Here is a 67,739-nt window from a genome sequence, read left to right on the forward strand (position 1 = left end):
CACCCCAAATCCTGACTCTCCAAAACCCCCAGTACCCCAAATCCTGACTCTCCAAATCCCCTCAGCACCCCAAATCCTGACTCTCCAAAACCCCCCAGCACCCCAAATCCTGACTCTCCAAACCCCCCCAGGCAGTGCCGAACCCCAAATCCCGACTCCCCAACCCTCTCGAGCCCCCTTCCCGCGGATCCCAGCCTGGACAATCGCGGCTCCCCCAAATCCCCGCGGCCGCCGGGGTGGGGGCGCTGGGGACCCCCCGAACGGGCCGGGGGGCGCTCGGCTGCTGAGGGCTCCCGCCAGCAGAGGTCAGCTCCGAACCGGGCATGCGGGAGCCGCTGGCGGGCGGATCCGTGCGCGGTTCCCGGTCTGATTCCGTGTTATTCCCTGTGTGATTCCATGTGCGGCTCTGTGGGTGATTTCCTGTCTGATTCCATGTGATTTCCATGTGAGATTCCATGTGCAATTCCCAATCTGATTTAATGTGATTCCCTGTGATTGCACGGATGATTTCATGTGTGATTCCCTGCGTGATTCCCTGCGTGATTCCATGTGCAATTCCCTGTCTGATTTCACGTGATTTCCATGTGAGATTCCATGTGCAATTCCCAATCTGACTTCATGTGATTCCATGGGTGATCCCTGTGATTCCATGGCTGATTCAGTGTGAGATTCCTGATTTCATGTGATTCCCTGTGCAATTCCATGGCTGATTCTGTGTGAGATTCCCCATCTGATTTCATGTGATTCCCTTTGTGATTCCCTGTGTGAATCCATGGGTAATTCCTAATCTGATTTAATTTCATTCCATGTGCGATTCCCTGTGTGATGCCATGTGCAATTCCCAATCTGATTTCATGTGATTCCATGTGAGATTCCCTGGGATTCCATGGATAATCCCTGTGATTCCATGGATGATTTATTCCCACTCTGACTCCCTGTGTGACTCCCTGTATGCTGCCACCTCCCCTTGGGGGGTGACACGAGGGACCACAGCCCACCCAGGACCCTCCACAAGCCAAGTCCCAGCAGGAAATATTCCCTCTGGGGGGTTCCCAGCAGGAAAAGTCACTCTGGTGGGGTTCTGCTCCAAAAAAATTCATTTTTCCCTGCCCCTTTCTCGGGAGATGTGCACTCTCCCCTCCTTCCCAGTTCTGGGGAACTGGAACAGGAAAATGGGGAAGGGGAACCTCAGGAAGGGAAACTGAGGCAGGAACTGTTCCAGACGCTCACCCCGCACATCTCAGGCGCTCCCCACTCTGGCACCCAGGTTTTGGGGGGTCAGGATGTCCCTTCCTTGTGTCCCCAGCCCCTGACGTGTCCCTTCTCCAGCACCATCATTTCCACAATTTCCACCGGGATTGGCAAATTCCCCCCAGTTCCGGGACCCCGCGGTTGGATCGCCCAGGATGGGGTTTGGAGACCCCAAAACCCCAAAACTCAGCCGAGGGGGACCCCGGGGACAGCGTCCCTTTGTCCCCTCCCGCCGGTGCCACCATCGCTCAAAGTGACAAGCGCGGGTCAGCGAGCGCTGGCCGCAGCCCCCCGCCCTCGGCGAGCCCGGGGCCCCCCAGCCCCTCATTTCTCCCTAATTGCATTCCCCAGTGTTATGCAAATGAGGCGGCCCGGGCGCAGCTGCCGGGATTAAATTAGACCCCGTTAATACGCGCTAATTGCGCTTCCGCGCGGGCCCAGGAATTCCAGCCGGGCCAAGGGGCCTTTCCCGATATTTACCCTGGAAATTTTCCTCCCTCCCATCTCGGGGGGCTTTTCCCGATATTTACCCTGGAAATTTTCCTCCCTCTCATCTCGGGGGCCTTTTCCCGATATTTACCCTGGAAATTTTCCTCCCTCCCATCTCGGGGGGCTTTTCCCGATATTTACCCTGGAAATTTTCCTCGCTTCCCGACCGCGGCCCCGTGGGGACCCCCGGCCCTGGGCATGGGTGACACGGGTGGCACTTCCCTGGTGCCACCACGGGGACCCCCCACAACCACCTGGGCAGGGCTGGGGGGGCTGGGACTGTTCCTGGGGGTGGGAGAGTAAGGGGAAAGAGAAAGGGAAAGGGAAAAGGGAAAAGGGAAAAGGGAAAAGGGAAGGGAAGGAAAGGAAAGGAAAGGAAAGGAAAGGAAAGGAAAGGAAAGGAAAGGAAAGGAAAGGAAAGGAAAGGAAAGGAAAGGAAAGGAAAGGAAAGGAAAGGAAAGGAAAGGAAAGGAAAAAAGGAAGGAGAAGGGGAGAAATAAAGGAAAGAGAAGAGAAGGGGATAAGGGAAAGGGGAAGGGGAAAAAGAAAGGAAGGAAAAGGGAAGAGGATAAAGGACAGGGGAAAGGGAAGGGAAAAGGGATAAGGGAAGGGGAAGGGGAAAAAGAAAGGAAGGAGAAGGGGGTAAGGGGAGGGAACAAGGGCAGAGGAGGCGGTGAAGGAAGGGTCGGGAAGGGACGGGAACATCTTTGCCGAGCGTTCCGGGGGGGCCGCGGCCGCCGTAGCCCCAACAGTTGCGGTGCCCCCTCACAAAGGGCCGGGGGCCGCGGTGCCCCTCGCAGACAATGCTCCGCGCCCCCCGGGGGTCCCGCGGCCCCGGGGGAGCCCGGCCCGTGTCCCCCCTTCCCCGGGGCGCCCACCGGGCCCTTTGTGCGGGTGCCGGGACCTGTTGGAGCCATCTGTCAGGGGGGGCCGCAACAGGCAGATTTATCGGCCGCAATCTGTTCGTGCCGCCCGCGCCGCGCGCCGGGAAGGGAGCCCGGAGCCCGCTAATGAATTAATTAGTATTCCCCGTAATCCCGGCCTGCCGCCGCGGGGCCGAGCGCTGCCGGGCGCTGCGGAAGGGTCCCGCGGGGCTGGCGGGGCTTTGGGGAGCAGCGGGTGGATGAGGAGGGGGCCAGGGGGAGGATTTTGGGGGCGCCATCGCTGTCCCCCACATCCAGCTCCTGTCACAAGCGGGGGGGGATCCCCAATAACCGGGGGTGTCCCCAAGCCCCCTCACCCCGGGGTCCCCAATAACCGGGGGTGTCCCCGAGTCCCCATCCAGGGGTCCTCAAGTGCCCCGAGTCCCCCATCCAGGGGTCCCCAAGATCCCAACCAAGGGTCCCCAAGAGCCAGGGGTGTCCCCAAGCCCCTCACCCAGGGGTCCCCAATAACAGCGGATGTCCCCGAGTCCCCACCCAGGGGTTCCCAATAACCGGGGGTATCCCCAAGCCCCCCATCCACGGATTCCCAATAACCGGGGGTGTCCCCGAGTCTCCATCCAGGGGTCCCCAATAACCGGGGGTGTCCCCAAACCCCCTCACCCGGGGGTCCCCAATAACCACGGATGTCCTCGAGTCCCCATCCAGGGGTCCCCGAGATCCCACCCAGGGGTTCCCAATAACCGGGGGTGTCCCCAAGTTCCCATCCAGGAGTCCCCAAGATCCCAACCAAGGGTCCCCAAGAACCGGGGGTGTCCCCAACCCAGGGGTCCCCAATAACCGGGGCTGTCCCCCCGGCACTCCCCAGCCCCGGGACGCTCGGGCGCTGCCGCGGGGGTCCCGGTGGGGCGGCGGGAGGAGCCGGGCCCGGTCACTCCGCCCCGTGGGAGGAGCCACGCGGGAGCCGCGGCCGGGCAGGAGCCGCGGGCAGCGCGGAGCTCTCAAAACCGCCCGAGCGCGGAGCCGCCGGTGCCCGGTGCGCTCCCGGTGCGCTCCCGGTGCGCTCCCGGTGCGCTCCCCGGGCTGACCCCGCCATGTCCCCGGGCGAGTGACACAAGCGACAGCGGGGACTCGCTGTGGCGCCCAGGTAAGGGCGGACCGGGACCCCCGGGATGCCGTACCCCGCTCCGGCGGTGCCCCCAGCGGGGCTCGGCGGCCGCTCGGTGCCCCCGGTACCCCCGGGGAGCTCTGTCCGATGGAGGAGCGGCAGGACCCCGGTCTGGGTGGGGGTTTGAGCGGCCGGGGATGCGGGGAGAGGGGCGGGATGGGGTCACAGCCGCTCCCCCGGTACCCGCTGGGGACGGAGCCGCGGTCCCGGGGCCGGGGTGGGGGGGGACACAGAGAGGGTTCGGTGACCCCCGGGCCGGCGGGGCTGGGGTCTCGTTGGGAATGGTGGAGAAGGAAGTGATTTCCTCGGGCAATTCCCTCTTTGTGTAATTTCCTTTTTTTTTTAATTTTAAAATCAATATTCTGTAGAAAGAAAGCAAAATCCCCTTAAAATCCCAGCGGGACTTCCAAAGGGAGAACTTTCCCTGGAAATGCCGGGCAGGGCGGGGGGCCCCTGCAGAAGGGAACCCCAAACCCGGGATGGATCCCGGGGGCAGCGAGGAGCGGGAAGACCCCCGAGGATGGGGGGAAAGGGATCCCCGGCTGCAGCCTCGGGGGGTTTTGGGGCAAATCTGCGGGGTTTTGGGGCAGATCTGCAGCGTTTTGGGTCAGATCTGCAGCGTTTTGGGGCAGATCTCACCGGGGCCATCCCTTCACCCCAAAACCGATCCTTCCCCACCCTCATCCCGCCCGATTTCCCATCCTCGGCCAGAGCCCCGGTGCTCCGCCAGGAGTTAATTGGGGCCGCGTGGTCCTTTGGGGATAGGACAGCAATTAACACCCTAATCCCGCCCGGGAGCCCCATCACGCATATTAAAAGTGGGATTTTCCGCGTGGGATGCTCGGGAAAGGGGAGCAGCACTTGCAGCAAAGCTGCTTAGGGGCTAAAGCTTTATGGAATGAGCCAGGGGCGGTGATGGGATTTGGGGGGGCCGATTAACGGCGACCCGGGGCTGCAAGGGGGGCTCGGGGAAGGAAAATCTCCCACCGGGAATGGCCAGCCCCCTTTTGTCACCCCCAATGTGACAGTCGGCGTGGGGAGTGTGACAAGAAGGGATTCAGGAGTGGGAATGACCCCGAAATGGGATGGTTGGAAGCTCTGGGAACGGTGCTGGAGCTCAGGGAGAGGCGTCAGCATCCCCCAGATAAAACCTGCTGGAAATTGAGAGGGAAATAGGTGGGGGAAAGGAATCCATGGGTGGGAAAAAGGAATCCAAAATCCGCTGGAAATTGAGAGGGAAATAGGTGGGGAAAAGGAATCCATGGGTGGGAAAAAGGAATCCAAAATCTGCTGGAATTGAGAGGGAAATAGGTGGAAAAAAGGAATCCATGGGTGGGAAAAAGGAATCCATAGGTGGAGAACAGGAATCCATAGGTGGAGAAAAGGAATCCATGGGTGGGAAAGAGGAATCCATAGGTGGAGAAAAGGAATCCATAGGTGGGATAAAGGAATCCAAAATCTGCTGGAAATTGAGAGGGAAATAGGTGGGAAAAAAGGAATCCATAGGTGGGAAAAAGGAATCCATAGGTGGAGAACAGGAATCCATAGGTGGAGAAAAGGAATCCATGGGTGGAAAAAAGGAATCCATGGGTGGGAAAGAGGAATCCATAGGTGGAGAAAAGGAATCCATAGGTGGGAAAGAGGAATCCATAGGTGGGAAAGAGGAATCCATAGGTGGGAAAGAGGAATCCATAGGTGGAAAAACGGAATCTATAGGTGGGAAAATGAATCCATGGGAGCTGGGAGTGGGCAGAAAGTGCTGCTGTGTCTGGAGAGAGATTTTCCCACCGTGCTGAGGATTCTCCCTCCGGGACCCGTCCCCACGTCCCCGTCCCTCCCTTGCAGATGCCCCAGAGCTGCGCCAAGCCCTCGGACATGGCCGAGCTCGTCAGCAGCCAGGCCTGGATGGGTGAAATGCCGGCAGCCAAGGAGCTGAAGGAGCAGGGGGACGCCAGGAGCGCTCCCTTCGCGCTGCTGCCCGCCCTGCCCGAGGAGCGCGACAGCGCGGAGGAGGAGGAGGAGGAGGAAGAGGACAGCGAGAAGCCCAAGAGGAGGGGCCCGAAGAAGAAGAAGATGACCAAGGCCAGGCTGGAGCGGTTCCGGGCGAGGAGGGTCAAGGCCAACGCCCGGGAGCGCACGCGGATGCACGGCCTGAACGACGCCCTGGACAACCTGCGCCGGGTCATGCCCTGCTACTCCAAAACGCAGAAGCTCTCCAAGATCGAGACGCTGCGGCTGGCCAGGAACTACATCTGGGCCCTGTCCGAGGTGCTGGAGAGCGGGCAGACGCCCGAGGGCAAGAGCTTCGTGGAGATGCTGTGCAAGGGGCTCTCGCAGCCCACCAGCAACCTGGTGGCCGGCTGCCTGCAGCTGGGCACGCAGCCGCTCTTCCTGGAGAAGCAGGAGGAGAAGCCGTGCGAGCCGGGCCTGCCCGGCCACTCCTTCGGCTACCAGGGGCTGCCCAGCCCTCCCTACGGCTCCATGGAGTCCCACCTGCTGCACCTGAAGCCGCCGGCCTTCAAGAGCCTGGTGGAGGCTTCGTTCGGGAGCCACCCCTCTGACTGCTCCACGCCGCCCTACGAGGGGCCCCTGACACCGCCCCTGAGCATCAGCGGCAACTTCTCCCTGAAGCAGGACGGCTCCCCCGAGCTGGACAAGCCCTACCCCTTCATGGGCCACTACCCGGCGGTGGGCCTAGCCGCGGCCCACAGGCACGGCTCGCACTTCCAGGGCTCCGCGCCCCGCTACGAGATCCCGCTGGACGTCGCCTTCGAGTCCTTCCCGCCCCACGCGGCCGGGGCCCAGCTCGGCGCCATCTTCAACGAGTAGCGGGGCTGGACGCGGGTTTGGGGCAGGGAGATGTGCCCAGGATGGACCCGGCATCTCTGCGGGACGTGGTGCTGAGGTGGCAGTGCCACCGCTGCTGTCCCAGCTGTCCCCAGGAGCCACAGGAACCGTTCCGGACTGCTGCGTCCCCCAGAGATGCTCCCAAAGGTGTTTCCGCCTCCAGGACGTCCATCCTGACATCAAATCCAGCCCTTGGATTGTCCATCCTCTCCCTGTCCCCCTCTGGTGTGGGGACACAGCCCCTCCTGCCCCGTGGGGTGGCCATTGTCCCTTCCCCTTGTGGGGTCATGGATTTCCCAGGGCTGCAGTGGCCGGGTAGGAATGAGCTGGACACTTGTGGGAAACCAGGATGGAAATTCTCACCCCAGGGAGAACCTCTTCCTTCTGCCATCGTGGATATGGGGACAGTGTCCAGGGATGGGGGGACAGTGTCCAGGGATGGACAGACAGTGTCCGGGGATGGACAGACAGTGTCCAGGGATGGGGGGACACTGGGGATGGAAGGACAAGGTCCAGGATGGAGGGACGGACAGTGTCCAGGATGGAGGGACAGCATCCAGGGACAGTGGCCCATTGTCCTGTGCTGGTGGCCCATCATCCATGCTCATCCCAGTCCCTTACTGGGGTCATCATGGTCCAGCCAGGCCCTGTGGCCATTCCCTCCTGCTGATCCCTCCCAGAATCCCAGCGGGATTGGGATCCCACTGATCCTTCCCAGAATCCCAATTTCATTGGGATCCCACTAATCTGGATGGGATCCTGCTGATCTAGACAGGATCTCACTGATCCCTCCCAGAATCCAAACAGGATTGGGATCCCGCTGGTCTGGATGGGATCCTGCTGTTCCTTCCCAGAATCCCAATTTCATTGGGATCCCACTGATCTGGATGGGATCCCAGAGATCTGGATGGAATCCCACTGATCCAGAATCCCACCTGGAGCAGGAGCCCCCCACCCTTCTCCCTTCCAGGGTCTCTCCTCTGGGTTCACAGCATCCCCTCCCCTGCTCCGAGTCCTGAGCGCCAACAAAAACCTGTTTTAATTCCTGCTTTATTTATTAATTACCGTGTGTGAGGAGTCCTAATTTATTTCCTCCCGTTTTCCACGGAAATCTGGGATGCGCCCAAGGATTTTCCCCCTCTGCCCTCCAGGCTCGTAGTGGGAATTCCCTGCCTGGAGCCCTCGTGGTTTTTGCCGTGCTGGTGCTCCAGGGTTATTTATTAGCCATTATTTATTTAATTTATTTCCCTCACCACCTGATTTTTTTTTGTTTTTTTTTTTTTTTTTTTTTGCTGGTGATATTTCCCCCAGTATTTCCATATTTAATGCCAAACTCCGTATTTAACGGCCGTTCCATGGATTTGGGATCCTGCCAACAGCTCCCAACTCCTCTGTGCGTTTTGAGACGAGCAATAACTTTTAAATGCTATGCAACGATTTTATTTTGTTTTTCAAAGAAAATCCAGGCAACTATTTTTGATGTCCCGCTGGCCTCGCCTGCCCCATTGGCCAAATCTCCCCGGTTTTGTATAAAGTTGGGAATTTGGAGATGATTTGAGGTCCTTGCCCAGCCCCGGATCCTGGGGTTTCTTCCCTTTTGTACTGAAAATGTTTTATCCTTTTGTAAAGAAAGCAGATTTGGGGTTTTTAGCTCAAATAAAGTCGTGGTCTTGTTTCAAGCAGCTTCCTGGGGGCTGTTGTTTCATTTTTGGGGGCTTGGGGTGAGGGTGGGGGGCTGCCAGAGGATCCGAGCCCCCTGTGCTGGGGTCCAGATGGGATCCCTGACCTTGAAGTGGGGTTGGGGGGATTTGGGGTACAAGGAATGGGGCAGAGCAGAACCCTGGGGGTCCCAGGGCTGATTTGGGGTACCAGGAATGGAGGTTCAGGACAGCCCTGGGGGTCCCAGGGCTGATTTGGTGTACCGGGAACGGGGGTTCAGGAGAGCCCTGGGGGTACCAGGGCTGATTTGGGGTACCGGGAATGGGGGTTCAGGACAGCCCTGGGGGTACCAGGGGTATCTGGGGTCTCAGGAATGGGGCAGAGCACAGTCCTGGGGGTGCCAGAATTGATTTGGGTACCAGGAATGGGGCTGCAGGACAGCCCTGGGAGCACAGGGACATTCTGGGGAGCTGAAATTTGTCCCAAAAGCATCACGGAAGGGACGCGGCCGTCCTGACTTCACCCCATCTCCCCTCCCCGCGTCCCCCCCGTCCCTCCCCAGCTGCGCCCCGACCCCTCGGCAGCGTCTGGCGGCCGTGGGGGCGCGTCCTCCCCGTGTCCCCTCTCACGGGGACCCCGCTCGCGTCCCTCCCCGCTGTCCCCGCTGTCCCCCGGCCCCGCGCCGGCTGTGCCGGAGCCCGGGGGAGCCGCCGCCGCTCGGCCCCGCAAGCTGCGCCCGCCTCGGGCTGAGGGCGGGGGGCTCTCCGGGGGCCCCCGCAGCTGCAGCCGGGCCGGGGGGGCCCTGCGGGGCCGGGGACGGGCGGGGGGACAGCGGGAGGAGACTCGTGTGTCCCCAGAAAAAGGGATTTGGGGACAGGGATGGGGATGTGCAGAGCGGGGATGGAACTGCCTGGGATGGACCTCGTGTGTCCCCCAGAAAAGGGATTTGGGGACAGGGATGGGGATGTGCAGAGCGGGGGTGGAACTGCCGGGGATGGGTTTACCTGGGATGGACCTCGTGTGTCCCCAAAAAAGGGATTTGGGGACAGGGACGGGGATGCGCAGGGCGGGGGTGGAACTGCCGGGGATGGGTTCACCTGGGATGGGTTTATCTGGGAGGGGGCTCGGCCTGCCCCGCTGCAGGAGAAGTGGGGGGGACACGGGACACCAAGGTGTCACCCGGCCGCGTGGGCAAGGAGGGACACGAACAGGGGACACCAAACAGGGCTGTGACACAAACCCTGGGCTGTGACACGAACAGGGGGCTGGGACACGAACAGGGGGCTGGGACACGAACCGGGGGCTGTGACAGAAACCCCGGGATGTGACAAAAACCCCGGGCTGGGACACAAACAGGGGGCTGGGACACCCCTGTGAGCCTCCCCACGCACCCACAGCTCCATGTCGGGCACCCCCACGCCCCCTTGTCCCCCCGCGATGCCATCGGGACCCCTCCCCAGTGATGCCCCGGGCTGGGCACAGCGGTCTCTGCCCGCCGGGCCCAGGGTCCAGCTGTGCCCCGGCCCCTGTGCCGCTGGCCGGGGGCCAAGCCCCGCTCGGTGCCAGCTCCCCCGGGCACGTGTGCGCCCTCGCAGCGGCCCCGGCCCGTGCCAGCAGGGCAGGAGCCGTGCCAGGCCCGCGCTGCCAGGGCACAGCTGGCCCTCGGATTGCGTGGGGAGGGGGCGCGGAGCACCCGGGGGTGGGGCTGTCCCCGTGTCCCCACAGGACACCAGGGCAGGGGGTTGGCACTGCTGAGGAGCTGAGGGTGGGTGCGCTCACTGTGCCCAGCCCGGGGGTCGTGGGGAGGGTCCCTCATCCCCTCTGGGGGTCCCTGGACACCCCACAGCCCCCCCAGGGGTTCCACAGGTGGGGCAGGGTTTGGTTGGGGGGCGGCTTCTCCTCCATCCCACCTGGGGAATTCTTGGGAGGGGCATTGGGGGGTCCAGCCTGACCCACAGAGGGGACATCCCGCTCCATGGAGGGGACATTGACCCATGGAGGGACACTCTGATCCATGGAGGGGATGCTGACCCATAGAGGGACACTCTGACCCATGGAGGGACATCCTGACCCATGGAGGGGACACCCTGACCCATGGAGGGGACGCTGACCCATAGAGGGACATCCTGAGCCATGGAAGGGACATTCTGACCCATGGAGGGACATCCTGACCCATGGAGGGACACCCTGACCCATGGAGGGACATCCTGACCCATGGAGGGGACACCCTGCTCCATGGAGGGGATGTTGACCCATGGATGGACACCCTGACCCATGGAGGGGACGCTGACCCATAGAGGGACATCCTGAGCCATGGAAGGGACATTCTGACCCATGGAGGGACATCCTGACCCATGGAGGGACATTCTGACCCATGGAGGGGACACCCTGACCCATGGAGGGACACCCTGACCCATGGAGGGACATCCTGACCCATGGAGGGGACACCCTGACCCATGGAAGAGACACTGACCCATGGAGGGACACTCTGACCCATGGAGGGGACATTGACCCATGGAAGGACACCCTGACCCATGGAGGGGACATTGACCCATTGAGGGGACCTTGACCCATGGAAGGACTCCCTGACCCATGGAAGGACTCCCTGACCCCCAGAGGGGACTCCCTGTCCCCCCTCCCCCATTTGGGACCATCCCCCAGCCCCGGGGGTCTCATCTCAGGCTCGCCCTGGTTTCCCCGGCAGGGTGGGGCTGCCCAGGGCTGGATAATTGCTAAGCCCCCCTAAAGCCCGGCTTTCGGGGCTGTAATTCTGATATTTGTCTGTAATCTGATAACACCGCCCGCCAGGAGCTCCTAATGTGGCCGGCTCGGGAAACCGCGTGGATTTTCCCGCTAAGCCGGGAGATCGGGCTCGGGGCTCTCGACTTAATCGTCTTTTCCCCGTGGGGACGGCGGATTTTGGCAAACGAACTTTTCCTGCAGATTGGAGGGGGCCGAGAAGCCGCCGTGGTCCCGGAGAAGGGAGATGGTGCCACTGTGGGCATCCAGGGAGGACGGAGGAGATGGTGGCACTGTGGGCATCCAGGGAGAACAGAGGTGGTGGCACTGTGGGCATCCAGGGAGGACGGAGGAGATGGTGGCACTGTGGGCATCCAGGGAGGATGGAGGAGATGGTGGCACTGTGGGCATCCAGGGAGGACAGAGGTGGTGGCACTGTGGGCATCCGGGGAGGACGGAGGTGGTGGTGGCACTGTGGGCATCCAGGGAGGACAGAGGTGGTGGCACTGTGGGCATCCGGGGAGGACGGAGGTGGTGGTGGCACTGTGGGCATCCAGGGAGGACAGAGGTGGTGGCACTGTGGGCATCCGGGGAGGACGGAGGTGGTGGTGGCACTGTGGGCATCCAGGGAGGATGGAGGAGATGGTGGCACTGTGGGCATCCAGGGAGGACAGAGGTGGAGGTGGTGGTGGCACTGTGGGGATGCAGGGGTTGAACGGGGTCGTGCAAGGCTGTGACCCCCAGGTGCAAACCCCCGTCACTGTCACCCTGGTGGGTTCAGGGGCGGTTCCTTCTCTCCAGCAGCTTGAGGAGTTGGTGCTGGGTGAGGATGTGAGGGTGGGGGATCCTGTGTGGGGTGTGCGGCATCATCAGTCTGTCTGTCTGTCCGTCCATGGATTCTATCCATCCATTTGTCTGTCCAGCCATCCATCCCAGTGTCCATTCCTGTGTCCGTCCTTGTGTCCATCCATCCATCCATGGATTCTATCCATCCCTGTGTCCGTCCGTCCATCCATCCATCCATCCATGGATTCCATCCATCCTGCCATTTGTCCATCCGTCCATCCATCCATCCATCCTTGTCCACTCATCCATCCATGGATTCTATCCATCCATCCATCTGTCCAACCATTCATCCCAGTGTCCATCCCTGTGTCCGTCCTTGTGTCCATCCGTCCGTCCGTCCGTCCCAGTGTCCGTTCCTGTGTCCGTCCATCCATCCATCCATCCATGGATTCTATCCATCCATCCATCCGTCCATCTGTCCAGCCACCCCTCCCTCCCTCCCTCTGTCCTTCCATCCATCCATCCGTCCATCCCCTGCATGCCACAGTCCCCAGCCAGGACAGGACTCGTCCCTTGTGATGCCACCGCAGGCTGGCACCAGAACTGTCCCCAACCCCACCAGGGCAGGGGTGACACCAGGGCTGTTCTCCCCATCCCGGGACATCCCCAGAGCCCTCCCAATGCTGGACACCCCAGGAATCCCTGACAGGGGCTCGTGAGCTGGCAGCTGCCAAGGCAAAGTGCCCCAAACCCCGACTCGGGGTGGTTTTTGTGCTCTGATCCAAGTTCAGGGAGCTCCCGCTTAATCCGCGCCAGATAAACCAACAGCGCGGAGATTTGGAGTTATTGACGAAGTCTCTGCTCGGGCGAGATTAGAGCTCGGCTTAGCGATGTTGCGGGAGGGTTTGGGGACGCTTTAATCAGAATTTGTACAGCAATAATCCCATCTTTAAACTCGTCCCCGCGCCAATCCCTCCCAAGTTGCCATGGGGGGAGCTGGGGAGGCCTCGGGGGCGTTTGCAGCCCAAACGAGTCGGGGGGAGGCAGAGAGGGGATGTGGGGAGAAATGTGGGGTGGGGAGGGCCTGGCACGGGGCGCCCGGAGGGTCCCTGGCAGTGCCAGAGCACTCGGAGGGACAAGGGGAGGTGACCCTGTGACCCTGCAGGGGTGGCACTGCCTGGGCTTCAAATCTCTCCCAGCCCACCCCTGGATTGGAGAACCCCGGCTTTGCCGATTCCCACCAAATCCCCGTAAACCGACACCAGACCCTGAACCAAACCAGCCCCGAGCCCCCGTTCGTCCATTTCGCCCCAAACCCTCCACGAGCTCCTCTCCCGTGCCTCAGTTTCCCCCCGGGGGAATCACCGCAGCCTCGGCCGGCGGGGACGCGGCGGCTTTTGTGGCCGCGCGGCGCTTTCAGGGAGCACAAAGGGGCCCCGGCGGCACAGATGGAGCCTTTCAGAGGGGAGCCGGGCTCCTTTCGCCGTCTGCCGCCGGGCGCTGCCTCCCGCCGCAATCCCCCTTAATTGAATCCACACTTTCATAGCTCATTACCCCCCTGATGGATTGGATTAGCGGGGGCTGCGCCCGCCGGGGAACAGTTGCGGCTGCTCCGCGCTGCTCCCGGCGGCGGCTCCGGGGTGCCCGGGGGGCCCCGGGGGCTGCGGGACACGGGCGGCAGCGCGGGGGCAACGGACGCGACCCCGCCGTGGGTGCCCGGTGGTGCGGGCACCTCCCGGGCATCCTCGGTATCCCCTGGGCATTCCCGGAACCTCCTTGGCATCCTCGACACCCCCTGGCCATCCCTGGCACCCCCTGGCCATCCCCGGGATAGCCGGGACGTCTTTGGCACCTCCTCGGCATCCTTGGGACCCCCTGGGCATCTCTGGAACCATGTGGGCATCCCCGGCACTCCCTGGACATCCCCAGTACCCCCCGGGCATCTCCAGGATCGCCTGGGCATCCCTGGTACCCCCTCGGCGTCCTCGGCATCCTTGAAACCCCCTGGGCATCCCCGGTACCACCTGGGCATCCCCAAGACCTCTCAGAAGATGCACTGTGGGGTGTCAGAGCCCTTGTGGGATAAATCTGGGGTGCTGGATGCCCCGGAGGACGAAATTTGGGGTGCTGAGACCCCTGGGGACAAGGTTTGGGGTGTTGGGACCCCCAGAGGATGAAATTTGGGGTGTTGGGACTCCCAGGGACAAGGTTTGGGGTGCTGGAGGCCCCCAGGGTTTGGTTTCGTGGCTATTCCATCCTCGGACCAGCCCCTGGAAAGGGAGGGATGGGGAGGGGGACCAGCGCCCTCCCCCCGCCCCAAAATGCGGGCGGGACCCTGCAGGAGCCGCCCCCTCCCCGTGCCCGGGTCCATCTGGGACCAACGGCCGCCGCTCCCTCATTAACCCCCAGCTCCGGGGGACCCCGGCCCAGCTGCCAGCGCTGCTGGGGGGTCTGGGGGGGCTCTGATCTGCCTTCACCACCCCTTCCATCCCCGGGGTAAATCCCTGGGTTTGCCACCCCAAAAACCCGGGATCCCAAAACCCTGAGATCCCAAAATCCTGGGATTCCAAAAACCCTGAAATCCCAAAAACCTGGGACCCCAGAAACCCAAGATCCCAAAAACCTGGGATCCCAAAAACCCAGGATCCAAAATCCTGGGATCCCAAAATCCTGGGATCCCAAAAACCCAAGATCCCAAAAACCCAAGATCCCAAAAACCTGGGATCCCAAAAACCCAAGATCCCAAAAACCCGGGATCCCAAAAACCCAAGATCCCGAAATCCTGAGATCCCAAAAACCCAGGATCCCAAAACCCTGGGATTGTGGGGCCCAACCCTTCCCCCTGGTCTGCACCCCCAGGCCGGGGGATGCTCCGGGGGGCTCCCTCCCAGCTCAGGGCTGGGATTTTGGGGTCATTTCTCCTCGAATTTGGTGCTCAGGGCTGCGCCGGAGGGTGCTGAGATTCCCGGGGAGTTCCCAAACGCAGGAATCCCCCCTGGGGTTTTTGGGATTGTCCCAGTGGTTTTTGGGATCGGCTCAGTGGTTTTTTGGGATGGTTTTTTGGGATGGTTTTTTGGGATGGTCCAAGTGGTTTTCAGGGATGGGCCCAGTGTTTTTTTGGGGTCAGCTCAGTGGTTTTTTGGGATGGTTTTTGGGGATTGTCCCAGCGGTTTTTTAGGGATGGTCCCAATGGTTTTTAGGGATGGTCCGAGCGGTTTTTGGGATCGGCTCGGTGGTTTTTTGAGATGGTTTTTTGGGATGATCTCAGTGGCTTTTTGGGGATAGTCCCAGTGGTTTTTAGGGATGGTCCCAGTGGTTTTTTCGGGGATGTTCACAGTGGTTTTTGGGATGGTCCCAGTGGTTTTTAGGGATGGTGCCAGTGGTTTTTTAGGATCAGCCCAGAGGTTTTTTGGGATTATCTCAGAGGTTTTTTGGGGATAGTCCCAGTGGTTTTTAGGGATGGTCCCAGAGGTTTTTTGGAATTATCCCAGAGGTTTTTGGGATGATCACAGCGGTTTTTAGGGATGGTCCCAGCGGTGCCGCTCCAGGGCTGGATCCAGCTGCAGATCCCGTCCCCTGCCGTGCATGAGGAGCTCCAGGGCCCTAAATGGTTTAGCACACCCCCTCCTCATCCTCCTCCTCATCCTCACTGGGCTGCCCGGGGTGAATCCCCCGGGGATCCCTCGGGATGGGACCCCGAATATTCCGAATTTCTCCTAAAACCATCGGGGGTCTCTCCTGTGTCCCTGGGGTCTCTCGGGGATCTCCGCTGGCGCTGGGCTGGGGGAAACGCAGGGGAAACGGGAAAAACCCCAAAAAACACAGCGAAAAACGCAATAAAATATTGGGAAAACGGGGGAAAAACCCAATAAAACAAGCGGGGGAGAAACCCAATAAAACATTGGGCAAACGGGGAAAAACCCCAATAAAACAAAGGGGGAGAAACCCAATGAAACATTGGGAAAATGAGGAATAAAGCCAAGAAAACATGGGGGGAAAACGCAATAAAACACAGGGGAAAATGGGGGAAAAAACCCAAGAAAACAAGAGAGGGGAAACGCAATAAAACATGGGGGAAAACAGGGAATAAACCCAAGAAAACACGGGGGGGAAATGCAATAAAACATTGGGAAAAATGGGGAATAAACCCAAAAAAACATGGGCAGGGGAAACCCAAGGGAAATCGGGTGAAAACCCAAGAAAACACTGGGAAAAATAGGAAAAAAAACCCAAAGGGAAAATAGGAAAAAACCCAAAAAAAACCCAAAAAACCAAGAGAACACGGGGAAAACGGGAAAAAAAACCCCCACAAAACAAGAAAACACGGGGGAAATGGGAAAAACCCCAAGAAAACACGGGGAAAACGGGAAAAAGCACACAGGGAGCGCTTCGAGGGGAGCGCAGGGGATGCAGGAGCGGGGCTGCCTCAGGTGGGGCCGGGACCCCCGAGAGCCGCGCGGGGCTGGGGGGGCCCCGAGGAGCCGGGGGGGCCCCGAGGAGGATCTGGGGGTCCCGGAGGGCAGCGCTGGCAGCAGATGGCCGGGGGCAGCTCGGCCGCACCTGCCCCTCCCCTCCTGCCCTGCCCTCGCTCGGGTTCGTCTCTTTACCCAGCGCGGCGTCATCCCCATCCCCACACGGCTGCGAACTGCCCGGGGAGCAGGGAATGGAATGAGCGGCTTTAGGAGCCTGGTTTTCATAGATAGAAGATGTTAAATATAATTTAAAAATATTTTTTATATATATATGTGTATATATATATATATATATGTATATATATATATATATATATATATATATATATATATATATATATATGTATATATATATATATATATATATATACACGTGTATATATATATATATGTATATATAGTATATATATGTATATATATTTAACATACTTTTATACATATACGTATATATATATGTTTTAATACGCCTATATAAAATATATTTATTAATAATGTATTAAAGTATATTTATTTATATAAATAAATAAATAAATATATTTTTATATAAAATATATATATTATATATATAAAATATATAAAATACATTTATTAATAATGTATTAAGGTATATTTACTTATATATATAAATAAATAAATATATTTTATATAAAATATATATATTATATATAAAATATATAAAATGCATTTATTAATGTATCTATATATAAAATATTTATTTATATAATATATATAAATATATACCTATATATGAATATTATATATATATAAAATATACTTACATGTGGTTTTAATATACTTATATATAGATACAAAAATACGTATTTACATATAATATAATGCATCAATAATTTAATAAATAATGGTGTCATAACTAATATATGTAATAAATAATTAGTATAATGTATAGATAATAGTACATAAATATACGAACAAAACTTATTACATGGGATCTAATTTGTGTAGAAATACATATAAAATATGTAAATGCGCCATCGAGTATAATTGGTGATTGGATAAAATATATTTATAGCACATACAGATATCGTATATTATTATGTATAAATATATATTTTTATTGCCATATATTACTATAAATATTTTATGTATAATTTAATTTTTATATTTTATGTATTATATATTTTAATGTATTATATATTTTAATATAATTATTATATATTTTGTGTTTCTGTATTATCTCCCGCTCTGTCCGAGCCGGGAGCGATTTCCCAGTGCTCGGTGTCACCCTGGGGGCACCAGGTTCGTTTGGCACCACCGAGGGTGAGGTTTGGCACCGGGGGCGCTGCGGGAGCCGCTGGCAGGACCCCTCCAAGAGATCCGTGTCACCCCGTGTCACCCCCGTGTCACCCCATGTCACCCCCGTGTCAACCCCTGTGTCACCCCGTGTCAGCCCCGTGTCACCCCCGTGTCAGCCCGTGTCACCCCATGTCAGCCCCAGTGTCACCCCCAGTGTCACCCCCGTGTCAGCCCCGTGTCACCCCATGTCAGCCCCAGTGTCACCCCCAGTGTCACCCCCGTGTCAGCCCCGTGTCACCCCATGTCAGCCCCAGTGTCACCCCCAGTGTCACCCCCGTGTCCCACCCCGTGTCACCCCCCGTGTCACCCCTATATCACCTCCTGTGTCACCCCCGTGTCCCACCCCGTGTCACCCCCAGTGTCACCATCATGTCACCTCCATGACACCCCCATGTCACCCCCCGTGTCACCCCTGTGTCCCCCTCGTGTCACCCCCCTGTCACCCCCAGTGTCACCACCATGTCACCCCCATGACACCCCCATGTCACCCCAGTGTCACTCCCCAGCGTCACCCCCCGTGTCACCCCGGTTGCGGGGACACCCCGTGTCCCCCCAGAGCCGCCCCCTCCCCGCTTTCCCAGCGCATTTCTATAAATCACGCTGCGGCATCGCCCCCTCCCCGCGCGGGGTTCGGGGTCACCCGTGACCCCCGGCAGATGGCGCGGGGCCCGCCAGCCCTGCCCGGGACCATCTGTCAGCGGCTCCGAGCTCCGAGCTCCCCGCCCTGGGACCCCCCGGCCGCGCCTGCAGGAGGGGGGGGACGGGGACAGCGGGGGGGGCTGGTGGCTGTCACCCCTCCCCACCTTGGGACCCCCCAAATCCGGGGGTGAGCGGGAGAAGGGGTTCTGGGGTGTCTCAGTGTCTCAGGGTGGGCAGGGGGCTTGTCCCGAGTGTAGGGTGTCATCGTCACAGCCCCAGCTGCAGGAGGAGGGGACGGGGACAGCGGGGGGGGCTGGTGGCTGTCACCCCTCCCCACCTTGGGACCCCCCAAATCCGGGGGTGAGAGGGAGAAGGGGTTTTGGGGGGTCCCGGTGCCTCGGGGCTTGTCCTGACAGTGGGGTCTCATCTCCACAGCCCGGGGGTCCGGCCTGGGGGTCCCGCTGCCCCCCGGGCTCTGCTTGGAGCCCCCGGGGGCGGTGCTGGAGCAGCTGCAGCCCCGAGCAGCCCCAGCCCGGGGGATTTGGGGGCTCTGGGGAGCCGCGGCCCCGGGGAGAGCTCAGCTGGGCTGGGGCAGAGCCGAATTCCCGGGGAGGGGCTCCAGGGGACAGAGCCCCCGGGAGCAGCCGGGTCTGGGGGGGACAAAGCCTCGGGGGGGCTCAGAGAGGGAGAAATGGGGCGCGGGGAGGGGGATAAAGGGGGGGCTGCTCTAAGGACACCCCGAACCCAGCGCTCCTCCAGCCAGGGCAGTGTTTATTCCGCTCAGGATCCTCCTTTCCGTGCCAAATCCTTCCCTTCCCTTCCGAGCCCGGGCCCGCCACACGCGGCGGGGTCTGGGGGTGTCCCCTCGTGGGTGTCCCCTCGTGGGTGTCCCCTCGTGGGTGTCCCCTCGTGGGGGGGTCCCCCTCGTGGGGGTCCCCTCGTTCGGTCCCTGCCACCCCTCCCGGGCCAGGCCCTCAGTGCGGCCGCTCCCGTCCCGCGGCCCCCCGAGCCCCCTCAGGGTGACACCACTCAGGGTGACGTCATCCTCAGGGTGACGTCACAGCTCAGGGTGACATCACGTAGGCGGTGGCGATGAATCTCCGGCCGCCATCATAGGTGGTCTTGGTCCAGGGGTAGGTCTGCACACTGAGGCGGTGCCCGCCCAGGCTCAGGTGGCATCTGTGGGGACACCAACGCCTGTCACCGCCCTGATCTGGGTCTGTGCCCCACAGGCGTGGGTGTCTTGGTGTCCCCACAGGCACGGTGCTCCAGCCCTGAGCCCCTCATCCCACAGCCCCATCTCCAGGGTGCTCTTGGCGTCCCCAGGCAATGCTGTTCCGTCCCCATCCCCATTTCCATTTCCATTTCCATCTCCATTTCCCATCCCATAAATCCCATCCCCATCCCATCCCTCCCCAAGTTCAGGGCCAGCCTCAGCCCTGATGGGGCTCAGGGAGGTCCCGCTGGCCCCAGGGCCAGACTTGGGATGGACAGAGGGACACAGGATGGACAGAAGGACTTGGGATGGACAGAAGGACTTGGGATGGACAGAAGGACACAAGTACACAGAATGGACAGAGGGACACATGATGGACAGAAGGACTCAGGATGGACAGAAGGACCTGTGATGGGCAGAGAAGGACACAGGATGGGCAGATGGACATAGGATGGACAGAGGGACACAGGATGGACAGGGAAGGATTTGGGATGGACAGAGGGACACAGGACAGACAGAAGGACACAGAATGGGCAGAAGGACACAAGTACACAGAATGGATAGAGAGGACTCAGGATGGGCAGAGGGACATGGGATGGGCAGAGAAGGACACAGGACGGACAGAGAAGGACACAGGACGGACAGAGGGACACAGGACGGACAGAAGGACGCAGGGGTCAGCACTCACGCCCGGCCGGGCCGCGCGAGGAAGCAGAGGGTGTAGAGGCCGAACTCGAACTCGGGGCTGCAGCCGATGAAAGCCGAGCCCACCTCCTTGTAGAAGCCGTCCCAGCTGAACTGGAGCCCCAGCACGTCGGGGTACGTGTCCCACTGGGGGAGAGGGGTTTGGGCTCAGCAGGGTGGGGATCCCCCCAGCCCAGCCCAGCCAGGAACCCCCCAGCCCCTCCAGGGGGATCCAGAGCAGTCCCAGCTGGGTTGGGGGTCCTGGATTGGGGTACGGGTCCCACTGGGGGAGAGGGGTTTGGGCTCAGCAGGGTGGAGATCCCCCCCAGCCCCTCCAGGGAGGGTCCAGAGCAGCTCCTGGCCAGGTTGGGGGGTCCCAGCAGAGCCCCCCAGCCCCAAATCTCCCCCTCAAGGTTTGGGAGCCCCTCCTGCCCCTGGCATGGGGGGTTCTGGCCCTTCCCACCCTGCAGCGGGGATGGGGCAGGGGGACCACCCCTGATCTGGGGGTTCATCCCCATGTGTGCACCCCTGGTCTGGGGGTTTATCTCTGTGACAGCCCCCCTGATCTGGGGGTTTATCCCCATGGGAGCCCTCCTGATCTGGGGGTTCATCCCCATGAAAGCCCCCCTGATCTGGGGGTTTATCCCTGTGGGACGCCCCTGATCTGGGGGTTCATCCCCATGGGAGCCCCCCCGATCTGGGGGTTCATCCCTGTGGGACACCCCTGATCTGGGGGTTCATCTCCAGCCCCCCGAGCTCTCACCGGCCCATCGAAGTTGTGGCTGAAGTAGTTGAGGACGCCCTGCTTTTCCAGGAGGTAGAAGCGGATCCAGTTGTGGAATCCGGACACTTTTCCCTTTTTCACCTCCCCTGGAACACAGAGGGGACAGCAGGGTGAGCCCCCAGACCAGGGAAGGCCGTACCTGAGAACAGGAGCTCAAAACCAGCCCGGGGAGGGCTGTACCTGAGAACACCTGGGGGAAGCTGTACCTGAGAACCCCAGGCAGGGCTGTACCTGAGAACAGGTGCTGGAAATTGGGGCGGGGCTGTACCTACCTGAGAACACGTGCTCGAAGCCGCTGGAATCCCGCTCCCCGTCCCCTCGGGAGTACAGACCGAACCACATCTGGTTCAGGTCCTGCAGGAACTCCTGCTCGGAGCTGTAGCGATCTGCAGGGAAAGGAGGGCACACAAGGAGGGGCAGAGTTGGGGGTCTGGGTGCTGGAAAATTCAGATTTTCTGTGTGACACACTCTGACCCCCAGGAGAGCGCTGCATTTGACCTGAGGCCGTGGAGAAGTGCTATCAATCAATTCCAAAATTAATTAATAGCAGCGGGATTACGGGTGTGTGGTTTGATTGGGAGTGTGTAATGTCGCAGGGTGGAAAACTTAGAGTTTAAGGGTTTAGAATATAGAAATAAATACGGAGCAAGATGGAGGTTTGAGGTTGTTCTTCTTCTTCATGGGTTTGGGTGGTGTTTTGTAATTGGGCAGAAAAATCTGCATTGAGGACTTTGAGTGATTAGTTATTGGGTTAAAGGTGAAAATAATTTAGGTGTCATTTCTTAATTAGATAGTTTAGCCTTAAAACACCTTGTAACAAGAGACTGTTGGCCATTTTGTGCCTGGTTAATGAAGGACTGCAGAACTCACTGCTGTGAGACTGTAACATGGGTAAAAAATGATAAACACCTGAGTCTGAATGTGAAACATCCTAACACAGATTAGAAACAATAAACACCTGAGTCTGAATGTGAAATATCCTAACATAAATTAGAAACAATAAACACCTGAGTCTGAATGTGAAATATCATAACATGGATTAGAAACAAGAAACACCTGAGTTGAGGAAGAGATTTTTTTTTGGGTTTTTTTTTGTTTACAGGGATTCCTGTGAGCCAGAGAGAAGTTTGATAAGAGGATCCGTGTTTAGCCCTGAAAGAATTTCCTACCAAGGTCGTTGACATAGAAACCAAGAAAGAAAAGGATAAATAAGAGAAACCTGCAATTATTGCAATGAGCACTTTGTTTGGGTCTCGTGAGCAATGAGCGAAGTGTAAACTTAGGAGTTTTGTAAGGATATGTAAAAAGCATGCATGCTAAAATAAAAACGGGGTTTTTGAAATTAAAAAAAAAAATTAAATTAATTATATTAATTATTTAATTAAAATTAAAAATTAAATTAAAAAAATATTTTAAAGGCCTCCTGAAAATGGAGTGTGCTGCTTTGGACTGTCTCCCTTTAGGATTCCCCCATTCCCCAGCCCTGCCCCACACTCACTTTTCCCCTGCAGGAACACGAAGAGTTTCTTCATCAGCTCCGTTCCCATCACCTCCTGGAGGAACCGCTCCTGCTCCCGCAGCTCCTCGGCCGTCACCTCCTCCTCCCTGCCCGTGGCCCTCTGGTAATTATCCAGCAGCTTAATGAAGCTGGCGTAGGTGGGCTTGGAGAAGAGCGCCTCGTTCACGTATTTGTAGAGCCTGGGGGAGAATAGCTGGGACTGCAGCTCCTTGCCCACCCCGCTGTCCCTCCCCGTTGTCCCTCCTGGTGCCACTCACGGCTGCGGGGACCGGTCCTCCTTGTCGCCGGTCTCGTCGGGGCCCGCCAGGTGCTGCGGGTTCAGGGCGATGTCACCAGGCCTGGCTTTGTTGTGGTCCAGCCCGTAGAGCTGCTCCGAGAGCTCCAGCAGCTCCTGCTCCGAGATGGAACCGCTGCTGCTGGAGAATCCGTCTGTGGGGACAGCAGGGGCTGGGCACGGCTCGGGGCTCCGGGGAAAGGGGGGAATCCGTGGAAAGGTGAGGGGATCCATGGAAAAGTGATGGATCCATGGAAAAGTGAGGAGATCAATGGAGAACATTGAGAGGGATCAATGGAAAAGTGAGGGGGATCCATGGAAAAGTGATGGGGATCCATGGAAAAGTGAGGAGATCAATGGAGAACATTGAGAGGGATCAATGGAAAAGTGAGGGGGATCCATGGAAAAGTGAGGGAGATCCATGGAAAAGTGAGGGGGATCCATGGAAAGTGAGGGGGTCCATGGAAAAGTGAGGGGATCCATGGAAAAGTGATGGATCCATGGAAAAGTGAGGGGGTTCATGGAAAAGTGAGGGGATCCATGGAAAAGTGATGGATCCATGGAAAAGTGAGGGAATTCATTGAAAGTGAGGGGGTCCATGGAAAAGTGATGGGGATCCATGGAAAAGTGATGGGGATCCATGGAAAAGTGAGGGGGATCCATGAAAAAGTGAAGGAGATCCAGAGGATCCATGGAAAAGTGAGGGGAATCCAGCAGGATCCATGGAAAAGTGAGGGGGTTCATGGAAAAGTGAGGGGATCCATGGAAAAGTGATGGATCCATGGAAAAGTGAGGGAATTCATTGAAAGTGAGGGGGTCCATGGAAAAGTGATGGGGATCCATGGAAAAGTGATGGGGATCCATGGAAAAGTGAGGGGGATCCATGAAAAAGTGAAGGAGATCCAGAGGATCCATGGAAAAGTGAGTGGGAACCAGCAAGATCCGTGGAAAGGTGAAGGATCCATAGAAAAGTGAGGAGATCCAGAGGATCCATGGAAAGGTGAGGGAGATCCGTGATAAAGTGAGGGGATCCAGCAGAATCCATGGAAAGGTGAAGATGTCCCTGTGGGGACAGGCAGGGGCTGGGGACAGCTCCGGGATCCGTGGAAAAGTGAAGGGGATCCAGAGGATCCATGGAAAGGTGAGAGGTATCCAGAGGATCCATGGAAATGGGATGGGATCCCCAGAGGAATGGGGGACACATCAAGGAATGGGGGGAACACCCCAAGAAGTAAAGAGGGACATCCTGAGAAATAGAGGGGGACACCCTGAGACACCTGAGGGTGACACCCCGAGGAACGGGGGACACACATCCAGCAATAGAGGGTGACACCCTGAGGAATGGAGGGGACACCCCGAGACATCCGGGGACGGTTCCATCCCTCCAAACTCACCGCGGCTTCGAGCTCCACCCTCAGCGCCTTCTCCACCTGTGGGGCAGAGAGGAAGAGGAGCTCAGGGCTTGGGGACACCTCGGGGACACCTCGGGGACCTGCCGAGGCTCAGAACCAGCCCCGGGACACCCCGAATCCCCCTCACCGGGCCCGCAGTGCCTCTCGTGGTCCTCGCAGCAGTTGTGCTCTGCCCCGCACTCGGGGTGACAGTGACACTCGTCCTCCTCATTGAAGGGCTCCCCGCAGCGTCCCTCGCACGAGTCGGGGGCTGTGTACAGATCTGGGGGGTCACAAACAGGGGGTGGCACTCAGGAGGGGCTGAGTGTGGCCACCCCCAGCCTGGAGCGTCCCCGTGTCACCCTCTGTCCCCTCCCGGGCCAGCCTCACACAGCCCAAGAGCCATCGGGGATCTTTGTCACCAGGGTCGCTCCTCTCGGGCCGTGTTTGTCACAACCTCAAGGTGACACTGGGGAACGGCCCCCGGGAATTGCTGCCCGTGATTCACCCCAGGATCCCGGGATGAGCCCCAGTGCCCCGGAGGAGTTGCCGCATTCCATCGTGCTGGGAAAACTGGGAAAACTGGGAAAACTGGGAAAACTGGGAAAACTCCTTCCCGAGCTGTTCATAACTAACGAGCTGCTGAGCACCTGCGTGGTGACGCAAAGCAAAGCTGAAAACAGCAGCTGTGGAGCCTTGGAGGGGACAAGGGACACTCTCAGAGGGACAAGGGTGGCCCTGTGCTGCAAAGTGACCCTGTCCCACAGGCTGTCCCTGTCCCACAGGATGTCCCTGTCCCACAGGCTGTCCCTGTCCCAAAGGCTGTCCCTGTCCCACCGGCTGTCCCTGTCCCACACGGTGTCCCTGCCCCACACGGTGTCCCTGTCCCACACGGTGTCCCTGTCCCACAGGCTGTCCCTGTCCCACCGGCTGTCCCTGTCCCACACGGTGTCCCTGCCCCACACGGTGTCCCTGTCCCACAGGCTGTCCCTGCCCCACAGGCTGTCCCTGTCCCACACGGTGTCCCTGTCCCACAGGATGTCCCTGTCCCAGAGGTGTCCCTGTCCCACACTGTCCCTGTCCCACACGGTGTCCCTGTCCCACAGGACGTCCCTGTCCCACAGGCTGTCCCTGTCCCATCAAGTATCCCTGTCCCACATTGTCCCTGTCCCACACGGTGTCCCTGTCCCACACGGTGTCCCTGCCCCACAGGCTGTCCCTGTCCCACAGGATGTCCCTGTCCCACAGGCTGTCCCTGTCCCAGAGGTGTCCCTGTCCCACACTGTCCCTGTCCCACACGGTGTCCCTGTCCCACACAGTGTCCCTGTCCCACAGGCTGTCCCTGTCCCACATTGTCCCTGTCCCACAGGCTGTCCCTGTCCCACATGGTGTCCCTGTCCCACAGGCTGTCCCTGTCCCACATGGTGTCCCTGTCCCACAGGATGTCCCTGTCCCACATTGTCCCTGTCCCACATGGTGTCCCTGTCCCACAGGCTGTCCTTGTCCCACACGGTGTCCCTGTCCCACAGGCTGTCCCTGTCCCACACGGTGTCCCTGTCCCACAGGATGTCCCTGTCCCACAGGATGTCCCTGTCCCACACGGTGTCCCTGTCCCACACTGTCCCTGTCCCACACAGTGTCCCTGTCCCACACGGTGTCCCTGTCCCACAGGCTGTCCCTGCCCCACAGGCTGTCCCTGTCCCACACGGTGTCCCTGTCCCACACGGTGTCCCTGTCCCAGCAAAGGCAGCCCTGGAGCAGCGGGCGTTGCCCTCCCTGGCACAGCCGCTGCAATCTCCTGACATCTGAGGCACCGCGGCCTTGCCCAACCCGGGTGAAAGGTGGCCCCGGGGCAAATCCTGATGTGGCTCATCCTGTCCCGGGACACCCGGGTGATGACAGCGACATCCAGGCCGTGAGGGTGGCATCGAGGTGATGACAGCGACATCCAGGCCGTGAGGGTGGCATCAAACTCCCACTGCCTTCCCTCCTTGTTTGTCCCCTTTGTCACTTCACCACAATTATTTGTGCCTGGTGATGTCACCCTGGCCCTGCAGGTGCTGAGGGACCCCTTGGCTCCCTCTGCCCACCAAATCCCAGCTCCTGTCTTGGTTTTCCCTCCTGGCTTCCCATCCCCTGTAAATCCTTTAAACAGGATTATTTTAGCAGGGAGGGTCTTGAGGTTCTCCTGAAGCCCCCGAGAAGAGCTGGGAGAACCTCCATGGCAGGGACACCCCATGGATGGGGGGCTCAGAACCTCCCATGGCAGGGACACCCCATGGATGGGGGGAATCAGAACCTCCATGGCAGGGACACCCCATGGATGGGGGGCTCAGAGCTCCCATGGCAGGGACACCCCATGGATGGAGGCTCAGCGCTGCCCAGACCCTCCCAGTGTGACCAGTCCAGCCCCAGCCCCATTCCCCCAATGAGCAGCACTGGGATAAACCCCCCTGGCTTGCTCATCGCTGCTTTTCCAGCCCCAATCCCGGCGGGATTGTGCAAGGCAGGAGCTGCCCACGCTGCCCCGTCACTGCTGAGCCCGTTCTGGTGCCGGTCCCGAGTGGCCCGGGGCTGTCACAGCATCCCGAGCGTGTCCCGGCAGGGCCCCGACCCTGACTCAGCCCTTGGAGGGGCGGGCTCAGCATCATCCCAAATCCACAATCCCCAGTGACAAATCCCCAATGCCACGGGGCACCTGAGCAGTCTCAGGGCACAGGAACCGCTCCTTCTCCTCACTCACACACGACCCTAAATCCCTAAATCAACCCTAAATAGACCCTAAATCCCTAAATCTCCAACTCAACCCTAAATTGCTGCAGCATCCTCAGCTGTTCCCGGAGGGGTGATGGGAGAGGCAGGCTCAGCATCATCCCAAATCCTAAATTCTCCAGTCCTAAATTCCCAAATCCCAAAGCCACAGAGCACCTGAGCGATCTCAGGGCAGGGGAACTGCTCCTCCTCCTCACTCAGACATGACCCTAAATCCTTAAATTGACCCTAAATCCCTAAATCAACCCTAAATCGACCCTAAATCCCTAAATCAATCGCTGCAGGGTCCTCATCTTTTTGGGAGAGCTTTTTTTTGGGAGAGCTGGAAACGCCACAGGGGCGGCGGCCTGGGACAGAAGGACACGAGGACAGAACGACAGGAGGACATGGCCCATCCACACTCAGCCACCCCGGGGTTTTTGGCTGATCCTGCCCAGGATTTTTTGGCTGATCCTGCCCCAGATTCCCTCTGGCTGCACAAAGCACAGAAATATTTCTCTCTCTCACGGTGCCCAGGGTAAGGGGGGGTTGTTCCCTGCCCAGCTCCGTCCTCCGAGCTCTGGGGAGGTGCCGGAGCTCTCCCAGTGCTCCCAGTTTGCTTTCGGGCACGGGGATGAGTCAGCTCAGCCAGAGCCGCGTCCTCGAGCCCCTGGCCTGACTCAGGACCTTGCAGCAAAACACAAATCCAGACCCAGCCCAGCTCCGGGAGGGACCATCTGAAGGACAAAGGGACCTGGAACAGAGCTGCGGACGCCCTGAGCTTCCCAAACCCTCAGCTCCTGCCTCCAAACCCACAGGTGAGCCCTGCTGGGGGGACAATCAGGGAAAAGCTCCCACTGCCCACACCAGGAGAAGTGGAGATGTCCCAGGGCCAGCAGACAGGTCCTGCAGGTGGCCAGGACTGGCCACGAGGCAGCCGAGCTCCCCAGGCACCTTCACCAAGGGTTTGCCTTCTGGAACAGCTCAGGACTCACGTGGGAGTTTGGGAACTCACAGAGGAAATTTGGAAACTCACAGAGGACTTTAGGAACTTGCTCAGGAGTTTAGGAACTCAGGATTCACACGGGAAATTTGGGAACTCAGGATTCACACAGGAGTTTGGGAACTCGGGATCCACTCAGGAAATTTGGGAACTCAGGATCCACACAGGAAATTTGGGAACTCACAGAGGAGTTTGGGATCTCAGGACTCACATGGAAAATCTGGGAACTGACAGAGGAGTTTGGGAACTCAGGATTCAGGAAATTTGGGAACTCACAGAGGAGTTTGGGAACTCAGGACTCAGGAAATTTGGGAACTCACACAGGGGTTTGGGAACTGACAGAGGAGTTTGGGAACTCGGGACTCACACAGGAAATTTGGGAACTGACAGAGGAGTTTGGGAACTCAGGACTCGGGAAATTTGGGAACTCACAGAGGAGTTTGGGAACTCAGGACTCGGGAAATTTGGGAACTGACAGAGGAGTTTGGGAACTCAGGACTCAGGAAATTTGGGAACTCACACAGGGGTTTGGGAACTCACAGAGGAGTTTGGGAACTCAGGACTCGCTTGGGAAATTTGGGAAGCCAGGACTCACTCAGGAGTTTGGAAACTCCTGCTCCCAGCCCCACGCAGGTTTGGAGCCTCTCCTGTGAGCTGGCCTTGCAAAACTGCTCATCTCTCATCCCAGGGGGACTCATCCTCTCCTGGGCCATCAGATACGAGCTCCTGGCGCCGTCGGGGGTGATGAAATCCCGTCCTCAGCGCCAGGGCATCGCAGTTCAGGCTGTGTGCAAGAACTCAGCGCCTCCTCACCCCCGTGGGATCCCGGCTGCCAAGTCCTGGGGGCCCTGAGCTCATCCTTAAACCCAGAACCCCTCTGAGCCCCCCTGGGCACCTCGGGGTTGGGGCTGGGCTGCGTTTGCCACCCGAGCTGCCCCACGGGGGGAAGGTGGATTCAGGATTGAGATTGGAAAACACCCCAAGCTGCTTTTCCATGGAAAGGAGGAGCCAGAAGAACATTCCTTGAGCTTTGCAGGACCAGGGCAGGCTCAGACACAGCAGGACCCCACTGCTGGGCCAGGGGAGCTGGACAATCACCCCCAGCCCGGGCTGCATTTCCAGCATTGAAAATCTCCTTCTCCTTGCCCCACGGAGCCCGGGCGGCTCCATCCCAGTCATCCCAGTTCTCCCAGTAGCATGGAGCTGCTGGTCCCCATCCCCTACAGGCCCCCCGGGTTACTCACGGCCGGACACGCAGCCCAGGGCGATTCCTGCCCCCAGCAGGAGCATCCAGGGCTCCATCGTCCCTCGGGAGCGCCGGGATGGGGTCGGGAGCGCCGGGATGGGGTCGGGAGCGCCGGGATCGAATCGGGAGTGCCGGGATCGGCTCGGGAGCGCCGGGATGGGGTCGGGATCGGACCGGGAGTGCCTCAGCTCCCCGTTGGCTCCCGGCTTTTTGTGGGTGCCACGGGGGGAGGAGGGAGGGGCGTGATGGCAGCGAGGGCTCCTCGGGCGGGCTGCACCCCAACTTGGCCAAAACTCATTAGGCGCGCGGCTAATTACAGGCTGCCCGCAGTGGGAGGAGGGCCGGTAAATCCAGAATCCCGGGCTTGGCTCCGCAACCCCCGGGGGCGGCCCAGGCTGCGCGGGGAGGGTCCCAGGGGGCTTTACCCCCCCCCCCCCCGAACGGGGGGCACAGCCGGGTCCCGAACTGGGGTTCCCCCAGTCCCCCCCCCTCCCCACCCTGGATCGGCCTCCTTGGAGCCTCCAGGAAAGCCCAAAACTCCAGCACAGCCCCGCGGGGAGGTTTGGGGTCATCCCAGCCTGGCCCAGAGCCCAGAGCTGCCCCAGGGACCCTCCCCAGCCCCGGGGGGCTCAGGCCGGGCCCGGGGGGTGTCACAGCCCCTTCCCTGCCCAGCCAACCCCGATGGGAAATGTTCCCAGCCTGGGGCTGAGCAGGGAATTTTCGGGGAGATTTTCAGAGATTTTCAGGCAGCCCCAGGGGCACCACCAGGCTCTGCCTCATCTTCCTCACTCCCTGGCAGGTTTTCCTGGCAAACCTCATCCCAAAGCCTGCAGGATTTGCTCCAGACACTTCTCCACCCCCTCACCAGCCCAGCGTGGCCAACCCTGGCTGGTCCTGGTGGTCCAGAGCCCTCTGGCCTGGCCTGGGCCGGTTCCAGGCAGGGGCAGCATTTGGGGGCACCCCTGGGACCCGACCCCGATGATTTGGGAGCGGCCACAGCCCCAGGACAGGGCGAGAGGCTCCCACCCTGTGCCCCCCACCTGGGCAGGTGAGACCCCACCCCAAACAGCCCCCGAGGATGCTGGGGTGATGCTGGGATCCCTCCCGGAGCAGGGAGCGGGCCCTGCCGTGCCAGCTGGCACGGGAGCGGCGTTCGGTGCAACAAGGGCCGGGTTTGGAGCTCCCTCAGCCCTCAGTCATTTCCTGAGCTGTCCCCTCCTGGTGCCTGCGCTGCGTCACCTCGCCCGGGGCAGCTCCGGGGCCGTCCCCAAGGTCACATCGGAGGTGGAGGAGAAGAACGGGGAGCACAGCCGTGAGTACAAAAATACCTCTATTGCTCTGCCCCGCCTGCCCGGAGCTCAGCGGGGCCGGACCTGAGTCCAGGGCCGAGCTCTGGGGGGCTCCAGCACAGCCGGGGGGGCCATGGGAGCAGAGCCAGGGCTGCCCTGCCGCCGGCAGCTGGGACCCCAACCCTGCTTTGGGCCCCCATCCCTGCTTTGGGCCCCCAACCCTGCTTTGGGCCCCCATCCTTGCTCTGGGCCCCCATCCTTGCTCTGGGCCCCCATCCCTGCTCTGGACCCCCATCCTTGCTCTGGACCCCCGTCCTTGCTCTGGACCCCCATCCCTGCTCCAGAACCCCATCCTTGCTCCGGACCCCCATCCCCATTCTGGACCCCCATCCTTGCTCCAGGCCCCCATCCCTGGTTTGGCCACCCATCATGGTTCTGGACCCCCATCCTCACTCCTGGACCCCCATCCCTGCTCTGGGCACCCGTCCCCATTTTGGGGCCCCATCCTCACTCTGGGCCCCCATTCCTGTTCTGGTGGTCCAAGGATGGTGCCCCATCCCCATTCTGGGCCCCTATCCTCGGTCTGAACCCCCATTCCTGTTCTGGACCCCCATCCCCACTCCAGACCCTATCACCATTCTGGGCACCCATCCCTGCTCTGGACCCCCCATCTCCACTATGGGCCCCCGTCCACATTCTGGGCCCCTCTCCCTGCTCTGGGCACCCATCCTTGGTCTGGACCCCCCATCCCCATTCTGGGCCCCCATCCTTGCTCTGGACCCCCAATTCCCATTCTGGGCCCCCATCCTTGGTCTGGACCCCCATCCCCATTCTGGGCCCCCGTCCCCGCTCCAGCCCCGCTGCCCTCAGGGCTCCAGCTCCCGGGAGAGCCTCAGCAGCTCCTTCTGGCTGTCGATGGCCCTCAGGTGCTGCAGGTAGGCCCAGGTGGACACGGGGTTCCTCACGCTCAGGGACTGCTCCGAGCCTGTGGGGAGGGAGGGATGAGATCAAGGCTGGGGCACAGCCTGTGAGCCTGTCCAGGATCCCTGCAGGATCACCCCATGGACCCCTTGTGTCACCCCAAAACCTCCCCAAACCGCTCTGGACTGGCTCATGGATCCCTCCATGGATCCTTCCATAGATCCTTCCATAGATCCATCCATGGATCCTTCCATAGATCCCTCCATGGATCCCTTCATGGATCCATCCATAGATCCATCCATGGATCCCTCCATAGATCCATCCATGGTTCCCTCCATGCATCCCTCCATGGATCCTTCCATAGATCCATCCATAGATCCATCCATGGATCCTTCCATAGATCCATCCATGGTTCCCTCCATGCATCCCTCCATGGATCCCTCCATAGATCCTTCCACAGATCCATCCATGGATCCCTCCATGGATCCTTCCATGGATCCCTCCATGGATCCCTCCATGGATCCCTCCATAGATCCATCCATAGATCCATCCATAGATCCATCCATGGATCCCTCCATGGATCCCTCCATCTCCATCCCCTCTCCCCCAGCTCAGGGACCCCCTCAGAGCGTTGGGGGTCCCCTGGGGCAGGGTTAGGGGTCTGATTGAGAAGCTCCAGACGTACACGTGGAGATCCTGACGGCCTTGGCGTCCTCGGGCCGGTGAGGGGAGCGGCTCCTCAGCGGGGACAGCGGCGCTGAGGAGCAGAGAGAGGGGGCTCAGCCCCATCCTCAGGGTCTCAGCCCCATCCCCAAGGGTTCAGCCCCATCCCCAGGGTCTCAGCACTGTCCCCAAGGGTTCAGCCCCATCTCCGGGGTCTCAGCCCCATCTCCGGGGTCTCAGCCCCATCCCCAGGGTCTCAGCCCCATCCCCAGGGTCTCAGCCCCATCCCCAGGGTCTCAGCCCCATCTCCATGGCTCCAGCCCCATCCTCAGGGTCTCAGCCCCATCCCCAGGGGCTCAGCCCCATCCCCAGGGGCTCAGCCCCATCCTCAGGGGCTCAGCCCCATCTCCATGGCTCCAGCCCCATCCTCAGGGTCTCAGCCCCATCCCCAGGGTCTCAGCCCCATCCCCAGGGTCTCAGCCCCATCCCCAGGGTCTCAGCCCCATCTCCATGGCTCCAGCCCCATCTCCAGGGTCTCAGCCCCGTCCCCAAGGGTTCAGCCCCATCCCCAGGGTCTCAGCCCCATCCTCAGGGTCTCAGCCCTGTCCCCAAGGGCTCAGCCCCCTCCCCAAGGGTTCAGCCCCATCCCCAGGGCCCCAGCCCTATTTAGGGGACCCTCCAAGCCCCCTCCCCAGCTCCCTGGGGCTCTCACCATGCGCGTGGCCACGGCAGCGCTGCAGGACCCGCACGGTCTTGGCCATCATGTGCTGTGGGTGAGGCACAGAGGTCACCTGCTGCCACCCGGCCCCACCTGGATCCCCAAAACCTCTGTCCCCACCACAGCAGTGCCAGAGCTCTGCCTGCAGGGCACAGCAGGGCCCTCGCGGGGGTCCCCACCCCACTCTCACCATCTTCTCGAAGTTGATGAGGTTCTCGGCCAGGGTGCGATTGCCCTCGTGGATGAAGGTCATGTCTGGGGGGGGGTTTGGGGCTCAGAGCGGGGTCCTTGGGGAGCGCTGGGCACACCCGGGGGGTCCCCAAAAGCAGAGACCCACCTTTGAGCAGCAGGGGCACAAAGGGGATGATGGGGGGACTCAGCTTGGCCACGGCCAGGCGATAGACACGGTGGTTCCACGAGGGGTCCTGGGGACAGGCAGGGACACGGGGGGTGGGGGGACAGGGGCGACAGTGGGACCCCCTCCCCATTGCTCCAGGGGCAAATTCCGCTGGGAAGGGGGACACAGGGCAGGGAAAGGGAACATGGGGCAGGGAAGGGGGACATGGGGCAGGAAAGGGGGACACGTGGAAGGAAGGGGACATGGGGCAGGAAAGGGGGACATGGGGCAGGAAAGGAGGACATGGGGTGGAAAAGGGGACATGGGGCAGGAAAGGGGACATGGGGCAGGAAAGGGGGACATGGGGAAGGAAGGGGACATGGGGCAGGAAAGGGGGACATGGGGCAGAGGGCCTGCGCTCACCAGCATCCTCTCCAGGGCTGAGTGCAGCTTCCGGATCTTATGGGGCAGCCTCTGTGCAGGGACAGGATCAGAGGCTGGCACACCCCTGTGCCACCCCAGAGACCCCCCTGTCCCACCCCAGAGACCCCTGATTGTCCCTCCCCAAAATCCCCCACCTGTCCCACCCAGGGACCCCCCCCCGTTCCATGCAGAGACCCCCAGCTGTCCCACCCCCCTTGTCTGTCCCACCCAGGGACCCCTGTCTGTCCCTCCCCGGGTGTTGTCCCACCCCACAGACCCTCCCTATGCTGTCCCCCCCCTCTGTCACCTCCCAGGTCTTGGCCAGGCGAGTCACGGCCGTGTTGCTCACACCGAACATCACCGCGAAGAAGGAATTCAGGTTCTTCTGCTCCTTGAGGCTGCAGGCGGGGACGGGACGGGTCAGCCATGAGGACGGTGACACAAGGACAGTGACAGGGACAGGGACAGGGACTCACTGCGCCGCCAGCTTGATGAACTTGCGCAGGAGCTGCGCGCGCCGCCCCAGCTCGGGGCACAGGCACAGCTCGGTGGCCACCCAGAACTGCAGCTCGTTGAAGCGCCGCAGCACCCGCGCCAGGTTGGCCGTGGCCACCTCGCGGAACTTGTGCGGCCCCACGATGTAGTGAATCATCTCCACCTGCGTGAGAGGCGCCTCAGGGCTGTCCTGGAGCCCTCCTGGCAGGTGAAGGGTGTCCCAAAACCCTTCCCAGCAGGTGAGGGGTGTCCTGAACCCCCTCTCAGCAGGTGAGGGGTGTCCCAAACCCTGTCTCAGCAGGTCAGGGGTGTCCCAAACCCCTCCTGGCAGGCGAGGGGTGTCCCAAACCCCGTCTCAGCAGGTCAGGGGTGTCCTGAGCCCCTTTCCCATCAGGTAAGGGGTGTCCTGAACCCCCTCCTGGCAGACAAGGGGTGTCCCAAACCCCTTCCCCAGCAGGTCAGGAGTGTCCCAAGCCCCCTCCCAGCCGCTCCCAGCACGGACCACACCTGGTGGATGCTCTTGAAGAGGTTCCAGTCGTAGTCGGTGAGGTGGCTGGCCAGGTCCTTGGAGCTGATCAGGTCCAGCGTGTCCGAGGAGCCGGCGTGGGGGCCCAGCTGCTCGGGGTGGGGGGTCTGGGAACAGGACAGGACCCCTGACCCTTTCTGCTCTCGGTAGGACCCCAAACAGAGGCACTGCAGCCCCCAACCCCTCCAGGGGGGTCCACCCAGTGCTGCCCACCCCAGACCCCACCCCACACTCACCAGGCTGCCCAGCTCGTCCCTGCTGACCACAAAGAGCCTCTCGTTGAGGCCCAGGGCCGTGAACACCCCCAGGGCGTCCTGCGGCAGCACCGCTCGCTCTGCGCGGAGGGAAAGGCGCGGTGACACCGAGGAGGGGACACACACGGGGACAAAGCCACCCCGGGGCGTCCCCTCACCTCCGGCCGAGTTCACCCTGACCAGGACGTGCTCCCGGTCCCGGCGCAGCCGCGGCGCCAGCGCCCGCAGCACGTCCCGCACGGCGGCGTTGACCGGCAGCACCGCCACCAGGCACGAGTGGTCGGCCCTGAAGATCTCGTAGGGCACTGGGGGGGACAGAAGGGACCTCAAAGGGACAGAAGGGACCTCAGTGTCCCCGTGCTGCGGGGACAGTCCTGCTGAGGGGGCAGTACCTTTGTCCTGCGCTCGCAGGGCACAGGTGCTGTCCAGGATCGGCTCCTCGGGGCTCCCGAGCCACATTCCCGAGCTCCGCGCCTGCGGGAGGAGGGACAGACAGGAGGACACGGCCACAGCCACCACCCCTCCTGTGGCGTGTCCTGTGTGACCCCAGCTCCAGGCCTGGGGAAGGTGGGACAGACAGGAGGACACGGCCACAGCCACCACCCCTCCTGTGGTGTGTCCTGTGTGACCCCAGCTCCAGGCCTGGGGAAGGTGGGACAGACAGGAGGACACGGCCACAGCCACCACCCCTCCTGTGGTGTGTCCCCAAAGGGCAGAGGGGACCCAGACCCTGCCCTGTCACCCCTCAGGGGTCCCTACCTTGGGCTGGGGGGACACGCTGCCGTCACCGTTCTCCAGCCTGCGGGAAGGGAAGGGGGAGGATGGAGATGCCGTTCCTGGTGGCAACAGAACTGGGAGCGGCCACCACCAGGGACTGCGGCCACCCCTGGGACTGTGGCCACCTCCGGGGACTGCAGCCACCCCAGGCCACCCCTTGCCCACCTCCGAGCCCCCCCGCCCTACCCAGCTGCACGTGCCACCCTCCCCATGGCCGGGAACCCCCACACTGGGGACAAGGTGGCACCAGAGCCACCCCAAAAGCTCCTCCCCAGGACACCTGTGGTGGCATCAGGGGACATCAGGGGACACTGTGGGACACTGGGGGACACCGCGGGGACTCACGCTCGGGGCCGCCGCCGCTCCTGGCCCTGCTCCTGGCACAGCCCGCCCAGCTGAGGGTCCCGGCTCGCCAGGTCTGCCAGGTTCTGCGGGGACAGGGGGCGCAGGATGAGTGCAGGACAGTCCCTGTGGCGTCACCGCGCCACCCTGGCAGCGCCACCCCGGCCGTACCTGCAGCAGGGCCGTGGTGCTGCGGTCGCCCTGCAGCAGCCGCCCGTAGAGCAGCACCCACTGGCTGACCAGCCGCAGGATCTTGCGCCGCTTGCGCAGGGCGTACGAGGCCTTGTCCTGCTCCGAGCCCTCCAGCGGCTCCGCGCGGAAACTGGCACCGGTCAAGGGCACCAGTGAAACGTGGAGAGGGGCAGGGACCCCCAGGATGGCACCTGGGAGATGGGGAGGCACCCAAGGGTGCTGGAAGGGGGTTTGGGGCCCAGTCCCACACGGAAGGATACTGGTGCAGCAGGGCCCGGCAGAGCTGCGAGGTCGGCATGAACACGGTGTAGGTGAGCAGGAAATCCCCCAGCAGCGTGTCTGCGAGGGACAGGGCACTGTCACTGCTGTCCCCAGCGCCGTGGGGACACGGGGACCCGGCCAAGGATTCTCCACGCCCTGCCTGGGGTGTCTCCACCATGGGGACCCGGCCAAGGATCCCCTGTGCCCTGCTGGTCTGGCCTGGGGTAGCCTGGGGTGTCCCCACCAGGGACAGGGCACTGTCACTGCTGTCCCCAGCGCCGTGGGGACACGGGGACCCGGCCAAGGATTCCCTGTGCCCTGCCTGGGGTGGCCCGGGATGTCCCCACCATTGGGACCCTGCTGGTGGCAGGGCAGATTTTGTTCCTAAACCCCACAGGAGGCGCTGGGTCATTGGGGTGGGATCACAAATCCCAGGGGTCCAGGATGGGATGACAAATCCCAGGGATTGGCCCCAAGGCAGCGCCTTGTCCCCGGCTGCTATTTGTCACCCGCTGGGGACACCTCCTGGGAGTTGTGACCCGCTGGGGACACCTCCTGGGAGTTGTGACCCGCTGGGGACATCTCCTGGGATTTCTGACCCACTGGGGACACCTCCTGGGATTTGTGACCCGCTGGAGACACCTCCCGGGATTTGTGACCGGCTGGGGACACCTCCTGGGATTTGTGACCCGCTGGGGACACCTCCTGGCTCCCGGCTCGTCTGGTTTCTCCTCTCCGAAGGCAGAGGGAGACCGAGAGGCGCCGAGGAGCCTCTCCCGGCCCGGAGGAGCCGCTCCCTCCCCGCCCGGAGCCGCCGCCCTCTCCCGGCCTCGGCTTTTGGGGTTTTTAGCGAGCCCGGGGTGGCACCAGCGGGATTTGGGGTTGGACACCGGGAATGAGGAACCCCCTCGGTGCCCCCAGCCTGTCCCCAGCCCTGTGTCCAGGTGGCTCTGGGATGGCACATGGGGACACCCCCACAGTGGGGACACCCCCACCTACCCACGGGGTCATAGAGGGTGGCATCGAGCCGCATGAACTCCAGCAGGTGCTCCAGGATCTTCTCAGGTGTCCCGGCCATCACCAGGTACCTGCTGGGGACGGGAAGGACAGAGGTGACACCGTGGCCGTGGGCAGGGACACCACGGGCTGGTGACAGCGGTGCCACCACCACGGGCTGGTGACAGCATGGGCTGGCGTCGCTGCTCCTTGTCCCCTTGTTCCTGCCAAAAACTGCCCCGAGGGAGGCTGGAAAGGGCAGAGGGGTGGCTCAGGGGACAAGGGTGGCACCTGCCACCAGGGGCACAGGAATGTCACCTGCCAAAGGGGGACAGGGACACGGGTGTCACCCGCCACCAGGGGCACAGGAGTGTCACCTGCTGCTCCGCGCCGAGGCCGCCTGGCCGCTGCCCCCCTGCAGGTCCTTCTGCAGCACCAGCACCACCTTGCCGTGCTCCTTCAGCCGCACCGTGTTGGCCTCCACGTCCTGGGGGTGATCCCGTCATCAGCCCGGCCGGGATTCCCCAAAGTTCACCCCAAAATCCCCCCAAAATCCCCCCCAGAATCCCCCCCCCGGGCCCACCTTGAGGATGCGGTTGAAGTCCTGCTTGTCCACGCGCAGGAAGTGACAATTGTCCTCGCGCAGGAGGATGGTGGCCGCCCGCGGGGCGTCGTTCACCAGCGCCAGCTGCCCGAAATCGTCCCCCTCGTGCAGGGTGGCCACCAAGCCCTGGGGACATCGTGGAGGGGTGAGGGACAATGACACTGGGCGTCTCCAGAGTGTCCCCAGAGTGTCCCTGCAGTGCAGGGTGGCCACCAAGCCCTGGGGACATCGTGGAGGGGTGAGGGACAATGACACTGGGCGTCTCCAGAGTGTCCCCAGAGTGTCCCTGCAGTGCAGGGTGGCCACCGAGCCCTGGGTAGGTGAGGGATGGTGACACTGGGGTGTCCCCAGAGTGTTCCCATAGTGTCCCCCTCGTGTAGGGTGGCCACCAAGCCCTGGGGACAGCACAGGGGGGGTGAGAGATGGTGACACTGGGGTGTCCCTGGGGTGTCCCCCTCCTTCAGAGTGGCCACCAAGCCCTGGGAACAGTATGGGGGGTGAGGGACAGTGACACCAGGGTGTCCCCAGGGTGTCCCCCTCATGCAGGGTGGCCACCAAGCCCTGGAGAGGTGAGGGATGGTGACACTGGGGTGTCCCCAAGGTGTACCCCCAGCACAGGGACAAACCCACCTTGCCGTGGGTGACCACGTTGACCGAGCCCTTCCAGATGATGTACCAGGAGGTGCCTTTGTCACCTTGGCTGAACACTGCGCCCGGGGAAAGGTGGGAAAATCCTCAATTTTGGGAACAGCTCCAGTGTCCCCGGGCTGGGGACACCCCAGTGTCACCCATGGGGGACTCAGGGTGACTCACAGACAGTGCCTGCACGCTGGTGCCCCTCGAACATCAGCACGGCCGCCAGCTCCCGCTTCACCTGCACAGGGGACAGCGCTGTCACCTCAGCCGGGCCAGCGGGGGACACGGGGACGGGGAATGGCAGGGAAGGGCCAAGGGAGGCACAGAAATGATCAGAGAGGATGTTTACGTGGAAGGAAGGGGGTGCAGAAGGATTTGGGGAGCCGGGACAGGAGCTGATGTGGTTCAGGAGGATTTGGGGGTGAGGGGACACCCTGACCCCGCAGGGTTTGGGGACACGGCCGCGCTCACCGAGTTGGAGAGATGAGCCACGGCTTTGATGTGCAGCAGCTCCTCAAAGATCAGCTCCAGCTCGTCCTGCGTGCGCTGGGCAGGCCTGGGGGGGCCGGGGGGGTCAGCGGCTCCCTGTGCCCCCCTCCCCAGCCCCTTCCCCTCTTTGGGTGACTCTGTTGGGTCCCCCCACCCTCAGCATCCCCGTGGCCGCTCCAGACCCCCCGAGCCGGGTCCAAAAGGTGCCAAGGAGCCCCCGGGGCACTCACGGCTTGCGCAGGGCCATGGAGAGCAGCGCGTCAGGGCCCAGCTGCGCCAGGAACCCCAAAGCCTCCAGCAGCTCCTCGGGCTCCCGCGGCCCCGCGCCGGGCTCGGGGCTCAGCTCCAGCTCGGCAAAGCGGTAAAACTGCGTCTCCTTGTCCTGGAAGTGCCACTCCTGCCTCACTGCGGGGTGACAGCGGCCCTCAGCTCGGTTCTGCACCCCCTGAACCCCCCCAGAGCCCCCCAAAACCCCCTCACCGTGCGTCAGGACCCCGCTGTCCACCAGCACCTGCCCGACGCCCACGGCCTGGCCGCGCGTCTGGACGGCCGCGCCGGCGCTCAGCAGCCAATCCACCAGCTCCTTCCCCGAGCAGCACTGCCTGGGGGGGCACAGGGGGTGAGAACCGCCCGGGACAGCCCCCCCGGAGCCCCCCAGGGCCCCCCGGCCCACCGGTGGTGCCGCAGGTGGTGCTTGTGGTCGCGGATGAGGCCGGGCCGGGAGGTGCTCAGGTGGGCGAAGAGGAGCTTGCCCGCCCTCCAGATCTTCTCCGAGGACGCCTGAGGGTGGCAGGGGGACAAGGGAGATCGTGGGGAGGGGGCTGGGCCGTCACCCGTCCCCCCAGTGCCCCGGGATTGCCGTTGTCCACCCCAGGAATGGCTGAGGAGGATCTCGATGGCTTTGGGGTGTGGGGGTGCTCCAGCCCTCAGCCCCCCAAATTCACCTCCCCGGGGGCTTCCCCGGCCCCCCCCACCTGGGTGATGCTGTGGCCATAGTCCAGGCTGGATTCCGAGTCCAGGAGCGGGGTCTGGAAAACCAAAGGGGAGAGGGTTGGGGGGTTTGTGGGGGCTCTGCTGTGTCCCCATCACCCCACACAGCTGGGGAGGGGTCCTGGCACCCCCAGAGCACCCCCAGCTCTTCACCAGGTGAGGGGCAACACCCAAATCCTGAGTCCAGAACCCCAGTCCTGAATCCAGCACCCAAATCCTGAACCCAGAACCCAAATCCTGAACCCAGCACTCAGATCCTGAATGCAGCGCCCAAATCCCGAACCCAGTGCCCAAATCCTGACCCCAGCACCATTTTCCTGAATCCCGAACCCAAATCCTGAACCCAGAACCCAGTTCTTGAACCCAGCACCAGTTTCCTGAATCCCAAACCCAAATCCTGAATCCAGAACCCAAATCCTGACCCCAGCACCCAAATCCTGACCCCAGCACCCAAATCCTGACCCCAGCACCCAATTCCTGACCCCAGCACCCAATTCCTGACCCCAGCACCAATTCCCTGCATCCAGCACCCATTTCCTCACTCCGGTCCCGCTCTCCAGCTCATTTTTCCCCCAGCTCTCCCCCTCGGGGATGCCCCGGGTAAAAGCAAACGCAGGGAGGGCCGAGCCCCGCCCGGGCCGCGGGGCAGAGGTGCCCGAGCTCCGAGCTCCGAGCCCCGGTGGCGGCGCTGCCCGCGGGCCCCTCCTGGCCACGGCCCTGGATAAACAAGCCCGGCCCGCACCCGTCAGACCAGTTCAGCTTGGAGCGCTCACCCGGCATGGGGCACCCTCCGAGGGACGCCCACCCGCACGGGGGGCACCCCCAGGGGGCGTTTTGGGGTCCCTTTCCCCGCTGTGGGGGTCCCACAGAGCACGGGAGGGCACCCAAACATTGGTGTCTGCAGGGATCCTCCTGGGGTGTGGGTGGGGAGGCTGGGGCAATCCCGGATGGATTTCCAGTTGAGGAGGGCAGGAATTAATTAGTGCAGGAGTTAATTAGCGCAGGATCCTCGAGGTGAACCTCCACCTGCTCCCGGCGCTTCTCAACGGCTCAGGAGGATTTGGAGGAGCCACGAGCGGCTCTGGGAACGCTGCAGGGATGTGTGTCACCTGGCCATGGTGTCACCAAGGCAGGGACACCACTCCTGAACCGGCCACAGTGTCCCCAAGGCTTGGACACTGCTCCTGAGCCAGCCACAGTGTCCCCAAGGCTTGGACACTGCTCCTGAGCTGGCCACAGTGTCCCCAAGGCTGGGACACTGCTCCTGAGCTGGCCACAGTGTCCCCAAGGCAGGGACACGGTGACTCAGGCGCTCTGCAAACTCTGCTGAGCCCCGTGACGGCTGCGGCGAGCAGGAACCGCTCCGAGCAAATGTTTGCAAACTTTGCAAATGGGAGCTGGGAGGTGGCCGGGACACGGGGCTGCTCTGGAGACATGGAGGTGCCAGCCGTGGGAACAGGAGCTCCCCATCACCCTTTGGGTGTAGGAGGTCCCTGTCACCCATGGGAGCAGGAGATCTGTGTCACCCATGGGACCCTGTCACCCTCTGGGTGCAGGAGGTCCCCGTCACCTCTTGGTTCGTGCCACCAAACGGGTGCAGGTGACGCCCCGGTGTCCCTCTGCCCCGGTGTCCCTCTGCCCCGGTGTCCCTCTGCCCAGGTCCCCAAAGGGCCTCAGCCGTCCCCCAGCACAGAGCCCCCTCTGCCGTCCCCCTCTGCCCTTGGGGCCCAGAGCCAGGCCGCGCTCCAAGGACACCGAAAGAGACACAAAAACCCCGCTCAAGGACCCGATTCCTCCTTCCCGGGATTCCTCGCTGCTCTGGAATCACCCAAACCCCCTTACTGTCCCCAAACCCCCTCCCTGGAGCACCCACCGGGGGTCAGGACCCTCAGGACGCCCCCAGCCCCCTCCCCGTGACTCCGTGGCTCCAGCAGCTTCCTAAGGAGTCGCCTTTTCCACCTTCCTGCCCACGGGATCCTGCCTTTCTCCGGGATTCCGGCAGCGCCGGGCGCCCGGCCAAGGCCGCCAGCGGCCGTTCCGCGCCCGCGGCCGCTTTTGTTTGTTTGGGATGCCGAGGAAAACAAGCGCGGCTATTTCGGGCCTCGGGGCTCCGGAGAAAGCCCTCGCCCATCCGCAGCCTCCGCAGGCCGGGGCTCGGCGCTGCATCCTCTGGGACGGGGCTGGGATCCCACGGGACGGGGATGGGCACCCTCGGGATGGGCTCAGCGCCCCCAAAATGGGCTCAGCACCCCCCACGATGGGGCTGGGCACCCTCGGGATGGGCTCAGCACCCCCGAAATGGGCTCAAGCACCCCCCAGGATGGGGCTGGGCACCCTCGGGATGGGCTCAGCAACCCTGGGATGGGGTTTGGCATCCCCGCGACGGGGCTGGGCATCCCCGAGATGGGCTTGGTACACCCGGGATGGGCTCAGCGCCCCCAGGACAGGGCTGAGCACCCCCCAAGACACAGCTTGGTACACCTGGGATGGGCTCAGCGCCCCCAGGATGGGGCTTGGCACCCCTGGGATGGGCTTGGGGACCAGTTCCGACTCTGTTGTCCTCACCAGGGACTGGCACAGCGGCACTTTTGGCTGGCACAGTGGCACCTGTCACTGGCACAGCGGCACCTGTCCCCTGGGAAGGATGGAGCCACCTGGGGACACCACTGTCCTTTGGAGCCAGGAGGGATTTGCTGGGATCAGATCCCCAAGGGGGATGAGATGGAGCCAGAAGTTTCCAGGAGCTTCCAGCAACAGGGACAAGGGACCTGTGTGGCTCCTGAGGCATTTCCCTGCCCCAGGAGTGGCTGTGCTGGGACAAAATCCCCCTTTCCCTGCTGGAATCGGCTCCAGTGCCCTCAATCCCTGGGTGTCCCCACAGAGGGGACGCTCCTGCCGTGCCACAGGTGCCACTGCTGCCAGGGCTGGTGGGATTTATCCCAGTTCAGCCCAGGAACGCTCCAGGCCTGCTGCTCACCCCGGCCTTAGCGTCCCTCCAAAGCCCACCCCAAAGTCTGCTCCGAAAAGTTTTGGAGAGAAAAACAAATCGGGAAGAAAAGGAAAAAACGAGGAAAACTTATCTGGGAGGGAGCCCCTGCGTTGCATGGAAATGCCCAAAGGGGAGGTGTCCCCTAAAATAATTCCACTTTTTGCTTGAAAAGCGTCCCAGGCCGAGCAGTGAGGGAAGGGGAAGGACGCAAAGCTCCGGAAGCTCTGCCGGGGCTCCAGGGTCACCTCCCCGCCTGGAGGGGACAAGGAGGGACCGAGAGGGGACAAGGAGGGGCCGAGAGCAGGGCCAGGGACCCCCGGGACCACCCCTCAGCTCCCGGGGCCAGAACGGAGCCGGGCGGGGAGGTCGTGATGGCAGGGGCCAGATCCCTACCGGGGAACGCTGCGTGTCCCCGGAATGTCCCCCCGGAATGTCCCCCCGCCCCTGGAATGTCCCCCCGCCCCTGGAATGTCCTTCCTGCTGGGATGCGCCGCCGGGCACCTGGCACCGGGCTCGCTTCACGCCTGGCCGCCCGTTCCGCTCCGCTCCGCCCGTCCCAGCCCGCGCAGCTCACCTGCAGCCTCACCCGGCCCTTGTGAGCTCACCTGGCTCCCTGTGCCCTCACCTGGCCCCCCGTGCCCTCACCTGGCTCCCTGTGCCATCCCTGGCTCCCTGTGCCCTCACCTGGCCCCCCGTGCCCTCACCTGGCCCCCCGTGCCCTCACCTGGCTCCCTGTGCCATCCCTGGCTCCCTGTGCCCTCACCTGGCCCCCCGTGCCCTCCCTGGCCCCCCGTGCCCTCACCTGGCCCCCCGTGCCCTCACCTGGCTCCCTGCACGCCTGGATTCACTCCCGGTACCCTCACCTGGTTCCTCCCTCCCTCACCTGGCTCCTCGTAGCCTCACCTGGCTCCTGGCACGCCTGGATTCACTCCCCGTGCTCTCGCCTGGCTCCCTGCACTCCTGGACTCCTTCCCCTCCTCTCATTCCCAAATTCCCGGGGCTGGAGAGACCCCGGCCCCACTGACCATGGGGATCTGGGGACACGCTGCCCCGGCCCCACTGACCCAGCGGATTTTGGGGCGCGCTCCCCTCACTCTCCCAGCGGATTTGGGGGCGCGCTCCCCCCATTCCCCACTCACCCAGCGGATCCCCTGGATGCGGGGCAGGCTCCCCCCGGCCCCCTCCAGCCGCACGTCGTAGCTGGAGCTCCGGAACAAGTGCATCCTCCTGAGCAGCCCCGGGAGCCGCGCTCCGTCCGCTCCGGGACCCCCGGGGGGCTCCGGCCCCGCTCGCCGCGCCCCCCCGGCCGCCGCCCCCGGCCCGGCCCCGCGCACCTTCATGCGGCGGGGGGCGGCGAGGCCGTGGCGGCGCCGGGGCTGCTCCGCGGCTCCTCGGGACGGGGCCGGGCTGGGGAGCGGCTCCGCCGCCGCCGCCGCCGCCGCGCCGGGCCCGCCCCGGGAACGGCAGCTCCGCCCGCCGCCCCTCCCCGGCTCCCACGGCCCCGCACCGGGACCTGCGGCGGGAGGGACCCCCGGGAGCCGCCCCCGGCCATGGGGGAGGCACCGCCGGGACCCCCGAGACCCCCGGGAGGCGCCCTCGGCCATGGGGGAGGCACAGCCCCGACCATCGGGACCCCCGGGAGGCGCCCCCGGCCATGGGGGAGGCACAGCCGGGACCTCCGAGACCCGCCCTCGGCCATGAGGGAGGCACAGCCGGGACCCCCGAGACCCCCGGGAGCCGCCCCCGGCCATGGGGGAGGCACCGCCGGGACCCCCGAGACCCCCGGGAGGCGCCCTCGGCCATGGGGGAGGCACAGCCCCGACCCCCGGGACCCCCGGGAGCCGCCCTCGGCCATGAGGGAGGCACAGCCGGGACCCCCGGGAGCCGCCCTCGGCCATGGGGGAGACACAGCCCCGACCCCCGGGAACTCCGGGACCCCCGGGACTGGGTTTTGGGGGTCTCGAGAAGTCCCTGAGCAACTCAAACACGGGGGTTTGGGGAGGACACGGGAGGCTCCCCTGCCCTGCCCAGTCTGGTGGGGGGACCCAGAGAGGCTGGAAGAGGGAGGGGCTTTGTACTGGGAATGGTTTGTACTGGAAATGGTTTGCACTGGGAATGGATTGTATTCAGAATGGATTGCACTGGGAATGGTTTTCACTAGGAATGGTTCATACTGGGAATGGATTGCACTGGGAATGGTTCATACTGGGAATGGATTGCACTGGGAATGGTTCATACTGGGAATGGATCGTACTGGGAATGTTTCATACTGGGAATGGATTGCACTGGGAATGGTTCATACTGGGAATGGTTTGTACTGGGAATGGTTTGCACTGGGAATGGATTGTATTCAGAATGGATTGCACTGGGAATGGTTTTCACTAGGAATGGTTCATACTGGGAATGGATTGCACTGGGAATGGTTCATACTGGGAATGGATCGCACTGGGAATGGTTTGTACTGGGAGTGGTTCATACTGGGAATGGATCGCACTGGGAATGGTTTGTACTGGGAGTGGTTCATACTGGGGAGGTGGCCCCCAGCCCCCAGCTGGAGCAAAGCTGGGGTGGGGCCCAGCGGTCCTGGCAGAGCTTTTGCTGGGGTTTTTGGCCAAAAAGGAAAGGGGTTTCTGCCAAAAGGAGCCTTTACTTCTGAAATAAATCCCGATTTTTAAAATCCAAATTCCAATCTGCCTTTAAACCGGCCCCCACCCCAGCTGGAGCAGGGATGGGAATCGTCAGCTGGACTCGAGGAATTTGGGGAAGAGCCTTGAGCCTCCCCTTTTGCCCCTCCTGCCCAGGCACCCGAGTGCCTCTGGGGATCACACTGGGGTCCCCAGTCTGTCCCTCCAGGCTGGGGCCTTCCTTGGGCTCATCCTTGAGGACAGATCCTGACCTTCCTCCCCTCGATCCCTCTGCCTCTGCGAGTGCCTGGAGGCCAAGGAGGCTTTTCCCGGGATTCCTGGGGTCTCCAGGACCACCAGAACCTCCCCGGGCTCAGTCCCCATTCCCCAGGAGCTGCTCTGGGGCTCTTCCAGCCGGGCTCCCCTCGCACGGGATCCCGGGATCCGTGCACAGACACGTCCCCCCATGCAAATCAGAGCTCATTAAGGCAAGGAGGAAGAGGCTGAGGAAGGCAGCAGAGCCCGGGCAGCCCCACCCCGGCAGCCCAAGGAGAGGAGAGGCACCTGCCCGGGCCCTGCGGCGGGACTGCGGGCGGTTCCTCCTTGGGATGAGGCTCCACCACCCCATTCCAACCACATTCCTATTCCAACGTTCCCCATTGCAATCCCATTCCAACCTCATTCCTATCCCAATCCCATCCCACCCCATTCCAACCCCATTCCTATCCCAATCCCACCCCATTCCAATCCCATTCCTATCCCAATCCCATCCCAATCACATTCCATTTTATCCCATCCTATCCAATCCCATTCCAATCCCAATCCCACCCTATCACGTTCCATTTTATCCCACCCCATTCCAACCACATTCCTACCCCAATCCCATCCTATCCCACCCTATCGCATTCCATTTTATCCCACCCTATCCAATCCCATTCCTATCCCAATCCCACCCTATCTCATTCCATTTTATCCCACCCTTTCCATCCCATTCCAATCCCAGCCTATCCCATTCCAACCCCATTCCTATCCCAATCCCATCCCATCCCATTCCATTTTATCCCACCCTATCCAACCCCATTCCAATCCCAATCCCACCCTATCTCATTCCATTTTATCCCACCCTATCCAATCCCATTCCTATCCCAATATCATCCTATCCCACCCTTTCCCATCCCACTACAATCCCATTCTATCCCACTCAAATCCAACCCAATCCCATCCCATTCCTATCCTATCCCAATCCAATCCCATTCTATCCCACCCTATCCCATCCCATCCTTTCCATCCCATTCCCATTCCCAATCCCATTTCAAACCCAGCAATGAGGGTCCCCTCACCCCTCTCTTTTCCCACCCCTCATTCCTGGGAACGGCTCCCATTTTTCTATTTTTAGTCCTATGAGAAGGATGAGACAGTACAGATGTTATAACTCATGTTATAACCACAATCAGAAGCCGACTATTTCTTAATTATAATACAAAAGATATTATATAATATGATATGATATAATATAAATATTGTATTATCAGTATTATATTATTAATATTGTAGAATTAATACAGTATACTTTAAATTTTAATGTGTAAAATATAACCCATATAATTTTAATATTTAAAATATTATATAATTATACATATGGAAATATATAAATTATATGTATTAATTATAGAAATATTATATAATTATATATATTATGCAATTATAATACATAACATAAGCGTTTCTTGACCTACCAAATTTTCCACAAATGCATTTCCCACATCCCCAAGGTGTCCCTGGGGTGTCCCTGGTCCCTCACTCCGCTCCAGGTGCAGGGTCACCGATCCCGGCCCTTCCCGGGGGCTGCAGCCGCTGCTGCCCCGCCAGCTCTGCCTTATCACCCTCTTATCGCTCCTTTAACCCCGCTCGTTCGGCTCCACTTGGACAATCATTAATTAAATTAATTAACGGCGGGTCCCTGCTGGCTTTGGGGCAGTTCTGGCCTCTCCGCCCTCCTGGCAGGAATCTCTTCCTGAAATCCCAGATCCTAAAGGGATAAAAAAATCCATAGGGCAGCAAATGCTGACCCTGCTCCCAAATCCTAAACTGGGTTTGCAGATCCACCTGAGCCTGCTCCCAAATCCTAAAATGGATTTACAGATCCATCTGACCCTGCTCCCAAATCCTAAACTGGGTTTGCAGATCCACCTGACCCTGCTCCCAAATACTAAATGGGTTTGCAGATCCAGCTGACCCTGCTCCCAAATCCTAAAGTGGATTTACAGATCCATCTGACCCTGCTCCCAAATCCTAAAGTGGATTTACAGATCCATCTGACCCTGCTCCCAAATCCTAAAGTGGATTTACAGATCCATTTGACCCTGCTCCCAAATACTAAACTGAGTTTGCAGATCCATCTGGCCCTGCTCCCAAATCCTAAAGTGGATTTACAGATCCATTTGACCCTGCTCCCCATCCCTTGCCCCCCTCAAAGGCAGAATGGAGTGAAATCCAAGTTAAACCCCAATATTTTCACTCCACCCCCTATTTTGGCTCCATTTCCCTGGAATGAGCGGCCGGGTCTCATCCCTGGGCAGGGCAGAAATTCCAGGAGGGACCTGGGAGCTCTGGGTGTTCCCCAGGAGGGTTTGGTGGCAGCTGGGGGTGCAGAAATCTCTGTATTTATCATCTCCCCGGTTCGCCGGGACACGGCCACAAATCAGCCCCGAAAATCCAATCCTGGTGAAAACGGTTGGGAATTTACAGCGCTCCCAACACTGCGGGTTTATCCTTTAATGCTGCTGCTTTATGCATTTCTCTCCCTCCAACCCTATTTATTTCCTGTTTATTGGCCCAGCCTCCCCTAATTTATGTTTTCATTACTTTGATTAACGCCCCTGCTCCCCTGACATCGTTATTCCGGCGCAGCTCCCCCAAACCCTCGGTGTTAAATAATCCTCGGATTTAGCCGGGATGATTTGTAATTTAATAAGCGGCTCCGGCGCCGTGTTTTATCTCCTAATTGGGCCGGAATTAGCAGCGATTCCGGAATTAACGCAAATTATGGGACGCCCCTTGTTGTTGCACGGGGTTTTATTGGGTTGGAACAACAGCTTCAGGAATTATCTGAGCAGCGTTCCCCAATTCTGGGCGTGATTCATTTCTGGATTTTCCACGGGTGACAGCTCAGGCGGGAATTGCTGCCGTGGAGGGGAAGCTGCTCCTGAGGGAAGAAGGAAGGAAGGAAGGAAGGAGAGTTTTGGTCTCCCAGGTGGTTTAATTTCATTCCCTCATTATCATCCGGGGAACGTGATGTGTCTTGTTCTCCCGGTCGTTCCGTGCCCGCTCGGCTCCTTCCTGAAACAATTCCCAGGTTTGCGTCTCCGAGGAGCTGCAGGCGCCTCGGGTCTGAGGCCAGCAAGGGCTGAGCGTCCAGAAAACCGTGGAAAAGTGTGGAAAAGTGGAATTGTTCAAATTGGGAAAGCCGCTAAGGTCACTGAGTCCCACCAGTAACCCAGAGAGAGGAGAAAGAAAAGCAATGCCTTTCCCAAAGGTGGGATTTGATATTTCCAAAGATGAGATTTGTTTCTTTTTCCCAAATATGGGATTTGTTTCTCCCAAAGATGGAATTTGTTTTTTCCCAAAGATGGGATTTGTTTCTGTTTCCCAAATATGGGATTTGTTTTTCCCAAAGATGGGATTTGTTTTTCCCAAAGATGGGATTTGTTTCTTCCCAAAGATGGGATTTATTTGTGTTTCCCAAAGATGGAATTTGTTTTTTCCCAAAGATGGGATTTATTTTTTCCCAAATATGGGGTTTTTTTTTCCCAAAGATGGGGTTTATTTTTCCCCAAAGCTGGGATTTATTTCTGTTTCCCAAGGGTGGAATTTGTTTCTGTTTCCCAAATACAGGATTTGTTTTTCCCAAGAGTGGGATTTATTTTTCCCAAAGATTGGATTTGTGACCATTCCCCACACCAGGACAAGCCGGGACCTCCCCATTTCCTCAACTTTTCCCTCTTCCTTTCCCCTTTGGGCCTTTGGCATTTCTGGGCTCTCAGCCCCAGCTCCTCCCGTGGCTGAAAATGTTCCTTCAAAAGGGACAAAACAAAACGGCCTCAAGGCCAAACCCTCGGGACAGAGCTCCAGTTTGTTCCCACTCTCGGGAAGCAAACAGGGCTGTCCCATCCCCGCTGATTTTCCTCCTTTTGTTCCCAGCTCCAGCCCGGGGAGGGAGGAGGAGGAGGGAGGAGGAGGAAGGATCCCTCATCCGGTAAATCCGGCTGTTCCCCAGCTGTTCCCGAGGCTGGGGCAGCAGCGATAACCGGGAAAGCTCCGGGGCAACCACAGGTGCTGGGGAGCGGGGCCAAGGTCCACAGCCCTGGAAAGAAACACAGGTGGCACCTCAGGTGAGCTGCTGCCTGGGGTGGGCAGTGCCAAAAACGCCAATTTTGGGTCAAAAAATGAAAAAAAATGGGTGGGAGCTGCTGGGCTGGGATGTGGTGGAGGAGCAGGAACATTGCTGTTCCCACCTGGAGTGGTTCCTCCTCCTCTTCGTGTTCTCATTTCCATCCCATCCACCTCTGGAAAATCCAGGTGTCATCTGAAGCTGCTGCCTGGGGTGGGCAGTGCCAAAAAAGCCAATTTTGGGTCAAAAAGTGAAAAAAACGGGTGAGAGCTGCTGGACTGGGATGTGGTGGAGAAGCAGGAACATCGCTGTTCCCACCTGGAGCAGTTCCTCCTCCTCCTCCTCCTCTTTGTGTTCTCATTTCCATCCCATCCACCTTTGGAAAATCCAGGTGCCTGAGGTAGGCAGTGCTGAGGAAGCCAATTTTGGGTCAAAAAGTGAAAAAAATGGGTGGGAGCTGCTGGGCTGGGGTGCGGTGGAGAAGCAGGAACATCGCTGTTCCCACCTGGAGTGGTTCCTCCTCCTCTTCTTGTTCTCATTTCCATTTCATCCACCTTTAGAAAATCCAGGTGCCTGGGGTAGGCAGTGCTGAGGAAGCCAATTTTGGGTCCAAAAAGTGAAAAACCAAAAACCAAACAAAAAAATCAAAAGAACCCCACAAAAACGCAATTAAAAAAAAATCAAAAATACAACAAAAAAATCCCCAACCAAACCAACCAAAAAACCCCAAAAAACCCCCCAAAAAACCCCAAGAAAAACAAAAAACCCACCGTGAAACAAACCCCAAAAGGCCAAAAAAAATCTCTCAGAAAACCCAAAAAAAGAACCAAAAAAACCCCTAAAAAATCAAAAAAACAACCCCAGATTTTGCTCCTCCTTGGCTCTGAGCCGTTCCCCACCTGCACAAAAATCACCCCAGAGCATCCCCAAGGCTCGGGCAGAGTCAGCAGAGCCGGGATGACAAAATGGGCCCCGAAATTCCCGGGGGGAATTGGGCGAGGAGGAGCCGATCTCGGATCTCGGATCTCTGATCTCACCTGGCGCTGCTGACGCCGCTCGTTCCCTCCTGCATTCCTGCAGCCGCAGCAGGAAATGCAATTTTGCAGGAAATGCAATTTTTCAGGAAATGCAATTTTTCAGGAAATGGAATTTTGCAGGAAATGCAATTTTTCAGGAAATGCAATTTTGCAGGAAACGGAATTTTGCAGGAAATGGAATTTTGCAGGAAATGGAATTTTGCAGGAAATGGAATTTTGCAGGAAATGCAATTTTTCAGGAAATGCAATTTTTCAGGAAATGCAATTTTGCAGGAAATGCAATTTTGCAGGAAATGCAATTTTTGCTTCGCTGCCCTCGAAGTTTTCACGCTCAAAATCCCACGGCGGGGCGGGAGCTGCGAGTCCTTGGGCAAGGACGGCCGGGGTTTTGGGGTTTTCATGGGGTTTTTGGGGTTTCACTGGGTTTTAGGGTGTAACTGGGTATTGGGTGTCTTTGGGGTGTCACTGGGTTTTAGGGTGTCAAGAGGTTTTAGGGGTGTCACCGTGTTTTTAGGGTGTCGCGGAGATTTTGGGATTGCACCGGCATTTTGGGATTTCACTGGGTTTTAGGGATTTCATAGGGTTTTGGGGATTTCACTGGGATTTTGGGATTTCACCGGGTTTTTGGGATGTCTTTGGGGTTTTGGGATTTTACCGGGTTTTAGGGGTGTCACTGAATTTTGGGGTGCCACTGAGTTTTTGGGGTGTCATTGGGTTTTTGGGATTTCACTGGGGTTTTGGGTCAAATTGGGGGGGGGGATTTTGGGTCAAATTGGGGGGGAATTTTGGGTCAAGTTGGGGAGAATTTTAGGTCAAAATGGAGGAGAATTTTGGTCAAACTGGGGGGGGAATTTTGGGTCAAGTTGGGGGGGGATTTTGGATCAAATTGGGAGGGAATTTTGGTTCAAACTGGGGGGGAGTTTTGGGTCAAACTGGGGAGAATTTTGGGTCAAATTGAGTAGGAATTTTTGGTCAAATTGGGGACGAATTTTGGGTCAAATTGAGTGGGAATTTTTGGTCAAATTGGGGGGGAATTTTGGGTCAAACTGGGGGGAATTTTAGGGTCAAACTGGGGGGAATTTTAGGTCAAACTGGGTGGAATTTTGCCTCCCTGAGCAGGGTGGGTTGCTGCGGGCTGGGGTGGAAGAACAGGACAGCAACAATTCCCCCGTCCCAGGGCGCTCCAAGCCCCGTCCAACCCCCCCAAAACCCGAATTTCATTGGGGGACACCCAGGGATGGATGGAGAGGGGGAAGGGAGATGGAGGAGGAGGAGGAGGAGGGGTGGGGAGGTGGATGAAGAGCGGGGATGGCTCGGGAAAGGGAAGGAGGCTGCTGCCACCTAGAGCAGCCCAGCCGAGCTTCCCCATCCCCAAAGATCCTTTTGGGGGAGGCTGAACCGGGAAATTCGGGAAAAGCAGAATTCCCAGCTTCGGGGAGCGCCTCTGCCCCCGTGGCGCTCGCGGGATAATTAATTAATGATGGAAATAAGTGAGAAAATCCCATTTTCACACAATCCTCACTGGAAATTTGCGTCCTTGCAAATGAAGCAGAGCCGGACCCAACCAAGGGCTCAGAAAGGGGAAGAATGTAAAAAAAAAAAAAAAAAAAAAAAAAAAAGCGGAAGGGAGAAAAGGGAACGGAAAAGCCCCAAAGAGTCTTCGAGGATTTTGGTGAGGTGTCCCCAGACCGCAGTCCCACAGGATGGGCCGGGGGGAAGCGAAAGCCACTCGGAGATGTCCCCAACGCCACACGCTCCCCAGCTGCCGGTGCCGCCCGTGTCCCCCCGCGGTGTCCCCTCGTGTCCCCCCGGTGTTTTCCGCGTCCCCCCGGGGTGTCCCCGTCCCTTCGTGTCCCTCCTCGCTCCTCCCGCCCGCCAGGGGGCGCGCTGCGATGGGCGGGACCGGGGGCGTGTCCCGGTGTCTGTGGGCGTGTCCCGGTCCGGGTGGGCGTGTCCCGGTCCGGGTGGGCGTGTCCCGGTGTCTGTGGGCGTGTCCCGGTCCTGGTGGGCGTGTCCCGGTGTCTGTGGGCGTGTCCAAGTCCCGGCGGACGGTGCCGTGTCCCGGGGAGTGTCCCTGTCCCGAGGCGTGTCCTGTTCCCGTGTCCCGGTGCTGTGTCCTGTGTCCTGTCCTCGTTCCCGAGGCGTGTCCCGATCCCGTTCCCGCGTCCCGCGTCCGAGTCCCGTGTCCCGGGGCGTGTCCCGTTCCCGTGTCCCGAGGCGTGTCCCGTTGCCGTTGCCGCTCCCGAGGCGTGTCCCGGTGCCGTCGCCGTTCCTGGGGCGTGTCCCGGTGCCGTGGGCGGGCCGCGCCGAGGCCGCCATGGCGCTGAACGGGGCCCTGGCGCTCCGTGTCGCCTACGCGTCCTTCGGTGCCCTGAGCGGCCTCTCGGCCTTCTGCGCCTGGAGCGTGGTGCCCGCGCTGCGCCAGCCCGGCACGGCTGCGGCCGGCGGCCTCTCGGGTACGGCGCCGGGGTGAGGGGACACCGGGCACCGGGCCGGGAGGGCTCTGGGGTACGGCACCGGGCCGGGCGGGCACCGGGCCGGGAGGGCTCTCGGGTTCGGCGCCAGGCCGGGGCGGGAGGGCTCTGGGGTGCAGCACCGGGGCCGAGGGGACGCTGGGCACCGGCCCGGGAGGGCTGAGCGGGATCAGCGTGAGAGAGGGATCGGGGTTGGGCGTGATGGAGCGGGTCAGGGCGGCGGTGGGGCCGAGGAGCCCCTTGCTTTGCCGTGAGGGGTGTGAGGAGCCCATTCCCCGTGGCTGAGGGGGCTGTGAGGGATGAGAGGGGAGTGAGGAGCCCCGTCCTGAGGGGTGAGAGGGGAGTGAGGAGCCCATTCCCCATGGCTGAGGGGGCTGTGAGGGCTGTGAGGAGCCCCTTCCTCTTCCCTGAGGGCTGTGAGGGGAGTGAAGAGCCCATTCCCCATGGCTGAGGGTTGTGAGGAGGCCATTTCTCATGCCTGAGGGGGCTGTGAGGGGAGTGAGGGCCATGGTGGGGCCAGGGACCCCCTTCCTCATCCCTGAGGGGAGGTTTGAGGGCTTGAGGGGCATCTCAGGGCTGAGGGGGTGTCAGGGCAGCAATTGGGGGTGTCAGGGCAGCAATTGGGGGTGTCATGGCACCTGTGGGGCCGAGGAGCCCCTTCCTTGGGGCTGAAGTTTTCAGGGAAGCAAAAAAAATCCTCCTGATTTCCCCAAATGCTGGAAGCAGACCCTGGAGGGGGAAGAGGGGTTTGGGTTTCGGGGGGGTAAAACTGCGCCTGATGTGCCCAGAAATCTGAGATTTGGGGGTTTGTGGCTGTGGTTTAATGGTTGGGGTGGAGCAGGACAGAGTGCTGCAGCTCCAGGGCTTCCCTGGCTGAATTCCTGCCAGAGTAGAAAGTGAAGTTAAAATTTAGAAAGGATCCAAGGGTGAGGTTCATGGCTGGGCTTGTCTCTGCTTCCTCTCCCTCAAAGAAAAAAAAAAAAAAAAAAAAAGAAAAAAAAGAAAAAAGCTTTTATTTCCAGCTGGCGCTGGGATTCAGCAGAGAATTCCCACACTTTGCTGGGTGGCACAAAGCTGGGGGGGATCTTGAACCAGAAATGCAGGAGGAAGAGCAAATGAAGGTATTTTCTGCTGTGTTTTTGCTCCGGGAGGAATTTTGACAGAGGAATTTTGAGAGTGGAATTTTGACAGCGGAATTTGCAGGTCCTCCTCAAAGTGCCCTGATTAAGCCAAGCTCTGCCTGCTGGCCCGTGTTTATCTCGTTTTTAATGCCTCTGCTGTGCCTTTGGAGCTGTGTTTGAGGATGTTTATCCACAGGCTTCCTGGCTGGGAGAATTCTTCCTGGTTCTGAGGGGTCTCCAGCTTTGTCTCTGCAATCAGTTTGTTGATATTTCCCTTATCTCCCAGAGAACCTTTCCTGCTTGGGAATTAGCCCTAAATTTCACTAATTCCCTTTTATTTACAGTCAAAACTCGATCCAAGTCTGAAGTGCCATGGAGGGAAAACGATGCTGGGGTTGGAATTAATGAAATTAAACCCCTTATATATCCCAGGGGTTTAATTCCATTTCCACCCAGTCACAGGGGCTTGGGAGAATTTTAAAAACACCTGAAATGGAAGGAATAGGAGCTGAATATGGGATCTGGTACAACACCAGAATATTCCAAAGGTTCCTCTCCTCCCAGAGCTATTTTCTTAAAATATCTCAGTGTGGAGCCCCAGCAGTTTTGTCAGGAAAATCCCCCCATGTCTGACCTGCTCCAAACCCAGCTGAGGCTCCCGGGCTCCCCCAGGAGAGGCAAAGTTTGGAAAACGTGGAAATGACAAAATTTCACTTGGCAAAGCCCCAGCCCCTGTTGGAGTGGGGATTTCAGCTCCTTCCAGCTGATGCTGCAGCTGGAGTGGATAAAAGGGGATTGTTTAGCTAGAAAAGGACTGAAGGCTTTGTAAACACACAGAAAAAAAACCCCCAATATTGGAATTAGTCCCCATTTTCAGAGGTTTTTAATGTAACTTTTCATTTTCACCCTCATTTTCTTTGCCATCACCACACGATGCTCCTTGCAGGAATGCTGGAGTTGGGGAGCTCCTTGTGGAATAAATCTGAATTTTTGGTGTTTGTTTGTGCTTTCTTTTTTTTTTTTTTTTTTTGGCCTCCGCTGCAGATTTGTTGTTTTTCCCCAGGATTTCCATGTGTGACAAGTGGAACATTCCCAAAAAGTCTCCTCTGGGATTGAAGGATCCTTCCCGGAGGAGCAGGAGGCTGACAAAACCTTGTGCTTGTCCCAGTTTTTGTTTGGATGTTTGCAGAGAGGGAAAGCTCATTTCCCTTGAGCTCAAACAGCCCAAACATTATCCAAATATTTGGGTCTGATGGGGGAGGATCATTCCCCAGCCCTGCTTTGAACTCCTGGGTTTATTTCAGCTCCTTCCAAGGGTGCTGGGAGCTTTTTTTGTTTACTCAGAAATTGATTTTTCCTTGGTACCTGCCAGCTCCTCTCTGCTCGGGGCTCTTTGGGGCTTTCCCTTTTTTGTATCCTGGGATAATTTGGGTTGGATTCCCTGCTGGAAATCCTTGGCTGTGTCTGATGGGGCAGCTCCTGCTCCAGGGCGCTGGGTTTGGGGTAAATCCTCGGGGATTTGTGTTTTTATGGAGGGGTTTGGGTGGGACAGGAGCTGTGCAGGCTCTGCTGCTGCTCTGGGGTTTGGTGCCCTGGCTCAGCTTTAGGAACAAGGTGTTTTTATAGGGCAGCAGGGCTGGATTTGGGGAATCCCTGGGGTGAAAACCTGCAGCTCCTGCAGGCAGTCACCCCAAGCTTTCAATAGTCACAACTTTTATTTCATTTCCCAGTAAAAAATGGTTTCAAACCCTGAGTTTTTCAGGTGATGTTTTGGCCCAGAACTGCCTCTGGAGAGCTGGGCCAGGGCTTGGATCAGGGCTTGAGTCAGGGGTTGGATTGGGGCTTGGGTTAGGGTTGGGATCAGGTTCGGATCAGGGTTTGGACTGGAATTGGATCAGGGTTTGGGTCAGGGTTTGGTTTGGAATTGGATCAGGGTTTGGGTCAGGGTTTGGGTCAGGATTTGGATTAGAATTGGATCAGGGTTTGGGTCAGGGTTTGGATTAGAATTGGATCAGGGTTTGGGTCAGGGTTTGGATTAGAATTGGATCAGGGTTTGGGTCAGAGTTTGGATCAGGGTTGGGATCAGGGTTTGGGTCAGAGTTTGGATTAGAATTGGATCAGGGTTTGGGTCAGGGTTTGGTTTGGAATTGGATCAGGGTTTGGGTGAGAGTTTGGATCAGGGTTTGGGTCAGAGTTTGGGTCAGGATTTGGATTAGAATTGGATCAGGGTTTGGGTCAGGGTTTAGATTAGAGTTGGATAAGGGTTTGGGTGAGGGTTTGGATCAAGGTTTGGGTCAGGATCAGAGTTTGGATCAGGATTGGGATCAGGGTTTGGATTGGAATTGGATCAGGGCTTGGATTAGGGTTTGGATCAGAGTTTGGGTCAGGGTTTGCGTTGAAATTGGATCAGGTTTGGATTAGAATTGGATTGGGGTTTGGGTGAGGATTTAGATCAGAGTTTGGGTCAGGGTTTGGATCATGGTTTGGACCAGAGTTTGGATCAGGATTTAGATTAGAATTGGATCAGGGTTTGGGTCAGGATCAGGGGAACTCAAGGCACTCTGGTGCAGCAGCAGCAGCAGTGATGTCAGGGAGGGAACAGCAAACCTTGACTCAGCATTCAGGGCAGTTCTGCTGAGTCATCCGGGCAGGCTCAGCAGGGAGCAGCTTTTTGCTGACTCCAAACCTCAATTTCCCCATTTCTGTCCCAAATGTGCCTCAAAAGCGCTGGAACCCGGGGCAGCAGGAAGTGGGGGAGGTGATTTTGGGGAACTCGAGGGCTCAGCTCTGTCACCAGACCCTGGCACAGTTTGGGGTGCCGTGACTCTGCAGTTCTGCCCACGGGATCTGCCCTGCTCCAAATCCCTCCTGCCAGCCTGGGGACCCCCAGCACGGGGAGATTGGTCCTGGGGTGGGAACCCAGCCTGTCCTGAGCAGGGAATGTGGGCAGGGGGGCAGCAGGTCCTGGCAGCTGCAGGGAGGGCTTGGCCAGGAGGGGCTGTTCTGATGTCCCTGCTGGCACCTGGGCAGGTGTGCTGCTGTTCCCAGGTGTTCTGGGGGGTTGGGCTGTGTTTTACCTGTCCATGGGTACCGTTCTGATGTCCCTGCTGTCACCTGGACAGGTGTGCTGCTGTTCCCAGCTGTTCCCAGCTGTTCTGGGGGGGTTGGGCTGTGTTTTACCTGTCCATGGGTGCTGTTCTGGGGGGTTGGGCTGTGTTTTACCTGTCCATGGGTACCGTTCTGATGTCCCTGCTGTCACCTGGACAGGTGTGCTGGCGCTCTGGGCCCTAATCACGCATGTGATGTACCTGCAGGATTACTGGAGGACCTGGTTAAAAGGGCTGAGGTTCTTCCTCTCCGTCGGGATCCTCTTCTCTGCCCTCTCCGGGCTGGGCTTCTGCGCCTTCCTGGCCCTGGCCATCACCCAGCACCAGTGTGAGTACTGGGAGGCACTGGGAGCACTGGGGAGGGCTGGGGGTGCTCCTGCCACCTCCAAAAATCCTGGAATCGCCTCATTTCCATGACAAAGCCCCCAGAAAACCTGGGAATGTCCTCATTTCCATGTCAAAGCCCTTCCAGAAAATCTGGGAATTTCCAAATTTCCATGACAAAGCCCTTCCAAAAAACCTGGGAATTTCCTCATTTCCATGACAAAGCCCCCCAAAAAACCTGGGAATTTCCTCATTTCCATGACAAAGCCCCCCAAAAAACCTGGGAATTTCCTCATTTCCATGACAAAGGTTGAGTCCATCCCTCCTGGAGCAGCTCCAAGCCGTGACTCAGCATTCTCATCTCCACCGAATTCCCAATGAATTCCCCCTGAATTCCCCCTGAATTCCCAATGAATTCCCACCGAATTCCCACCAAATTCCCACCAAATTCCCACCGAATTCCCTCTGAATTCCCACCGAATTCCCACCCAATCCCACTGTTTCCCCCCCACAGCCCTGACTGACCCCAAGAGCTATTACCTGTCCTGCGTGTGGAGCTTCATGGCGCTCAAGTGGGCGCTGCTGCTGAGCCTCTACTCGCACCGGTACCGCGCCGAGTTCGCCGACATCAGCATCCTCAGCGACTTCTGAGCCCCGGGGCAAGGTGTGAGAGAGGGCACAGACACTGTCTGTCTGTCTGTCTGTCAGTCTGTCTCTCCAACAGAGGGCTTTTCCTGCTGGCTTTTCCTCACTCATCGCTGCTCGTTCTGGGAGGGAAGGAGGGGAAGGACTCCCTGAGTGCTGCCAAAGGGGTGGCAGTCCCCACCTTTGTCACTGCCCTGCTCCTGTGTCCCCTCTCCGCTCCGTGGGAAGGGCCCAGCTGAGCTCCCAGCCACGTTCTGCCTCTCCAGGGCTTTGGGGTTTGGGGGCAGCAGAGGAGCAGAGCTCATCCCAGAGCTCCCAGGGATGGGAATGCTGCTCCAGGCAGAGCACAGCTCATCCCAGAGCTCATCCCAAAGCTCCCAGGCATGGGAATGCTGCTCCAGGCAGAGCACAGTTCATCCCAGAGCTCATCCCAAAGCTCCCTGGGATGGGGATGCTGCCCCTGGCAGAGCACAGCTCTTCCCAAAGCTCATCCCAAAGCTCCCTGGGATGGGAATGCTGCTCCTGGCAGAGCACAGCTCATCCCAGAGCTCATCCCAAAGCTCCCTGCCTTGGGAATGCTGCTCCTGGCAGAGCACAGTTCATCCCAGAGCTCATCCCAAAGCTCCCTGGGATGGGGATGCTGCCCCTGGCAGAGCACAGCTCTTCCCAAAGCTCATCCCAAAGCTCCCTGGGATGGGAATGCTGCTCCTGGGAGAGCACAGCTCATCCCAGAGCTCATCCCAAAGCTCCCAGGGACAGGAATGCTGCCCTGGCTGCTCCCCAGGCTGGTTTTCAAAAGGAATGGGATCTCATTTAACCATAAATGCTGTATTTAACGCTTGAAGTTGCAGCAGCAGCAGGTGTAGGGAAAAGGTGTTTGGGGGAAAGGGGTGTAGGGTCAAGGCCTGACCTGCCTGAGCCTCAGGGAGAGGATTCCTGGGGGGAAAAATAAGGAAAAAATGTTTTTGTGGAAGCAGGAGGAGAGGGGAGGGGACAGAGGCTGCTCAGGGGACCCCAGGGATTGAGGAGCAGCTTTGGGGTGAGGCTGTGACGTGCTGGAGTCCCTAAACCCAGCCCTGGGCCGTGTTCTAGCCCTGGAGTTCCCACCCCACATGCCAGCTTTTTAAAGGATGCTGTGTGTAAATATTCCCTCTATTTTTACATGGATTCCTCCTGGTTTGCACCTCGGGGGTGCCAGGGTTGGTGCCACCCTTGCTGTCACCGTGTGCCACCACAAATACAGCCCTCCCTCACCAGCCTGGCTGCACTGGAATTCCTGGGAAGGATGGGGGGGAATGGCACCTTTTGGGGTGGTGGGGAGTGTTGAACCCCTCACCTCCTCATCCACAGGGAGTCCGAGGTGGATTTTCCCTCACAAATCCCTTGGGATTTCGGGATTTCAGCCCAAAGGGATTTTTGGGGGAGTGGTGATGATTCCATCCCTTTTCTTTGGAGGGAAAAGGGGGCAGGGGGGCTTCAGGGGGGCTTTGGGGTCAGCCCCGAGTGAATTCCCACTCCCAGCCCCATTCCAATCCCATCACTGACCATGGGGTGGGGTCCAGGGGAGGGGACACTTTGGGGACACTTCGGGGACACCCCGGGTGCAGGGCCCGCAGGAGCCGCCAGAGGGCGGCAGTGGCACAGCCCGGGCTGGGGCGCGGGGGGCGAACGAGACCCCAAAACCACCTGGGACACCCCAAAACCACCTGGGGCACCCCAAAACAGCGACATCCCTGTGCGTGGGGCCACCAAGGAGCTCAGCGTGGCCCTGCAAGTCCCCACAAGGACCCAGCCCCGGAGTGAGAGAAGGATCCCAGCTGGGATTCCCATCCCCTGGGACAGGAGAGGACAGAGGTCCTGGTGGCTCCAAAGACTTCCCAGGAGACCCAAACCCTTCCCCTCGCCCTGACCCCTTCTCTCCCCACAGCCCTCACAAAGTCCCAGCCACCCCACCCCATTCCCTGGCTGCACCAGCCTTTCCCAGCCCCATTTCTCGTGGAATTCCCTTTGCAGCATTCCTCACTCCCTGGTGCTGGGCAGCCTGAGGAATCTTCAGGACCCAGGGAGCCTCTGCTGGATTTTGGGGGGCAGTTTAGGGTCATGGGGCCCTAATGACTCCCACTGGGGGGGTCTCAGCACCTCCCCAGGGTCCAGCAGTGGCCCCAGTCCCACTTTTCCTGCCCGTGGAGGGATTAAAGGCACCCAGAGGGGAAGCACAGGTTTTTTGCATTTTCCCAATCTGCTCTCAAGATGTGGCGAGGGCGGAAGCGGCGCCTCAAAGGCTCCGGATGAGCCTCGTGGGGCTGGGGACCCTCCAGGTGGCTTTGGGGGGCAGGGAGGTGCTGGGGACACTGTCCTGGTGTGCAGGGACACAGATCCCAGCTGGGTGTCCCCACAGTGGCTCTGGGGCTGCAGCAGAGGGGTCCTGGAGCTTCCAGAGGGTGGTGCTGGCCTTGGGGACGGGCTGGGCTTGGGGACAAATCCAGAGGGACCTGCAGGAGGGTCTGGGATTGGGGACAGACCCAAAGGGACCTGTGGGATGGTCTGGGGACAAACCCAGAGGGACCTGCAGGAGGGTCTGGGTGTGGGGACAGACCTGGAGGGACCTGTGGGATGGTCTGGGTATGGGGACAAACCCAGAGGGACCTGTGGGATGGTCTGGGTATGGGGACAAACCCAGAGGGACCTGTGGGATGGTCTGGGGACAGACCCAGAGGGACCTGCAGGAGGGTCTGGGCTTGGGGACAGACCCAAAGGGACCTGCAGGAGGGTCTGGGGACAAACCCAGAGGGACCTGCAGGAGGGTCTGGGCTTGGGGACAGACCCAAAGGGACCTGCAGGAGGGTCTGGGCTTGGGGACAGACCTGGAGACCCTGCAGGAGGGTCTGGGTGTGGGGACAGAGCCAGAGGGACCTGCAGGAGGGTCTGGGTGTGGGGACAGAGCCAGAGGGACCTGCAGGAGGGTCTGGGCTTGGGGACAGACCTGGAGACCCTGCAGGAGGGTCTGGGCTTGGGGACAGACCCAGAGGGACCTGCAGGAGGGTCTGGGTGTGGGGACAGACCCAGAGGGACCTGCAGGAGGGTCTGGGTGTGGGGACAGAGCCAGAGGGACCTGCTGGTCGCTGTTCCCAGGGGAATCCCTGCCCTGGAAGTCTGTGCCATTCCCTGGGAGTGGGGTCTAGGAGGGTGAAGTGCACAGGCACAGACAGGAACGTGTCCCAAACCTTCCAGGACACTCCAGGGGACATTCCAGGGGATGTCACCACACGTGGTGTCCCTGCTCCCTGGACACGGCGCTGGCTCAGCCTGGATTTGCCCTTTGTTCCCCAGCTGGGAAAAATCAGAAAATTCCCCCAAATTCCACCTCACTCACGGCATCCTGAGGATCTGGAAGAGCCCCTGAGGAAGAGCTTGGGGCTGGAGCCAGGGATCCCAGAGGAGTGTCCTGGCTCCCAGGGCCGTGTCCAGCTGGGCGAGGGACAGACAGACGGACGCGAGCCCGGCCCTGCTGCCGTTCCCGAGGGAATCCTCGTGCTCCAGCCGGGCTTTGGGTGAGAGCAGCTCTGGGATTAAAGATCCCCAGCGGAGCAGATCTGGTGTCGGGATGAACTCACCGGAGCTGGGGGAGCTGGGCCGGAGCCAGGGGCTGCGAGAGGGGGGAGAGCCTCACACAGAACTGGGGATGGTTATTTTTAGGACAATTCTCAGCTTGGAGAGCAACCAAAGGGATAAAACGATTCAATATGGGCCCAGTGCTTGACGAGGAGGCTGAAAATCCCCAAGCTGGGGTAGCTGGGAAGAGCCTTTGGGATGGGGTTTGGGGTTTGTGGAGAGCCCTAAGGGGTCATCGGGGGGTCCTGGCCCCTCTGGGGGTCCCTCTGCTCCTTCCCAGCCTGGAGCTGGGCAGGAGCCACTTCCCAAGGAAGGGTCACTGCTTCCCTTCCTCCTCGGCCGGGAGTGGGACAGAAGGACGTGAGGAATGGGCCGGAATAACAACCAGGGGGAAGCAGCAGCCCTGCTCCTCCTGCCTGGCCCTTGGCGTGGCTCTGCCTCACTTTAAAGTGGCTTTTACCCCTTTTATGGGCTGATAAACCCCAAAATCCATCCCCTCCAGCCCTCAGGAAACCCCAAATTTCACAGGAACTCCTGACAACCCCCAGCCTCCCACGACACTGGGACATTTCCCTTCTCCAGCCTGGAAAGAACCCTTTTATTCCTTTAATTCCTGGTGATGGAGGGGGTGAGGAGCTGGAGGTTTCCCCTTCCCTGATGGAGAGGGATCAACCCTTTGGAAAACCGGGAGAGGAGGAGCCCCGGGGCGCTCATGGCTCCATCCCTTCCTCCTCCACCTTTTCACAAACCCAAAACTCAACTGCACGTTCTGCAGCCGCCAAATCCTGGGAGCTTCGAGCTGCTTCACAAACCCCACAAAGCCCAACAATTGCAGAGAAACCCAACCCCAGCCCGGCCTCCCCCCGCGCCCGCTCCGCGCACATCAAACGCCTTTTAATCGGAATAGAATTTCCTGGGACGAAATGAGGAAAATCTGGCGCTCGCATCCGCCCGGCCGCCGCTCCCTCGCCCCGGGCTCATCCTGGAGGAGCTTTTCCCTCCCCGTCCCGCTGCCCCTCATCCCCCCCTGCCCACCGAGCATCCCAGGAGCCCCTCGGGGAGCTCAGAGCCCCTCTCGGGCTCGGCCACCCCGGGAATTTGCTGTGGATTCCCTCTGGAAAGGCAGCAGGAAATGGGCCCCTGCAGCCCCGCTCCGGAGCACCGCGAACTCGTTCCAGCCGCCGAGGGAGAGCTTTCCTTTCATCTCTAGCCAGGAGTTGAGCCGGGCCTTTCGTCTCTCCCCAGACATGGCTTTGAAGGCTCCGGGGGTGTCCCAGATGTGCTTGCGGGGCTGCGAGGGGGTGGGGGCAGCTCTGGGAGAGGGGGGTCCTTCCCCTGCTGCTGTCAGGAACCCCCACCCTGGATGGTCTGAGGGTCTTGGGACACCCAGGCCTCGGGGACATCCGTGAGTGGTGGCTCTGGGCATGGTTTGCAGCTCCAGGGCCTTTTCTGAGCCCCCTTTGGGCTCCAGTTTGGCCCAGCAGAGAGGCAGGAACTGGAGGCAGCTCTGAAGGATCTCAGAGCTGCTCCCAAAGAAATAATTCAGTGTTCCCTGGGATGTGGTTCCATCCATGGATCCATCTGTGGATCCATCCATGGATCAATACACCCATGAATCTCTGGATCCATCCATCCATCCATCCATGAATCTATGGATCCATCCGTCATCCATCCATCCATCCATCCATCCATCCATCCATCCATCCATGAATCTATGGATCCATCCATCATCCATCCATCCATCCATCCATCCATCCATCCATCCATCCATGAATCTATGGATCCATCCATCATCCATCCATCCATGGATCCGTGAATCTATGGATCCATCCGTCATCCATCCATCCATGAATCTATGGATCCATCCGTCATCCATCCATCCATCCATCCATCCATCCATCCATCCATCCATGAATCTATGGATCCATCCATCATCCATCCATCCATCCATCCATCCATCCATCCATCCATCCATCCATCATCCATCCATCCATGAATCTATGGATCCATCCATCATCCATCCATCATCCATCCATCCATCCATCCATCCATGAATCTATGGATCCATCCATCCATCCATGAATCTATGGATCCATCCGTCATCCATCCATCCATCCATCCATCCATCCATCCATCCATCCATCCATCCATCCATGAATCTATGGATCCATCCATCATCCATCCATCCATCCATCCATCCATCCATCCATCCATCCATCCATCTATCCATCCATCATCCATCCATCCATGAATCTATGGATCCATCCATCATCCATCCATCCATCCATCCATCCATCCATCCATCCATCCATCTATCCATCCATCATCCATCCATCCATGAATCTATGGATCCATCCATCATCCATCCATCCATCCATCCATGAATCTATGGATCCATCCATCATCCATCCATCCATCCATGAATCCATCCATCCATCCATCCATCCATCCATCCATGAATCTATGGATCAATGCACCCATGAATCTATGGATCCATCCATCCATCCATCCATCCATGGATCACTCCATGGATCCATCCATCCATGAATCTATGGATCCATCCATCCATCCATCCATCCATCCATCCATGAATCTATGGATCCATCCATCCATCCATCCATCCATGAATTTATGGATCCATCCATCCATCCATCCATCCATCCATCCATCCATGGATCCTTCCCTCCTCTCCACATCCCCATCCCACTCACGGGCTCTGCTGCTCTTGGATAACATCCCAAGGAAAACTGGGATTTACTGCAGCTTCTCCAGGGTGTCTCCCTCTTCCCCTGGGTGGAACCCAGCTCTGGTTGCCCCTGTGATAAAAAAACCCCAAATTTTGTTCCCAATTTTGCTCCCTCCCAGTTCCCAACCCCAAATTCCAGTCAGGTTTGCCATGAGCAGGAGCACGAGGGATGAGTTTGGGTCTGCTCCATGGGGAAGATCTGGGAAGGGACCCCTGAGGCAAATTCACCCCCTGCCCTCCCAACACCGCCTTTCCCGGATTTTTCCAGAGGGTTTTTCCCTCCGGGATGGAACAGAACCCCCCACAAATGTTTGTCTGGTTGCTAAGGGCACTCCTGGACTCCTCTTTCCCACAAGTTCTTCAGCGGGTGCTGATTCCCACAAATTCCTGAGCTGCTGCTCCACCGGAGGGTCCCGTGGCTCAGCGTGGGGGAGGCCGAGGTCGGGATGGATTTTTTGGGATTTTTTCTGGATCTGCCCTAGCTCCCTGCACGCAAACCACTGAGATTTTCCCAAATCCAATTCCTTTTAAAGCTAACCAGGTTCAGTGCACCGGGAGAGGAAAATATATCTCATTTTCTGGCTCTGTTGGGATTTTTATTGGGATTTTTTATTAGGATTGGGAATTCTGTGCAGGAGAGTGGGGGGATAAAGGGCATGGATGCTCCTCTGGATGCCTGGAATTGGAGTCAGAGCTGCCAGAGGTGCCCAGGAGTTGGATGCTGGAGGATCCCATCCTGGCCTTGGATGTTCCTGGGGGTTTTGATTCGCTCCCAAGGTGCAGGACAGCAGCTCCTGCTCCCTCCTCCCCATTCCTCTCCTGGCCTGCAGTCCCCTTGCTCCCATTTCCTTGGAATCCTTATTTGTCCCCTCCTGTCCCTGTCCCCAGCCCCAGGGGACCCCTCCTGGGGTGACAAAGCAGGAGGAGAGACCTGGAAATGGGAGAAGCTCGTGGGGACCTTTTCTCCTCATCAGGACGCTGAGGGATCCGCGGCAGATACGGGGTCGGTGCGGACCCAAGGGCAGCTCTGGGGGCAATGAAGGGCTCAGAGGGGCTGATCCCAACATTTCCAGCATTCCCAACATTCCCAGCTCCGCGCTGGGAGAGCTCAGGACGGTTCCTGGCTGCTTTGATGGCCAGATGGGAGCAGATGGCGGAGAAAAGGGGGGAAGAAACTTTCACGTGTCGGAATTAAGTGGAACAGGATGGGCCCAGCCCGGGGATGGGGGGCGGCTCCCGTGGCTCATCCTGACCCCATCCCACAGGAAAACTCTGGGATCACTCCCAGGAACCCCCTGCACCCCCCGGGACCCCCCTGGGACCCCCCAGGACCCCCTGACCCCTCATTCCTCCTCCAGCCCCGCGTTGTGACAGATCCCAGCGCGTTCCAGGAGCGTGAGGTCACCGCGCCGGGGAAAGGACCGCGGGGCCATCCATCAGCCCTGATCAAAGCCCCGCGGGTTCCCCTTCCCAGCGCCATCCCAGCGCCCCGAATTCCCCGCGGTTGCCGCAGCAACCTCGCGGGCGGGAGGGATGCTCCGCGGGTTTGGCCGCCCCGCAGCTGTTTCCACTCCGGGGCCGCCGTAACTGGAAAAACCTGCGGGTCTCGAGGCGCTTCCCGGCCTCCAGGGGCCGCGGCTCTTCCCGGCTCCCTTTCATCTTCCCCATTTATCAGCGTTATCCTCTCTTTTTTTTTGTTGGTTTTTTTTTTTTCCCCCCTTCACGCAGGATGAAACGGGGATTATTTTTGTCCTCCGGAACAAAGAAAAGGAGCTTGGAAAGAAAATCTCCAAACAAAGCAGAGCAAAACCCTCTGAGAGCACCAAACGCTTCCCCAGCACTTCCAAGGCCACCCTGGCCATGTCCCCGAGTGCCACCTCCACTTTGAAACGCCCCAGGGATGGGGACCCCACCCCTGTCCTGCCCAGGAGGAATTTTACCAATGTCCAACCTAAACCCTTGGTGGCAGCACTCAAGGCTGTTTCCTGCTGTCCTGTCCCTTGTCCCCTGGGAGGAGATTCCCCCCAAAACCCCCCAAAATCCTCTTGGGAGGAGATTCCCCCGAAAATCCCCCAAAATCCTCCTGGGGGGTGATGGATGTGAGGGACTGGGGGGAAACCAGGAGGGGACGTGTCCAGAGGGGCCAGGAACTGGTGGGAATCGGGAATTCAAATCTCCCATCCGGTGACTTCTCCCTGAGTCAAGGGAGCTGGGCTTGGCTCAGTTGTTTTTCTTTCTTTAAGGCTTGAAATTTTCCCCGATGTGTCAAAAGCAGCACCAGAAAAACCCCCAGCGAGCTGGAGGAGTTATTGAAACCACTTTGGTGCCTCGTGACCTTTCCATGAGGAGTTTGGATGAATATCCTCCCAAAAAAAAAACACTCACTGAAAGAACAAATTGAAATGTTTGAGGGAAAAGCCACAACCCCTCCAAATGTGGGGACAAAAGCCCCTTGGGGTGTGGGGCTGCTCCTTCCTGCACTTCAAAGCTCATTGTGTTCCTCCGGGATCCCAGCCCCGATCCCCAACCTCCCCTCCCCCGGCCAGAACCCTTCTCCTGGTGAAATTCAATTCAATTTTATTTTCTTTTAAAAGGAAAACAATAAAAAAAAAAAAATTATAATAATAAAAAAAAAGAATTAATT

The 67,739-nt window shown here is 59.3% G+C and overlaps 5 protein-coding genes across 8 annotated transcripts in view; 3 read left to right on the forward strand and 2 right to left on the reverse strand.

Moving 5' to 3' along the window:
• The first annotated feature begins 5,634 nt into the window (after window positions 1-5,634).
• On the forward strand, window positions 5,635-6,618 carry LOC134431316 (neurogenic differentiation factor 4-like). The gene has a single exon (XM_063179299.1). It carries the CDS (start codon window positions 5,635-5,637, stop codon window positions 6,616-6,618), a length of 984 nt encoding a protein of 327 aa, XP_063035369.1.
• A 12,378-nt stretch (window positions 6,619-18,996) lies between these two features.
• On the reverse strand, window positions 18,997-29,226 carry ENDOU (endonuclease, poly(U) specific). Its single transcript, XM_063179329.1, has 9 exons — window positions 29,112-29,226; window positions 24,262-24,396; window positions 24,117-24,152; window positions 22,706-22,877; window positions 22,428-22,627; window positions 21,202-21,315; window positions 20,909-21,015; window positions 20,150-20,292; window positions 18,997-19,424 (listed from the first exon to the last, which is right to left on the reverse strand). Exons 1-9 carry the CDS (start codon window positions 29,167-29,169, stop codon window positions 19,310-19,312), a joined length of 1,080 nt encoding a protein of 359 aa, XP_063035399.1. The 5' UTR covers window positions 29,170-29,226; the 3' UTR covers window positions 18,997-19,309.
• Window positions 29,227-31,226: 2,000 nt separating this feature from the next.
• Window positions 31,227-44,355, reverse strand: RAPGEF3 (Rap guanine nucleotide exchange factor 3). Of its 4 annotated transcripts, none has more exons than XM_063179317.1 (27): window positions 44,155-44,355; window positions 40,011-40,064; window positions 39,710-39,816; window positions 39,517-39,638; window positions 39,267-39,441; window positions 39,019-39,103; window positions 38,725-38,785; window positions 38,542-38,618; window positions 37,891-38,037; window positions 37,685-37,794; window positions 37,311-37,399; window positions 36,311-36,389; window positions 36,030-36,180; window positions 35,862-35,944; window positions 35,499-35,538; window positions 35,132-35,213; window positions 34,898-35,044; window positions 34,722-34,819; window positions 34,467-34,592; window positions 33,941-34,122; window positions 33,772-33,862; window positions 33,465-33,515; window positions 33,042-33,129; window positions 32,895-32,959; window positions 32,699-32,753; window positions 32,009-32,080; window positions 31,227-31,387 (listed from the first exon to the last, which is right to left on the reverse strand). In XM_063179317.1, the coding sequence occupies exons 1-27, from the start codon at window positions 44,353-44,355 to the stop codon at window positions 31,269-31,271; spliced, it is 2,757 nt and encodes a 918-aa protein (XP_063035387.1). In that variant the 3' UTR covers window positions 31,227-31,268. The 4 variants fall into 4 exon arrangements, 3 of the variants coding, with proteins under 3 accessions (XP_063035387.1, XP_063035388.1, XP_063035389.1); XM_063179318.1 differs by having other exon boundaries at window positions 37,311-37,402; window positions 44,155-44,302; XM_063179319.1 differs by lacking the exon at window positions 44,155-44,355 and adding an exon at window positions 43,919-44,014 and having other exon boundaries at window positions 37,311-37,402.
• Window positions 44,356-53,362: 9,007 nt separating this feature from the next.
• Window positions 53,363-59,993, forward strand: SLC48A1 (solute carrier family 48 member 1). Its single transcript, XM_063179316.1, has 3 exons — window positions 53,363-53,522; window positions 57,929-58,096; window positions 58,607-59,993. Exons 1-3 carry the CDS (start codon window positions 53,384-53,386, stop codon window positions 58,741-58,743), a joined length of 444 nt encoding a protein of 147 aa, XP_063035386.1. The 5' UTR covers window positions 53,363-53,383; the 3' UTR covers window positions 58,744-59,993.
• A 4,500-nt stretch (window positions 59,994-64,493) lies between these two features.
• LOC134431285 (twist-related protein 2-like) overlaps window positions 64,494-67,739 on the forward strand; it is a 9,868-nt gene continuing 6,622 nt past the window's right edge. The window contains exon 1 of the mRNA XM_063179265.1: window positions 64,494-67,739. This exon is cut by the window's right edge and continues 1,448 nt beyond it. The gene's annotated coding sequence lies outside the window, so the exon portion shown is untranslated.

Source organism: Melospiza melodia, chromosome 31, assembly GCF_035770615.1.
Source record: "Melospiza melodia melodia isolate bMelMel2 chromosome 31, bMelMel2.pri, whole genome shotgun sequence".
Lineage (NCBI taxonomy): Eukaryota > Metazoa > Chordata > Aves > Passeriformes > Passerellidae > Melospiza > Melospiza melodia.

Excerpts from the sequence above, each read along its gene's own strand:
- LOC134431316 (XM_063179299.1), top strand. The coding sequence starts at position 5,635 with ATGCCCCAGAGCTGCGCCAAGCCCTCGGACATGGCCGAGCTCGTCAGC.
- ENDOU (XM_063179329.1), bottom strand. The coding sequence starts at position 29,169 with ATGGAGCCCTGGATGCTCCTGCTGGGGGCAGGAATCGCCCTGGGCTGC. Across the intron at positions 24,153-24,261 it reads CGAGAGGCACTGCGGGCCCG|GTGGAGAAGGCGCTGAGGGT; the intron begins GTGAGGGGGATT and ends TCTGCCCCACAG. Across the intron at positions 20,293-20,908 it reads GCCACAACTTCGATGGGCCG|TGGGACACGTACCCCGACGT; the intron begins GTGAGAGCTCGG and ends CCTCTCCCCCAG.
- RAPGEF3 (XM_063179317.1), bottom strand. The coding sequence starts at position 44,355 with ATGAAGGTGCGCGGGGCCGGGCCGGGGGCGGCGGCCGGGGGGGCGCGG. Across the intron at positions 38,786-39,018 it reads TGGCTCATCTCTCCAACTCG|GTGAAGCGGGAGCTGGCGGC; the intron begins GTGAGCGCGGCC and ends TCCCCTGTGCAG. Across the intron at positions 38,038-38,541 it reads ACGTGGTCACCCACGGCAAG|GGCTTGGTGGCCACCCTGCA; the intron begins GTGGGTTTGTCC and ends CGATGTCCCCAG.
- SLC48A1 (XM_063179316.1), top strand. The coding sequence starts at position 53,384 with ATGGCGCTGAACGGGGCCCTGGCGCTCCGTGTCGCCTACGCGTCCTTC. Across the intron at positions 53,523-57,928 it reads TGCGGCCGGCGGCCTCTCGG|GTGTGCTGGCGCTCTGGGCC; the intron begins GTACGGCGCCGG and ends TCACCTGGACAG. Across the intron at positions 58,097-58,606 it reads GGCCATCACCCAGCACCAGT|CCCTGACTGACCCCAAGAGC; the intron begins GTGAGTACTGGG and ends TCCCCCCCACAG.